Source organism: Urocitellus parryii, chromosome 1 (genome assembly GCF_045843805.1).
Source record: "Urocitellus parryii isolate mUroPar1 chromosome 1, mUroPar1.hap1, whole genome shotgun sequence".
NCBI classification, from domain to species: domain Eukaryota; kingdom Metazoa; phylum Chordata; class Mammalia; order Rodentia; family Sciuridae; genus Urocitellus; species Urocitellus parryii.
Window position 1 is genome coordinate 166,491,384 of NC_135531.1, and position 70,776 is coordinate 166,562,159.

At 50.1% G+C, this 70,776-nt stretch overlaps 2 protein-coding genes and 1 pseudogene across 6 annotated transcripts; 2 read left to right on the forward strand and 1 right to left on the reverse strand.

Annotated features, from left to right (window-relative positions):
* Positions 1-2,614: 2,614 nt before the first annotated feature.
* LOC144257257 (olfactory receptor 2G3-like) lies at positions 2,615-3,566 on the forward strand (annotated as a pseudogene).
* A 7,552-nt stretch (positions 3,567-11,118) lies between these two features.
* On the forward strand, positions 11,119-12,075 carry Or2b11 (olfactory receptor family 2 subfamily B member 11). The gene has a single exon (XM_077803446.1). The coding sequence runs from the start codon at positions 11,119-11,121 to the stop codon at positions 12,073-12,075; it is 957 nt and encodes a 318-aa protein (XP_077659572.1).
* A 7,013-nt stretch (positions 12,076-19,088) lies between these two features.
* Positions 19,089-40,775, reverse strand: Nlrp3 (NLR family pyrin domain containing 3). 5 transcript variants are annotated; one of them, XM_026382128.1, is made up of 9 exons: positions 40,503-40,775; positions 37,078-37,201; positions 34,496-36,263; positions 31,989-32,159; positions 29,172-29,342; positions 27,968-28,138; positions 22,844-23,014; positions 22,227-22,397; positions 19,089-19,288 (listed from the first exon to the last, which is right to left on the reverse strand). In XM_026382128.1, exons 1-9 carry the CDS (start codon positions 40,773-40,775, stop codon positions 19,189-19,191), a joined length of 3,120 nt encoding a protein of 1,039 aa, XP_026237913.1. In that variant the 3' UTR covers positions 19,089-19,188. The 5 variants fall into 5 exon arrangements, with proteins under 5 accessions (XP_026237913.1, XP_026237912.1, XP_026237916.1 ...); XM_026382127.1 differs by having other exon boundaries at positions 37,078-37,191; positions 40,499-40,775; XM_026382131.1 differs by lacking the exon at positions 31,989-32,159.
* Between the last annotated feature and the right edge of the window lie 30,001 nt (positions 40,776-70,776).

Sequence of the window (70,776 nt, forward strand, 5' to 3'; positions counted from 1 at the left end):
CCCAAGATTCTGTTTCCTCTTCTTCTAACACCACATGTGACCTTGGCCCTTCGACCTGGTGATGCACTTCCTAACTTTCTTGATGCACAGTGCCCACTCCTAGCGGCTGCACCTTGGTGAGGACATGCTGATCTAGAATCTGCACTTCTGAGCAGAGGGCAGAGGACTAGGATCAGGGCACAAGTGCAAAATGGTACAGAGGTGTGTGAGCAGATCCACAGCCAGTTCTGAGAGGGAAAGGACAGTCCCGAGGGAAGAGCTCACCAGAGGGACTGGGGGCAGCTCTGAGCACATGCCGGGCAGTGTCCCCCTGGGGAGAGAAGACAGAGGAACGTCTGGAGAGAAGACAGGAGCACGAGGTCTCGCCCCCACCCCGAGAGAGTCCCCGAGCCAGGCAGGAGGAGGGCATGGAGAAAACCTGAGAAGGAGAGGACCCCAGGCCCTACACAGAGGGCAGTGCCAAGCAGCCCCAGGAGGTGACAGCCCCCAGAGGATGAGCACAGGATGTCACCAGAGGCACATGGGTCATACACGGAGATCCAAGCCAAGGCAGGAAATGAGAGCAGACAGAGGGAAGTGACTGGTCCATGCAGGGGACCCTGGAAGCCTCTCCTCATGAGTGCAGCAGAGCAGTTGGAGGAGCAGGAGGCTCAGAGTGCAGAGAGAAGGAAGGGACATCAAGGACACTGGTCCTGCAGGGGCAGGAGGCTCAGAGTGCAGAGAGAAGGAAGGGACATCAAGGACACTGGTCCTGCAGGGGCAGGAGGCTCAGAGTGCAGAGAGAAGGAAGAGGCGTCAAGGACGCTGGACCTACAAGGGCCCCCAGGTCACAAGGCCCCCAGGAACAGACAACAGCGAAGTAGAAAGTGAGCTCGCTGTAACTAGGGATTCCCCACACACCACCAGCCACACCTCCGGGCACAGTAACACCTGGATGTGGAGGCTTACTTCTGACCATTGCCCAGCTGCCACTGAGGAAAGGACACAGTCTTCTCAGAGGCTCTGAAGAGATGACATTCTTCTCCTCCCACAACATAGCTGTACCTAGACATGAATACCAGGCGAAGACAGCACAGACACCAAATCAGGCCCTGCAGCACCACTGACACAGCACCTCAGCCACTGCTAGAAGCCAAGCGCAACAGGCCCACAGCCTGGACACCGAGGTCAGGCAGGCAGGCCACCAGGACACAGCGTGCTCCAGTGCACGAAGGCCAGCCAAGTTGGTATTTGAAGAGAAGAGGAAGCAGAAAAAATTATGTGAGGTTTTCTAATTTGATGCATTTGACAAAATTCAACTTTCTTTTAATGAAAAAAATCAAAAAGTAGGAATAGAAACTATGTCAACTTAATAAAACACACACATAAAACCCACGGTAAACCTGAAATGATAGAATAAACAGTGCCCTGAAACTTAATGACCAGCCAGCTGGGCAGAAACTTGTCTCAAAACCCAGCAAAGGCGTCAAATACGCATTCTCCAAAGAAGAGGTGCAATGGCCAAACTGTGAGGGAGCAGACGCACACGTCACCACCAGGAAAGGACAGGGGACGCAGGTAAGGTTCAGCTCCACACCTATCAGGCAGCCAATCCATCCTGGGTCCAGCTTGTGGAGGATGTGCAGATCCAGTACCCGAGTCCACTGCAGTGGAAAGGCAGGGACATGGGAGCTTGCCAGACAGCCTCTTCCCCAGATTCCTCAGATCCCCTGACTCCCAGTTCAACATTGTCCTTGTTGACTGCACCCCAAAGGCTGAAGCAGGTCAGAGAGCACCCCACACCACACATTGAGCGGCTCTGTTCACAGCAGCAAAATCTGCCGGCGACCTCTGGGTTAGCAGCAGGTAACACACCAGCAAGTTTGTACATGTACTACGTGGCCTGAAGAGGTAGGACCTCGAAACCTGCACTGCAGTGTGCACTTCAGGGCATTGTGTAAGGAAAATGAGCTAATCGTGAAACTAAAAATATGGCATGATCATGTTAGCTGACGCAGTCAGAGCAGTCAGAATCACATGCAAGCAATGAAGCTGGGGGTTGCCGTGGGAGGCAAGAGGGTTGCACCACACAATGTGTATGCCTGAAACCACAGGACACACAGTAGGAACAGGTAAGGTGGAAAAATCTTATCTGTATTTACCATAATGAAACAGTGGGGCAAAAAGGAAAGGGAGAGAGGCTTGCTGTCAATGAGCTGCAGCTGTCTCCTCCCAGTGAAGGACACAGCACCAGGCAGCTGCAGGGTAGCTGGTCATCAGCCCTCCTCCTGAGCCAGGGCCCTCCCTGACTGCTAGGGAAGGATACAGCAGGCACTGTCCCCTGAGAGCCTTTCCTGGAAGAGATGTGCATGCCAAGTGCTGAATCCCCTTCCCCTCTGGACAGCAGCAAGGCTTTGGAATAGATTGAGAGACAAACTTAGTCATAGAGAAAAGAGTAGGAATAAAAAGAATAAGTGCACAGGTGAGGCCACGGGCTCAGCATGGACCTCCACATGAAGTCTGCCTTAGATGCAGCAGGTCTCCCTCCTGCAGTGTCACCAGCAAAGGCAGAGATTGACAGAGCAGACCCACACAGGGAGGGCTTCTCCAAAAACTAACGGTACCACCCACCACCATGGTGAAGGCCTCAGAGTGTTGCCATGGAGACACTGAAATGAAAACTCCCTGCTCATCTCACCTCTCTTGTCTGCAGCCAGTGGAGAGCCAGAGCCATGGGAGGAGAAAGCGTGAGCTCCCCAAAAGTATCATCCTGCTGGGCTTCTCAGGTACCAAGCTGGAGCGCCCCCTCTGCACAGAGATGCTGGTCTCCCGCATCCTCAAGCTCACAGGCAACAGCTCCACCATCTCTCTCTCCCTTCTGGAGCCCAGACTCCAGATGCCCACGTACCTCCTTCTGGGCAAGCTCTCTGTGCTGGACCTCTGTGTCACCTGCACCATCGTCCCACAAATGCTGGCCAACCTCTGGAGGACAAGAAGACGATTACCTCCGAGAGCTGCATCACGCAGTCCTACCTCTTCCACTGGACAAGCTGCAAGAAAGTGCCCTGCTGACGGTGATGGACTTTGACCTCTACATGGCAATCTGCCAGCCCCTCCAGTACCCACTCATCATGTGCCCGTGGGTGTGTGGGCAACTGGCTGCCGCAGTCTGGTCCAGCGGCCTGGCCAACTCTATGCTCCAAGCCACACTCAGCCTCCAGCTTCCCTTCTGTGGGCACCACAACCTGGACCACTTCTCCTGCGAGGTGCCGGCCCTGATCAAGCTAGCCTGTGTGACACCAGGGCAAACGACCTGGTCCTGACCTTGGGAGCCGTCCCTTTTGGCATAATGGCTCCATTGCTTGTGCTCATCTCCTGCACCTGCATTGCTAGGGCCCAGGGCAGCACAAGGCACTGGGCACCTACAGCGCCCACCTGCTGGTTGTCCTCATGCACTTTGGGCCAGGCATCCTCATATACCTCCAGCCCCCCACCAACAGCACCCAGGCCAAGTTCATGTCCCTCTTCTACTGTGTGGTCCCCCACTGCCCAACCCCCTGCTCTACACCCTGAGAACAAGGATGTGAAGGCAGTCTGGAGGGGGTTGCATCCCAGGGCTGGCTCAGGTCCTAAGGAGCGGTGGTCTCTGCCTGTCTCCTGGAACATTGGCTCCCACACACCATGGCACTGCCCAGGTGAGTCTCTGTGAACACAGAAGAAGGGCTCCCTTCCCCCTCGTCAACCACCCAGTGACGGGAAGACTCTTTAGACTCAAAAATCTCTAAGCACCATTGCGCCCACCTTGGCGCGGCCCAGCGCAGCTGTCCAGAGCCAGAAGGACCAGCATTGTCCCCACCCCCATGGAGTGGAAAGTACCACCTTGGAACCCTTTCCCACAATCATTCCCCTTGCCCAGGTGCCTTCCAACAAAGTTTGCTGACACCTCAAACATGAACCATTTATGGTGAAAACTTTCAAAGTCCTTTCTTTGAAATATACATCCCACATCATCATAACACACAATGCTAGCCTCCACAGTCGCCAACTGTATCACAGCACCGCAGAGCTGCCCGCTGCTGCCTACCTGTGATGACCCACCTTTCCCTATCCGTCCCCCCTTCCCTCCCACTCTGCTCATCCTGTCATCACAAACCACATTCCACTCCTGTAAGTTTAACCTGTTCAGATTCCACACAAGTGAGATCTGTGGTACTTGTCTTTCTGTTCCTGGCTTAATTTACTTATTAAAGATGCATGGCTTTCAAAAATCCACATATTATTCAGTATTCATGACACATTTTTTAAAAATGAGCAGTAGACATGATTCACTGCTATAGTGTTGATGTGAGGTATCCCTCCAAAAGCTCAAATATGAAAAAATGCAAGAATATTCAGAGGTGAAATGATTATCTTATAGGAGGTGTAACCTCACTAGTAGGTTGATCTACTTGAATGGATTAACTGGTGGTACCTGTAGGCAGGTTACCTCTCCTGTCTCTCAGCATCTCATGAGCTTCCTTTCCTAACAGACTTCTTCATCCCACACTTTATCAAACCTTTGCTTCATTAATGCCCTCACCATCCATCTTTGGTCATTTAGGGTGACCTCACCATGACAAAAGTCACTTTGTGTTCCTCAGTGAATGTGTGAGGAATATCCAGCACCTCTTTATAATTCTTGCCTGTGTAGGATCATCACGTGCCTCTGCCTACTTTGTCTGTTTTACTGGCAATTTTAAAGATCAGAGCCAGCCAGCCCCTTGCACGTGGATTAATATGAATCCTGCATTCCCATAACCCCTGTGGCACAGAGCCCTGGTGGGGCACAGATCTGACTGAAAGGCCGGTGCTCATGGTGCCCTGCAGGTGTGCTGCACACACGGCCTGTGCAGGGGGGCGGTGGGGACGCCAATTTTGGAAGACACCCACTCTTTGATCCTTCCTAACAACCTCGAAACAAGGAGTTTCCTTCTGCCTCTTTAGTCTCCACCATAATGTACTTTGAGAGTAGATCTTGTCCCCCACTAGATACAGCCTCTGCTTCTGGCAGCACCCTCCTCTTGCCACAGGCCTAAGCAGGAGGGTGTCTTTGTGCACAATTGGTTTAGTATTAGGAACAGAAAATTCTAGAGCAAGGCTTCCAACAGTCCTCTGTGAAATGCTGGATTTCAGGGGTGGGTTGGGGGCTGCAAGGTGAGGTGGGAGATACAGAAGTGCAGCAGCTCAGCACTGACCCGGAGGATTGTGTGCAGCGATGGTGCACTAGAGACCAAGGGTGTGGACTGCAAGGCTGCACTTTCCCGTGTCACGGGCAGGTATCTGTGTAGATGACCTGATCTCTGATAGACACATGGCACATACACATGTCAAACTGAGGGTGACTGCAGGCCCACTTGGCATCAGATGGTTTCTGGAGGACATCTCGCAGCAGCCCCATCCTCATACTTACTTCCCAGTGCTTCCCCAGATGCTCAAGGAGCTCTCCCTTCACCATATTTAGGCCACACTTCATGCACCTTCACCCCTAGTGGGGACTGCTCTGCTGCTGTCCCAGTGCAGGTTCCTGGCCTCCCAGGGAGGCATGTCTCAGCACAGCAGCAGGTGGAGACTGAGACCCACCTTCCACAGCAAGTGAGTGAGGCCCTGCAGTCTCCACAGAAACTCCTCTCGCAGCCTTCGGGCATCTCAGAATGAGTAGGACAGGACTGAAGCTGTCCGGCCTTGACCCTGAATGCTGGGAAAATGTCATCTGGAAGAAAAAGGGACATGGGCACAACTCCTGGCCATTGTGCCCCGAGTGTCTGGAATGTCCCCCAAAGCCAGATGGAAAGAGCAGGAGGCTGAAGAGGTGAGCAGTCATCCCTACAGTGCACACAGACATAAACCTCCAAGGATACCCTCTGCCTCACTCCCCGAGACCCTCCACACAGCCAGCCAGGGAAGAGCCCAGGCGTCCTCCACGGGTGAGCAAATGTGGACCTGGCGGTAAGGCCAACACAAGGACACACAGGGGACCCTCGGCCCTCAAGAGGGACACCATTCTGTTGTTCGAACACCCTGGGTGGCTTGTAGGGCCTGTGCTGAGCAATCAGCCAGACAGGAAGAAAAGCCCTGAGTGATCTCACTCTTGGGACCTGAAGAAAAGGAGAGCCAGGCACCAGCCACCAGGCCAGGCCCTGAGGAAGTGAGGAGGGACAGGGGAAAGGGCACGGGTGCAGGTGCCCAGGAGGAGCCACACCAGGGCCAGGGCTCTCCACGGGGCTATGCACAGGGCAGCCGGCAGTGACTGCAGTGCTCTTACCACGGGACAGTGGGTGGCTGAGACAATGGACATGCAGCTTGTTCTGCAGTGCAAACCATTGTATCACATACAAAAAATACAGCATCGCGTTATGACTCAAATACACATAATAAAATTTATCCTAAAATGGAATAAGCCTTCCTAAAGCCCTTCCCTTCACTGAGTTGAGCTAGAATGTTTTAATTTCATGCCCTATTGAACTTGAACCTTTTCTCCCCTTGTAACCAATGAAACAGGTAGCTGGGACTGTGTACAGTGATCAGAAGAGAAATCTCCACATGTACCTGTGGCAGTCACTGTTCTAAGAGCTTGGCCAACACCCTTGCGTCTCACCCTTGTAACAGATTCTGGAAGGCGGTCCTAGTACTTCTCATATCTGCAGATGACACAGTGAGACACAGAGAAAGGAGGTAATCTACCCAAAGACACACAGACAAAGAGTGGTCAACTCTGATTTGGCCACTGGGGTCTCAGGCTCCACAGGGCCAACACTGCTGGCTGCAGGCTGAATTTGCAGTCTCCCTCAAAATCCTGAAGAGTCAAATCCCACTGCTCACCACCAGCTTCTCTTCCAAGGCCCCAGCCCAACACAGGGCCTTGACTGGCAGCCAGCCCTTGACACCAATCAACAGACCTCAGGGACAGCCTCCTGCCAGGGAAGAACAGGCAACACTGGCTGTCTGGGGACAAGGAGCCCAGCCTCCCTCAGGAGTGGAGATAGCAAACCTGACTGAGGCATGCTCATGCAGCAGGGACCGGCACTTTGCCCCTGGATGCCACATCCTCAGGATTAACCTAGGAGCAAGGCTGGGCCACCTCGAGCCCACACCCACCTGCTGCCTCAGAGATTGCAGGAGGCCCAGCACCTCCAGAAAGCCTGCTGACAGGGAGCAGGTGCTGCTGAGGCTGAATCCCCTCTCCACTTGGACCGAGGGCCAGGTCAGTGAGAGCAAAGTCCAGGGCCTCCTCAGGGCATGGGCTGGATTGTCCTGAATGTGCAGGGCATTTCCAGTGATAGTCGCCTTGTGGGCCCCCAGACTGAGACCCCTTGGGCTGCAACAGAGCCTGCATCTTTGACCTCGTCCTCTAAAAATGCCAGGGAACCACGGGGTGCATGGCTGACCTTCAGCTCCAGACACACTTCCCTGCACAATGCACTAGAGGCTGGCAGGGTAACAGCATGGACACTCATATCCTGTCTCTGCTGGATGCCACCAGGGCCCGGGCCAGAGGGCAGGAAGACAGTGAAGTATGGTCATGTACCAGGCAGCTGATTCAACTCTGTGGACACCACCTGGATGGGGGGAGGCCACACGCAGCACATAGGGACCTGAGCCCTCCCCACAGCTTCATCCTGCTCCACCAGTGCCCTCACAAGGAAGGGGGACAGAGCAAGGAAGCGAGGGTATCCCCAGAAAAGCAGCTACAGGCTGGATCTCACGGCAAACCCAAGCAGCCCAGGGGCACAGTGAGGGAGCTGGGCTGGTCCCTGACTCAGGGAGGGCAGCAGGAACCTCCTGTGATGTCCCCGTCCCGCAGGACCAGGGCTCACCACAGCAGTGCTGACAGGTCTGCACAGAGCACTGCACAACAGCGGTAGGAACTGGCACACCACTGCAAGCCACCCGACACCTCTGGGGGAGGGCAACAGGAGCCACAAACTAACAGGGAACTGGCTGGGGCTGGGAGCCAGGTTGGAAGTGGGTTGACCCAGTCTACGGTGTCAGGAAGGCATGTGTAGGACACGGAAATGAGAGCTGGAGACACAGGTCCAGGAGGACTTGCCTGAGCAGGATTGAGTCAGGCTGGGAGACAGCTGTTCATCCAGCAAGAGAGGCTGTGCCTCGGCGGGATCTGTGGTCAGAGAGAAGGCAGAGAAGGCCAATGGGGTCAGAGGCTCCTCCTGCAGAGCTCCAAGTCAAAAGAGATGGACAGCCAGGCATCCCATGCAGGACACACAGGGCCAGGACTGACCAGTGTCCATCTGTGAGATCAAGAAACTGTGGGGGTGGTGTGAATGTTTGCCCAAATAGGGAACACGTGAGTGCAGGCACCCAGGTGCTGTGTCTGTGCACCCATGTGTGGTGTGTATGCATGTGACCATCCTGATTGTGTCTCTGTGTGGGCACCCAGGAGAGGTGTGAGTGTGTATGTGTGTGTGTGTGTGTGTGTGTGTGTGTGTGTGTGTGTATGCACACATGCCCAGGTAGGATATGCATGTGTCTGTGAGCTCAAATAAGGTATTGTGTGTGTGTGCGCCCAGGTAGGGGTGTGTCTGTGTGTGTATGCACACACGTTCCCAGGTCAGGTGTGTGAATGTTTGCGTGCCCCCCAGGAAGGGGTGGGGGGGCCAACTGAACCTCCTTTGTTAGAGTCATGCCAACCAAAACCACAAAGCACATCATCTCAGCCACTTAGAATGGCTATGATCAAAAAGGTAAGAAGTTCCTGCTGGGGAGGAATTGGATAAGGACCACCTCCCACCCTGCTGGTGGGGCATAAGTTCGTGAGGCCATGGTGGGGAAAAGCCCGGTCACTCAAAGAACTGAAAGAGATCTACCTTGGTCCAGCATGGCCCTGGGTGTGTGCCCAAAGGCAAGGAATCTTATGCAGGAGGCATCCCCATGTCCATCCAGTTCACTGTGCACAACTCCCAACAGCCAGGAGCCCAGGTGCCCATCGGCAAGGAATGAAGGAAACGCAAGAGGGTGTCCTTCAGCCACAAAGAATGAAATCCTGTTCAACTATGTACAGCCAGAGCAGTGAGAAGTTGTGCTCCATTTGTGTACAATGTGTCAAATGCATGCAACTGTCAGGAATAACTAATTAGAACAAATTTTAAAGTTTTAAAAAGAAGAAAAAAAACATCAAATTCCTGTTCATAGCAAAATGGGTGGAACTGGAGGGTGCTGTTAGGTGAAACCAGTCAGGCACAGAAGACTGACAATGTCCTCTCCCTGAGGCTGAAGAGTGGGCCTGAACAGAACACCCATTAGGAGGGGTGGGGAAGGAAGTGGGGAGTGTGGGAAAAGGGCGCTGGATGTCACCCGTGCGCCTCTGCAAGCATGGTACCCTCATCAGTGCTAATAAACACATGAAAATCCCCTCCTGGTTTGGGTGGCCCCCAACAGATACTGAGAGAGGGGCTGCCCCTGGCCAGAGCTGCCCAACCAGGGAGGACCCAGCAGGCCCATGCCCCACCCAGGGGAACACAGAGGCCCATTTGAGGCTCGGCTTCTCTCTCTGAGCTAGAAATTGCAGCACTGGAGCAGGCTGAGGAGGAAATGTGGAGTGCAGGGGAAGCCATTCTGATTCGCTCCAGCACAGCTTCCAAGGATGGAAGGAAAGAGGCACCTTGGAGCTCCAAGTGAGAAACAGAGAACAAGGCCTCTTGGAAGGAGATCAGTCCTGGGGAAGCACCTGCCCTGGACTGGCCAGGCACTGGCCCTGCAGTGGCCTGGTGCACAGACACAGCAGGCAGCAAACACAGCAGCCACAGCAGGAGGCCAGACCCTGGAGGGCAAAGCAGGGACTGGGCAAGGAGGGCAACACTGAGAAGGGGAAGCTCTACCTGTGGACAGAAGACCAGGGGAAAGGCAGAAATGCAGCCAGTCGAGACTTCTCAGATTTTCTTTATTGTACCGTTTTGACAAGAGACTTTACATAGAGAACTGAACCCAACACAGAGGTCGTTTTCTTCCCCAGTGTCTTGATTTCTCCTGTGAGCATGCTGGGGATAGAACTGGGGGCTCACAGAGACTAAGCCCTTGTGCTAACCGTGAGCTGTACCCCTTTACTCCCCCAAGTTTTTACCCTGTTCATGGTGACTTCAGAAAAGCCACTCTCCCGTCATAGAAATGTCATACGCTAGCTTTCTTTTCCATAACTGAAAATTAATCCTCCCTAAATTACCTACATAGAGGGTTTGACTTCTTTCCACTCTCAGCATGGAGCAATAGCAAGCCCATCATGAACTTGAAGGCACAGTGCTTGGGAGAGGATAGGAGTTGGGGACCAAAGGCCCTGAGTGGGAAAGCCCATGCATAGCACAGGGCAGCCCAGGTACCCCCAAACAGCAAGGTCCCCCAGAAGCCTCACTGCTTCCTTCCTGAGAGAGGACAGTAGACTGGCAAAGAAGTCACACGTAGAGTGCGAGCTCGGAGGCAGGCTGATCTTCCACTGAACACCTCCAGAGTTGGTCTTCACAGGTTCCTGTGCTCAACACTCTGTGCTTGGGGGCCTCTCATGGGTCATGACAAACCTAGAGCTGAAGTGACAGGTCTTGGCTGCTCCACTCCAGGTACCCATGCAGTCTGGCACTGCCAAAGCCAGTGATCTGTGGGAGGGGAGAGTGCTGTGCCCCAGAGAGGCATGGGCACCTCTTGCAGCCAGAGTTGAGCCCCCAGAGACCCTAGCTTCTTATGAAGCCCGTCTTGCTTTATCATCTTCCTCCTCTATCCCACCACCACCTCCAAAGACAAAGTGATAAAGCCTGAGAGTGGACAATTCCCCTGAGTGTGTTTGCAAAGAACTGAAGCAGTCCAACTCAAATAAACCTGTCATGTGTGCGTCCACTCACCCCAGTCCCTTGGCCACCTGAGGCTCTACTCCCCATCTCAGCAGATGCAGACAATGACGTTGGAAACACGTGGGGGCGTGGGTAAGGTCACAGAGAAGGAGGGGAAGTGAAGACACAGGTGCAGTTGTCTGACTCCCCCAGTCCCAGTGTCTGCAGAGGTCAGAAAGGTCAGACAGGTGTAAAATGATGATTACCTTCTGACAGGACTCATTCATTCCCATTCTCTTGAGTCATCACAGGTGCCACAAGATGCCTCACCATGAGAAGTGAAAACCAGAGCTTCCTGTGGGATCCTCCAAAGGACTTCATCCTTCTGGGCATCTCTGACAGACCATGGCTAGAACTTCCTCTCTTCGTGGTCCTCCTGGTATCCTACATTCTGGCCATGCTGGGAAACATTTCCATCATCCTGGTGTCTCGGCTGGATGCCCAGCTGCAGAGCCCCATGTACATCTTCCTCAGCCACCTGTCCTTCCTGGACCTGTGCTACACGACCACCACAGTCCCCCAGATGCTGGCCAATATGGGCAGCTCCAGGAAGACCATCAGCTACGGTGGCTGCACCGTGCAGTATGCCATTTTCCACTGGCTGGGTTGCACCGAGTGCATTGTCCTGGCTGCCATGGCCCTGGACCGTTACGTGGCCATCTGTGAGCCCCTGCGGTATGCCATTATCATGCACCGCCCTCTCTGCCAGCAGCTTGTGGCTGTGGCCTGGCTCAGTGGCTTTGGCAACTCCCTCGTTCAAGTGGTCCTGACAGTTCAGCTGCCCTTCTGCGGGCAGCAGGTGCTGAACAACTTCTTCTGCGAGGTGCCAGCTATGATCAAGCTGTCGTGTGCGGATACCGCAGTGAATGACACCACGCTGGCCGTTCTGGTGGCCTTCTTTGTGCTGGTCCCCCTGGCTGTCATTCTCCTCTCCTATGGCTTCATTGCCCGGGCTGTGCTCAGGATCCAGTCCTCCAAGGGAAGGCACAAGGCCTTTGGGACCTGTTCCTCCCACCTGGTGGTGGTCTCCCTCTTCTACCTGCCTGCCATCTACATGTATCTACAGCCCCCCTCCAGCTACTCCCAAGAGCAGGGCAAGTTCATCTCCCTCTTCTACTCCATAATCACACCCACCCTCAATCCCTTCATCTACACCCTGAGGAATAAGGACGTGAAGGGAGCTCTCAGGAGACTCCTGGCCAGGGCCTGGAAGCCCTGCAGAAGATGAAGATCCATGTCATGGCCATGTCCATCGCCTGGATAGCAGGAGGCAGTAGTCATGTGCAGAGTGCCTTCCCGCAAGGGACTGAAAATGCACAGTGGGTAGGTACTGTGAGATCCACAGCCTCAACATCCCCACCGCAAGACGACACACCTCCCTGTGGTCACAGTGCCTAAAATCCCAAGTCTACTGATGAAATCACTCACAAGTGTGTAATTCCAAGAAACCAGGTGTTTTGGAGAAAGGTTTCAGTAAGCTGGTGTGAAACAAATATTTGTCAGATGAATTAATTTCGAATTTCCCAATTCTTGCCCCTTTTCCTCTTTCTGCATTTCTATTTCTCTTCTGTTTGTCCCCTCTTAAGCTCCCTTCCTTTCCCATTACTCCTAAGCATACATAATACAGTGTGAAACTATCTTATTTGCTTATAATAAATGCAGGGTCTTCATAGATTTGAAGATGAATTCCACATAGATTTTTCAAAATCTTACAAGAATGAAGAAGAGTGCTTTCTTCCTGTGAACACAGTTAATTTTTTTTCCATAGCTCAAATTTCCTTCTTTGCAAAGTTTTCCCACCATTGACTGGAAACTAGTGACACCAAACCCACTCTGGATATGTAAGACTCCACATCAGGTTCCAAGGACAGGGAAAGTACGCCATAATCTCTTACCTTACAAAAGGATTTTTCCAGTTGAGAATGCAAGCTATACATACTAATGACGGTTAGAACAATAAAACTTTTAAAGTTTTTCAAGATAAGCTACCCAAATTGAACCAAGAGGACTTAGAAAACCTAAACAGACCAACAGCAATGAGATTCAGTCAGTAAATAAAAAGCCTTGCAACAAAGAGAAGCGCAGGATTCCCAGTTGAATTCTATGATATAAAGAGAGGGTGTTATGGTTAGGATGTATTGTGTCTCCCAAAAGCTCCTCCCTTGGGGCAAGAAGGTTTCAAGGTGCAATGACCTAACCAGTGGGTAACACCATTGAAAGGGCTGAGGCTTTGGAAGGATGGGGGGAGCGGGGAAGGGGAACGGGGGGGGGGGGGCGTGGACGGGGGGCGTGGATGGGGGCGTGGTCATGGGGTGGTGCGCCATGCCATGACAGAGGGTCTCCCTGGCCCTCCCTCTCTCTGCTTGAAGGTCGCCCTGGCTGGGCAACTTCCCTGCGCCACACTCTTCCCCCATGATGCTCCCTCACCTCAGAGCAAGGAGCCGCGGAACTTGACTGACCCTCTGAGACCCTGAGCCCACACAAGCTCCTCTGCCTCCAGGCTGGTCTTGTGGAGTGTTTGGGTCACAACAGGGAGGAGGAGGTGACTGGTACCGGGGACACACCCATGCTGAGCCTAACCAAAACCTGAAGAGGACATGTCAAGGTGAGAAGGCCACAAATTAATGACCTTGATCAACGCAGATGAAAAACTCCTGAACGAAATGTAGTATTTTCCTGAAACGTGACCTGAGGAAGCGAAGGATCACGCCACTGGAACCCACTGTAGCCAAGGAAGTTCCGCTCCCCGCCGCCCCCCCGCTCCCCCCCCCCTCCCTCTGTGCATGCATGCACACCCAGGGCCCTGCAGTGTAGTGCTCTGGGCGCTCTGCACACTTTCAGAGCTGCCTTTTCTGGAGCCCTCTGCTGGGTGCTCCCCTGGATGCTGGAATCTGTGTGGGGTGTTTAATACCCTGACCTAAGGGACAGCCTGTGCCTAGTAGAGGACAGTAGGCAGAGAAACAAGCAGTCGCCAGCTTCAGTGATGGGAGGCCAGAGCGCTTTCTCTACGTGAGCAATGTGCAACCGAAATTTAAAGTTAAAAACCACCATTTACACAGGCTCAAAAATTTAAGTTTTAAGTGTGGTAAAATGTCTGCAAAAGTATATCCCGAAAGCTTGTGAAACTATGTGGAAGTAAAAACGAAATCTTAACTAAACGGAGGGCTATTCTTTTAAAAATAAATAAATAAATAATAAGTTCAAGGTAGAAGTATAGCTAGCTTTCATAGAAGGCCTGGGGTCCAGGCGAGCAGCCCAGTGCACCTATGCTCACCACCTGGCTGGGCCCTCCTAACCCCGCAGGAGGGCTGCCCTGTCAAGATGTGCCAGCAGCTAGCAAGAGCAGGCAGAAACTGGATGTCTGCCTGATCCCTCCTGCAGAGAAGGGAGGCTCCAGGACAGAATTCCAAGTTGGCAGTTTCTTTCTTCATGTTATAGATTCATTTACACTTAATTTGGTTTTTTTTTTCCTCCTGTCTTGCATTTGTCAAACTTTAATTTAGCCAAACCTAGAAAATAACAATGAATGTCTAAAACTTAAGATGGAAAAATTGTGATGAGCTTTCTGACACTAAAGGCAAAAATAAAATATAAGTCCACAAGGCTGTAGGATTTGATGTTAAAATACAAGGAAAAGATGAATAACTATTGCAGGTATCAGGACCACAAAGAATTTTTTCCAATGGACTGCCACAGAGTCACTGGATAATAAATACCTCAGAGCCCCTTATAATTACCTTTTGGAGCATCCAGACTGGCATAGAGGAGCATTTTAGTAAATGCATGGGTGCAAGTCACAATTCCACAGGAGGCAGCCGTAATGCAGCACTCTGAGGAGGTGATCTTGTTCTGGGAAACATCTGAGAGTGCTAAGAACTGCACTTCTCAAAACAGATGTGCTAGTTCAAAAAGTGCTCTAAGCCTGGCACAGTGGCTCATGCCTATAATACCAGCAGCTGGAGAGGCTGAAGCAGGAAGATCGTGAGTTCAAAATCACCCTCAGCTACTTAGTGAGGTCCTGAGACACTTAGTGAAGTCTGTGTCAAAATAAAACATAGAGGGTTGCTGGGGGTGTTGCTTAGTGGTTAAGCACCTCTGGGTTCAATCAACTTAGCAAGGCCCTCAGAAACTCAATGAGAACCTGTCTCTAATAAAATACAAAAAAAAAAAAAAGAAAGAAAAGGAAAAAAAAGAAAGAAACAAAAAGGGAATGGGGATATGGCTCAATGTTTAAGCACCCCTGGGTTGAATACCTGGTAACAAAATAATAAAAAAATTTTTAAAAAAAAAACTTGTCTCAAACTCTAGAAGGTAGAGACTAATTTTCCACCTGATGAACCAGCACTGGTCTTCATAACATGCTGGACAGAATGCAGTGGAAGACAATCTCCACCTTCCAGACCAGGTTGTAGAAAGCTGGTAGTTTCCAGGTAGTTACTCTGTCTTTAGGGCCTCAGACATGAGGAAACTCAGTAGTTCTAAGGCTGCCAGATAGGGAGGCACCCAGGGTGAACCTGTGGGGTCACCATAAATGTCCTCGGACACTTGAAGAATTGAGAAGTGTGCATCCAGGAGAATACTATCCAGACTTTGGAAGGGAGTCCATGCTGCCATCGTCGAGGATGAATCCCCAGCAGGTGAAGTGAGTGGAACAGACAGGTGATGTCGCCTGCAGAACCTACAGCAGCCCGGCCCTGGCTCACCCCTTCCTCATTCTACCACAGGAGGAAACAGCAAAGAGCAGGCCACACCGATGGCGGGCAGCCTGCTGGCCCCGTATCATGGGCCTCCTGGAGTCCAGAGCCATGGGAAATAAACTTCTGATCTTTACTACATAAGTAAATAACTGGAAATCAAACTTACACAAGCAGAAAATAGAGACTGTGGGCCTGGAGAGATGTTGGTCAGAGGCTACACGGCTTCAGATAGGCTCTCAAGAGCCCCGTGGTCCTGGTAGCGACTCCAGAAAACAATACTGTGTTGTTACCCAGGGGCTCTGATGCCAAACCCCACCAAGTATGTCAGGTGAGCTTGATTTAGCCATTCCACCATGTATACATATTTTAAAAACTCACCATGTGTGCCATAGATATGTTCAATTTTTATTTGACAACTTTAGCTTAATTTGAAATTTTAAAATGTGGTAGTCGTCGGGAAAGCCCACTTCACTTAAGGTAACCAAAGACGGCTTCTCAGATGGGGGTCATTGGCATGAATTGAAAAGATGAGGAAGGTCCAGGCTTGTGAGGAAGAGGGAGGAGAACTTGACGATTGTGAAGAACAAGGTCCAAAGCCAAAGAAAGGCCTTGTGTCCACAGCAGCCAGAGATAGAGGAAGCCACAACCACAGGCCACAGGTCAGAGCAAGCCAGGACTCAGAGGTGGCAGCCATCCTGGAAGAGCTCCCAGGGGCAGTGCTGAGGTCCTGCTGCTCCCTGAGGAGGCCCTGCCATAGGTCTGGCTGTGGGAGACCCACGCTGTGGGACGCTGAGTTCAGCACCTCTGAACACCCCAGAAGGGGACAGCTGCACTGTGGTGATTCTGTTCAATGGCGACTTCTCTTTTTTTGTGTGTCCTATTTCATGAGTTGTACTTTCCTGAGGGAAGTCCATGCTGAGTCACTTAGTGGCCCTAGGACCTCCCATCCCACCTGCTCCCTCCCTCCTCTGGATCCGCCCTCCCTGCTCTACCCTCTCTGCCTGGTGTCTAAGATCCCTACCTTCTCTGGTGACCACCATCCCTCCTCCTCCTCCCTCCTGCTCTGGTGACCCATCCCTCCTCCTCTTCCCTTCCTCCTCTGGTGACCACCCATCCCTCCTCCTCTTCCCTTCCTCCTGGTGTCCACCATCCCTCTTCCACCCTTCCTCCAGGGGTGCCACCATGCCTCTGGTATCCACAGTCTTTGTACTATTGATGTCTGACCAGCCACTTCACTGGCAGTGCAGTTCTAATAATGCAGAACACTTCCTGGATGACCACCATCTCTCCTCCTCCCTCCTGCTCTGGTGACCACCATCCCTTCTCCCTCTCTCCCTCCCTCCTCTGGTGTCCCGCCATGGTCTCTGTGTCCAGGGATTCCTCTCAGCCACTGAGGGACAAACTCTTACACTCATAAAGCAGGTCTTAGTTCCTCGTACTCCAAGTTCCCATGGGCTGTGTGCGTTTAGTTTGTATAAGGGGCTGCTCCTAGCAAGGCTCTGTCACTGACAGGTACTGTGTGTGCACTCACGCATGCCCCAGGGATGTACCATGGTGACGCTCCCATCAGATCACTCACATTTCCTTTCCCCAAGTGCTCACTGCTTCTCTGTGCTGGGAATCTGCAGCCTCTCCTCTTCTGGCTGGTCATAAACAGTGTAAATGGCTGTGCACCAAGTCTCCCTCCTGGGCTGGGACCTCAGAGCTCGTTCCAACCTGCCTCTGTTGCCCGACTTCCTGGCCCTTCCAACCTTTAGTGTCCATGATTCAACCCTCAACTTGCATGTGATCAACTCTCAGCGTCCACGTGTGACAGAGCAGCAGCCCTTGTCTCTGCACCACCTCTTCTGCTCTGCGGTGTTCTCCATCTCCATGCGTGTATTTTAGTCACACTTTTTATTCAGCATTTCTAAGGGTCTGTGGCAAGGAGGCAATCTGCAGCATTTAACCAAGATGCAGAAAGCAAATATGCAGATAAGAGCTACTTGAAAGTCCTAGACCAGAGAAAGTCTGCACTGGCATGTCAGCCGCACAGCCGCCTTCACTATTTATGAAGTGCTAGGGATGGACCCCAGTGCCTCACCTGTGCTAAGCAAGCGTTCTACCACTGAGCCACTCCAGCCCTTTTTATTTTTCACTTTGAGACAGAGTCTCAGTTGCCCAGGCCAGCCTTGAACATATGATCCTCTGCCTTAGTATCCCAAATAGCTAGGTGTATGGTTTAGATATGAGATGTCCCCCCAAAATCTCCTTAACACAGGAATGTTCAGAGGTGAGATGGTTGACTAGATTATGAGATCTGTGACCTAATCAGTGCATTGAACTGTTTTCTGGATTAATAATGAAAGGACCACTGTACGGGGTGGTCCCTGAACGCAGGTGGGGTGTGACTGAAGGAGCAGGCTCACTGGAGGAGTGCACTTAGGGATTAGGTATTGTCCCCATGGCTCCTTCCCAGCTCCTCTACCATGCCATTCTGCCTCCCCTAGGCCCAGAGCTATGGAGTCAGCTGACCATAGACTGAACTTCTGAAACCATGAGCCAAATGAACTTTTCCTCCTCTAGGTTATTCTTGTTGGGTATTTCGGTCACAGCAATGAAAAGCTGACTAACACATTGGCACACAGTTTCCTCTAGAGGGTCTTGCAATTTAAAAAAAAAAAAAACAGCTTATCTGAAAAGTGTGTGTGCAATCATGAGATTGATTTACATTCTTGCACAACCTCTGTTCATCAACACGCCGCTTTGAGTAGCCAAGGCCTGGGTGGCTCATTGAATGAGGAAGCGGGATTTCCATTTCTAGCAACATGTGTGCTCCAACACCGCCCAGGCTCACAGAAGCACTCGCTCCACCCTACACCCTATGCTGTGTGAGCACACCAGAGGGACTGCTCTTCTGTCAGGACAAATCCAAGACAGCCCAGGTGAGAGACATGCCCTGTGTTCACTTCTGTGCCCTGTGCCATTCCACCCTGCCACACAGAGCTGACATTCCACCCGCAGAGCTAGAGTAAGATGACTCGGTTTCCACCAACCACAGTTGAGTCACTTTGCAAAGAGATATTTAAATGCACACAGCAATCAATCTTTAGTAGTTTAGATGAATAATTCAAAAGATTTCTGGGTACTTTTTGGAATTAAGCAATCAATTTAATAACCAGAAGTTTTTATATATTTCTCAATTTTCAACTAGCTAAAATAAACATGAATTACTTTTGTTAGAAAACTGTTACAAAATTAAAAATAAATAAGTAGCTGCCACAAAATTCCACATAGCACATAGGTAGTTCTGTGTAACAGACACTTAGTAGGGGGATGGAGACTTTGGCAAAAGTAAACAGAATGAGAAGGGAAGATGGGGAGGGGACACTTGGGGGCAGGAAGAGGAAAAGGAAGAGAACGTGTTTACTGAATGAGGTGACTCTGTGAGTCCATCAGGAACATCTGCAACTGTGGTGGTGCTGAGAACCGCACTGTCCAGGAGAATGAATGGCCTCGGTTCCCTCCATGAGGGCGCTTTTGGTCACCCTGACTGTGACACTGATCATGTGGAGGTGACTCTGGGCGCAGGAGGGCTCACCTCACCTGTGACAGCTGGGTGGTGGAACCAAAGAATCCAGTGTCTGGCAGGCCTGTGTCCACCCCTACCATGAAGGCTCAAAGATGATGGTCAACTCTGGCCTTTCTTCCTGGAGCATTTCTAATGCACATTTTGTCTCATAATTGAAATACATCTCACACAACCTGTAAAGGCAAACAGAAACTATTAGGTTGTACTCAGAACACTCAGTTTTTAGCCTTAAGATTCTCATCTCCCAGCCAGTCATACACCTGTGATCTCAGCAACTCAGGAGGCCGAGCCAGGAGGATACCAAGTTCTGGGACAGACTGGGTCACTTGGGAAGACCCTGTCTCAGAATAAAAAAATAAAAAGGACTAGGGGTGCAGCTCAGGGGTAGAGCACCTTGGGGTCCACCCCCAGTGCTGGAGAAAAACTCATCTCCTCAAACCTTGAACCCTACATGCCTCTATGCTATGAGTGCAGAGCTGGCTTCTGAAGTGTTTGTTTCTGAGAAGTGTCTCCCTGTGTTGCTCAGGCTGGCCTCAAACTCCTGGACTCGAGGATCCTGCGGCCTCAGCCTCCTGAGTAGCTGGAGTAACCAGTACAGACTGCTCTATTCTGAACCTTCATGTTTGGCCTCTTCAAACACAGGTGAAGGTGAAGAAGACTGCATGATGACCATGTGTCCACTGCCAGGTCTAGCAGGTCACCTCTCGGCTGCCCACTCCTATGTCAACAGGTTGTGTTAGACACTGCGTTTCATGTGTCTGTAGGCACTTCACTGTGGCCTGAAGGAAGAAGGCCTTAATAAACACAACCACACAGAAACCCTTGCAGCCAGTTTGGGCTTACACCTGTCCCTCTGCATCACCAGCATCCTGTCTGGGCTCAGATCTTCTCAGTGGTCTTGTGTTTTCCACAGCACTCACTTAATCGGGATCCCTACATCTGCCCTGCAGTTCAAGGACACCACAGAGGTGTCTCTGATGTGAGCACCTCCCAGTATTTCATAGCTTCTCTTGGAACCATCTGTCCCCACCTCATTCCAGCAGGCTCTGGTTGGTGGTGTCACACACTAAGCATCTGCCTTCAAACCCGTGAAGCCCTAACCCCCCAAGGCAAGTTGGGGTTTTGGGAGGTGGTTAGAGACAGATGAAGTCACAAATGGGGCCCTCACAATGGTCGATGGCCTTGCAGGACAGACTCCAGGGCATCTATCCCAACTCCTCTCTCCCGCTCACCACCCGCCAACCGCCGTAAGCACATCATAAAAAGGAAGCTATCTGCAAATAAGGGAAAAGCCCCACCAGCTTCGGAACTAGCCAGACCTTGATCTGGGACTTTCCAGCTTCCAGACTGTGAGAAACAAGCTCCCGCTGTTATGCCACCCGCCTGGTTTTGTTATGGAGGCTGGGGCTGAGGGAGACAGGCTCCTAGCATCTGTGAATTCCCCAGGCTGTTCTGAGCCTGTCCCCAGGCCAGGTCATGAATGTCCTTCAGGGCTACATCAGTGACACACAAATAACAATGTCCCCAGCTTCATCCTGAGCAGTTCTGCCCTCCGTCCCTACACCTGTATTTCCTGGGAACGTGGAGAAGTGTCCCACTGCATCCCCACGAGGGTGCAGCGCTGATCAGCCATTGTTGATTCCAACCTGCACCCTGGCGGGCTCAGCCTGGGAACAAGCAGTGGACAGGAGTCCCTGGACTCGGAATATGTGTTGTGGGGAAAAGACATAGAGAATGAACCAGCAAGAAAATGACACAGCACGGAAGGGGTGCGCCACTGTGGAGGAGAATGGGCAGCTGGCTGCTTTCAGTACAAAGCCTCGTGTAGATCAGGTAGGGGTGTGTGGGAGCAAGCAAGTGGGAACTGGAAGAGACAGAACTCCAGGCACAGGGACAGCACCAGCAAAGGTCCAGAGATGGCTGTGCTCTGGCAAACCCGAAAGGAGACCACCGCAATGGAAGCAGTATGAGCATCAGAGGCAGCTGCCGCTGGCAGAAGGGGCTCAGAGCCACCAAGAGTTTGCAGTCCACCTCCCCACTGTGAATGTGACAGGAAGTCACTAGAGCACCTGGCAAGAGTGAGAAGAACTGTCTCACATCCAGCAGCTCACTGTGTGTGCTACCCAAGGAGCAGTGCAGACATGGCATTTCAGAATGCATCCTACAACCTAGACCAGAGGTGACAGTGACCAGACAGTGACATGAAACCACCAAGAGGAGGCCAGGGAGTGGATATCCCATGGAAGCAGATCTCACAGGACAAGCTGATTGGATAGATGCAGGTTTAAGAAAGAAGAGCTGTTAAGGTCAGCACCAGACTACTCTGGACTGAGCTGTTAGGAGTAAGTTCGGTCTTGACTGCAACTGGGACGGAGCTGGTCAAAGACAGAGAGGAGGAGCAGGAGTTTGGATTTGGATGGGGGAGTTGAGGAGCACATTAAACCTCCAAGAGGAGGGATCAGAGAAGCATTCAGACATGGAATTCACAGAGGTAGCCTGAGGGCACAGCACATCCTTGGTGAAGCCAGAGACTGGACATTCAAATCAGGGAGAAAGTGTGAGCAACAAAAGTTAGCCCCGGGATCAAGACTTGACAATCCAACACGTACCAGACAGGAGGGTGAGGGGAGCCAGGAGAGCAGAGAGAGACCCAAGGACAGAATGCGGACCCCCAACGGCTGTGGCTCTAAGAATCTGGGAGACGCTCTACAACCTCCGGCCACAGAGCTGATGCCCACCACTGAGGCACAGCGGAAGTCCGCGGGTCGAGGTCCCTCCTGCTGAGTGTCGTGGAATTTCTCCCCTTTTTCATTTAGAAATCCTCAGAGCCAGGACAGCAGCCCACTATGCTAGGACACTTGCCATCAGAGACCCTCCTGGTTCTGCAGAGCACCGTCGGCCACTGTCACCAGACTGGCTTCCCCCAGGACGCTGGGTGGAAAGCCTTCTCGCACCGACTGTACCTGGGTGCTCTGAATCTCTGGATGCTGTTGACTTGGCAGCCCAATTCCTGTGTACCCCAGTAAAGGCATGGGGCCAGGCCCAACCTAACCCTGAGAGCCAGTGCCTCTGGAGAGTGGGGTTTGGGTGGTTCCTCTGCAGAGCACTTACTGTAGGCTCCGGAGGAAACAGCCCTGCTGCTTCAGGACCTCACAGAGCATCATGACCCCCAGGTCGCCAAGGTCATTGTTACCCAGGCTCAGCTTCTGCAGGCTTCGGTTGGAGGTCAGGATCCTGGAAAGATGCCAGCAGCAGTGTGAGGTGAGGCTGCAGTTGTCCAGTCTGCAAGAAGGAGTGATTCAAGGACACGCCCAGGTCATCCCCCCAGGGACCCAAGGTCGGAGCCTGCCCCGTTAGAGACCCAGAAAACTCCCAGGGCTAACTAGTGTGGTGCAGCCATATGTGCCAAAGGTCATCTTCCTGTCTTCTTTAAAGGGGAGGTCAGTGCCCACCAATTAGTAAGGGAAGTTTCTTAAGCTGTCATGCCCAGAGGCTGTGTCTGCCCCAGATTTCCATAAACTGCAAGCACCACTGTGTCCCTGCCTGCCAGCTGCACAGAAGACTGTGGTGCAAGGAGCTTGACTTGGCTTTACACCATCTTGAAAACACCTGCTGTCCTGAGACTCTGTCATAGCCACATCTGTGACTCCTGGCCTCTCAGATTCAATGCCTCAGGCCCTTCCCACCAGGGACCACCCCCACACCACCTGAGGGAGCAGAGGACTCACTCCAACAACTGCAGCCTGCAGCTGGGAAGCAGGAGCCCCTCACAGAGGACCTTGACGCCAGCGTCCCCAAGAGCATTGCCACGCAGGTACAGGTGTGTGAGGCTCCGGTTTGTTCTGAGCACGGAGGACAGAGCTGAGCAGCAAGAGGATGTGAGGCCAGAGTTCACCAACCTGCAGAAAGAGCAGAGTGAGCCCTCAGCGGGTGCCGATCCCAGATATCCCAGCAGCCGTCTGAGCAGCTGTGCCCTTCACCTTGAGGGTAGTCTGAGGGGCATCCCACAGGCAGGCAGCTCTCCACAGATGCTCTGCAGGGAGGGAGAGGAAAAGTGAAGGATCCCAGATCCCCCCACACTGCACTTCCTTGCAGATTCCTCCTGCCTCAGGCGCCCAGCAGCACTCCAACCAGGAAAACACTCCAGCAGCTCCTGATGACAGCCCCAACACCGCGAGGCCTGCCTGAGTGACTCTGGTGCAGCCATAACGGCTCCACACCTTTTGCAGATAGAAAGCCGAGTCTCAGGGAATCGTGTGCCTCTCTCCAAGGGCAGACGCTGGTCTCTCACCTAGTAATTCAACATGACCAACATGGCAAGGTGGTAGAGACAGGGCGAGGTCCCTGACAGCCCTCGGTGCCAAGCTCAGGTTAAGGACTTCCCAGTCCTCTTGGACATCCCTATCTGTCACCCCTGCTGTCCATTCCCTCTTCCTCCTGCCCAGGAAAGGGATTCTCAGAGCGTAAATCTTGGTTTGCATTAGAAGGGGTGAGGAGTTTAATGTTCTCCCTTTTGGGTCAAGTTGAGCTGTCACCCAACAAGACGGTGAGGGCTCTGAGACAGACAGCTGTGTCCTTCCTGCTCAGGAGCTCATGAAGGCACACGGGCAGCACACAAAGACCACTCCGTCTGCAGTGAATGGCCATGAACAAGAACGTCTCATGCGGTAATAGTGCCCCTGACCAGAGCTCTCAGCAAGGGCACATTTTAAGCCCTTTGGTCTCTAAAATCATGCACAACAGAAACAGAAGGAGTCGTTCCAATAGTGTGCGTGAACACATGACCAGGAAGACAAGAAGTCCTGTCACCATCTCATCTCTGTTTCACTAGTCAAGGGAGAACTGGAGTGAGAAAAACAAGGACATGGGATGGAGGGGAAGTGATGCCCAGACCAGCAGACTGACAGGCGCTGAGTGGCCTACTCCCTCCTCCAGGAAGGACCCCCATCAGGTCCTCGATGACCTCACACAGAAGGGACACGAGGCTCACTAGCAGAGATGGGCAGTGCCAGAGGAGGGGAAGGGGCCCTACCCAGGAAGGGCAGCAGTGAGCAAGCAGCAGGAAGTCTGTGGAGACACTGGCATTCAGGGCTGGGCGTGGCCAGGGATCCAGTACTGCAGCTGGAAGGACACCGGAAGCTGGCAGGTAGGTGTGCACGGCGACAGGTTTGCACAGTCAAACAACAAATCCCCTGACTAGAGGGCACAGCAACGGGGCGTCTCGGTCTCCCCACATCCAGCTCACCCTGTGTCCACTGAGCACAGAATCCTTGCCAGGCACTGCAGGGGGGTTAGTCTGTTGGGCCTCAACTCACAAGAGCATCTCACAACGAAGACTGAAGAGCTAACACTGGTGGAGTATTTGTTAGGTACCTCACTGTGGGGTGATGACGCTGAATGGAATTATCCTATTGAATTATTAAAACTCAACATGATGTTTCTCTTATCCCTACACTTACCATGGGGGAAAAAAATGAGGATCAGAGTAATTGCTTAAGAATAAGTGGGGGACTTGGGTTGTGGCCCAGTGGTAGAGCACTTGCCTAGCATGTCTGAGTCCCTGGGTTGGATCCTCAGCACCACATAAAAACAAATAAGTAAAATAAAGGCATTGTGCCCATTTACAACTAAATTTTTTTTTCAAATAAAGTATAAGTGGGGCCTTCACAGCTGAGAATAAAGAGGAGAAGGGACAACCATGTCACCTAAGAAGAGACCAGAGGAGCAGGAGAGTGAGCCCAGGCCAGCTCCAGCACTAACACCAGCTCAGTGTCGCCGGGAGGGGACAGAAATGGGGCTGGGGCTGGTCCAGAGGCTCATGTTTAGTGACCAAGCATGCAACCTCATCCTACTTTCACAAAACCTTTTTGAGGATTCTGAGGAAGGGCTCCATACTGTCATTTTTGCAGGCTATCAAGTTTCCTTGGTGTGACGTTAAGGAAACCAAAAATAAGAAGAAGAAATAAAAGGACGGAACTGAAAGTAAAGGCAGCTTAGAGCTTCCCGGTGTTCACTGGCTGGCAGGTCCCAGAAGAGTCCCCATCCAGTGGGAGCAGTTCAAAGAGGGAGAGGTCCATTTTGATGATTAATCACGTTGGCAAATACTCTCTGCGTTATGCTTATGTGACACTGGGGAGGTGAGGGACAGGGGACACAACATGTAAGCTACAGATTAAGGCCTGAAGTTCAAGAGGAGAAAATCTGGCTATACCTAATAAAACACAGGTGTCTGGAAGTCCCAACTCCCTGAGTCCACCTAAGGAATCCACCTCTAGAGACTTACATGTGTATGACCCGGGTGTGGAGGCACACACCTGCGATCCCAGCATCAGGGGAGGCTGAGGCAGGAGGACAGCAACTTTGAGGCCAGCCTCAGTAATTTAGCAAGGCCCTGAGCAACTTAGTCAGCTGGGTACAGAGGTCAGGGTCGTGGGGGCCTCTCCTCTGTAGGCCTTGCCCAGAGTGCTAGTCCCTGTTCTTCTCACAGCTCATGCCACACCTGATCCAGCACCTGCTCTGATGTGGCTTGTGCAGGAAGTCTTCACAGAAGGTGGGCAGAGAAGCACCCCCATGAGGCCACTTTTGTTTGCCTCTTATCTGTATCTGTCATCCTCTCCCTTTGAGGATGTTTTCGAAGACAGACATTATTTACTTGTAAAATAAAGGGGCCAAATCACACCTTGAACAACCAAGAGCAGCAGAGCACAGTGCTGAAGCTCTGCGTGCAGCTGTCCTCCAGAAAGGAGAGCTCTGGGGTGGGCAGGCAAGGGAGGGCCAGGCCTCCTGATGCAGACTGTGGTTGACTGCACTGACGGAGTGCTCCTCAAAAACCCTTCTTACTATATGTTGCCCTGAATGCTGATCTGGCCAACTTTATGTCAGTAAAATGTGAACAAAGATGCCTACTGTTTGCTTGTCTTTACACAACATACCAACAGAATCAAGGTTCAGCTGGGTGCAGTGGCACATGCCTGTAATCCCAGAAGCTCAGGAGGTTGAGGCAGGAGGATCGCAAGTCCAAAGCCAGCCTCAGCAACAAACAGTGAGGCACTAAGCAGCTCATTGAGACCCAGTCTCTAAATAAAATACAAAATAGGGCTGGGATGTGGATCAGTGGTCCAGGGCCCCTGAGTCAATCCCCAGTTCCCGCCGCCAAAAAAAAAATGATTCAAACAGGCCTAGATGATGGGTCAAAAGAAAGGTCCATGTGAGCCCACTGCAGGTTGAGAGCTGGATGCAGAGGCCCCCGTAGAGCCCCACAGCAACACTCCACCAGGCAGCAAGGGCACAGGAAATGATGCCAGTGTGTGTGTGTGCGGGGAGCTTCACCACCTCTCCCCAGCATCCTCAGGCACAGGCTGTGCCCAGAGCCTCACTGCCTCCTCTACCTGGCCTTGGTGGTGCACACACCTGTAGCCCCAGAGACCAAGGAGGTTGAGGCAGGAGGATTGCGAGTTCAAGGACAGCCTCAGCAATTTAGAAAGGCCCCAAGCAACTCAATGAGACCCTGTTTCAAGAAATTTTTAAAATATTTAATCAAAATTAATTTTTAAAAAATTTAAAATAATTTAAAAATTAATTGTAGCTCCATGGTAAAGCATCCCTGGTGTCAATCTCCAATGGCCCAAAGAAAAGAAAATGTTGGTGACTCCTATAACTACTTTGTGTCATTTTTATGAGCCCAACTGAGAAAACCATGCAGGGATGCATGATCGGTATTCTGTATTCTTATTTACTGCAGAAATCCAGTCTCGAAAGCCTGACATGGCTGCCAAAAACCCAAGGCAAGCAGGGAGTCGGCCAGCAAAAGCATAGCTCATGGAAGGAAGGAGGCCCCCAACTTCCTGTCTGAGGTGCCTTTCTAAGGACCCTCAGCAGGGCTGGGGATGTGGCTCAAGCGGTAGTGCCCTCGCCTGGCATGCGTGCGGCCCGGGTTCGATCCTCAGCACCACATACAAACAACGATGTTGTGTCCGCCGATAACTAAAAAATAAATATTAAAAAAAAAAAAATTCTCTCCCTCTAAGGACCCTCAGCAAGCCAGCCCCCCTGGGAGAGCGACTGGGTGGGTAAAGATGCTGAGCTGTGTCCCAGGTGGGGATTTAGCAATGTCGTGCAAGATAAGACGAGGGTGACAGCCACCCAGGGGCAGGACTACAGTTGCTTCTCAGAGCCCTGGGAAGGAGGACAGGAACCAGAACAGGGAACCAGAGGAAGTGCTGCATGGGGAGACACGCTTTGTGCTGAGGCCACACTGCTGCGATCACTTGCATGCCTACAGGTGTCCACACCTAGAACAAGTGAACTCGGGCCAACTCTAGAGCTTCCTCATTCAGTGGGAATTGGGCTGCACCTTCTCTAAAGTCTCTTCTAACTTTATGAATGCCAATAACCACAAATTAGCAAATACTGGCCTCATTAGCAGCAACCCGGCTAACCCTCGGTATCCTCTGGGGGGCTGGCTCCGCCCCGCCCCGTGGCATCGGAGTCAGTAGGTGCTCACGTGCCCGCAGAGTAGTGCAGAATGTGCTTATAGCCAGCACACCCTCTTGGACTCCCCTCGAAGTTACTTACCATCCCTGATGGAATGCACACGATGCAGCTGTGACACTGCACTGTTTAGGGGACGATGACAAGGGAAACCTGTGTTTATGTTCAGTACAGACCTATTTTTTCAGATAGGTTTGGTCTGCGGCTGGTTAAGTCCATGATTGGTGGACTGTGGAGTGGACAGGAAGGGCGACCCCTGCCGGAACACTCTGCCACGGCTGCTTGGTTCTCTTCCCTAAGCCCAGCGGCCTCCCTCTCTGGGGTCACCACCACGTTCTGCATGGGGCTGGAGGCAGCCTTACCCCAGCTTCTGCAGGCTGCACTGTGGATGTCCGACGGCCTCACAGAGAGTCCCGACTCCTGAGTCGCCCAGGGCGTTCTCTCCAATGTAGAGTCTAGTCAAGGAGCGACTGGCGCTCAGCGCGGCCGCGAGGTCCTGGCAGCATGCTGAGGTGAGGCAGCAACTGACCAACCTTTCACGGAGAGGAGAAAGTCTGTGGCTCTCCAGCTGGCCCCTCCAGGGGGAGCACCTGACCGCCCGCGTGCCCCACCCTCCGAGGGAGCCTGACCTCCCCCTGTGGTAAAAAGCAAGCCCTTCCAAGCCCATCCAGCACTGGCCCCTGGGCTGATGCCAAGGTGGCAAAGTAAGATAAAGCCGACCACTTTGCCATTCTAGCTGCACGAGTCAATGGCATACGCCCGTGCACAGTCTCCTGCAGCCACGGCCACCCATGCCTGGAGCTCTTTCCATAGACTGAACCGTAGCTGGGCACCTTCACATCCCTCTCCTGGCCTCCCCACCTTGTTAACTCTCCCAGGTTTCCTGTGGGGTGGTGCAGTGCGGCCCTGCGCCTGGCTTAGCTCAGCCTGCACATGGGCCCGAAGGCCGGTGGCCCCTTCCACCAGGGGACACCTGCGGTGGGTCACTCCCAGCTGCCTGCTGCGTTTCTTTGTGGGCCTGTGCCTGAGCCTCTGAGTAGAGCTGCTGGCTCAAGGGGTCATTCTGTTTGGGGAACTGCCACACAGCTTCCCAAGGGGGCTGTGCCACCTTGCCCCCCACCAGTGCCCCAGGCTCACTTCACCCCTCCACAACACTGGAGTGCTGGCTTGCTTTCCTTTGTCCCCACGTCTCCATCATGAACTGGCCCCACCCTCCCGAGTGCTCCCTTCTCCAGAATGCAAGTCTCCCTCCAGTGTCAGGAAGCGTCACACTTTGGCATGGGTTTTCTATCTATCTGAGAGCTCCCCATGAAGTCCCACACTCTTCCCGCACACCCACCGTGGCCTTAAGGGCCTTGGCTGGCCCCACCATTTCTTCATGCCCCACCAGGGCTTCCACCGGCTCGCCCAAGCCCCGACTGGGTGGTTGACAGCACCCACAGAAGACACCTGGGTCCTCCGAGCAGCCCGGCCGCTCTCACTGTGAAGCACCAGCTCCCGTGGCTCACTGCCCAGGAGCTGCCAGGCACCCCCACAGGCAGAGCTGCCCAGCACGCCCAGACCCACCAGAGTTTCTGCAGACAGCAGAGTATGTGCTTCAGGCCCACACACAGAAGCCGGATCCCAAAGTCTCCCAGGGCGTTGTCACTCAAGTCCAGCTCCACCAGCTTCTGATTGCTGCTCAGCACCAAGGAGATGTCGAAGCAGCACAGATGGGAAAGGCCACAGCGCCCCAGCCTACAGCAAGACGGAGGCAAGAGGTGTCATGATGTGGCTCCGGTCACGGTGGGCTCTGGGCTGTCCCCAAGGCCTGTGTGCAGTAGGCATGGCCATCTGCCCCCAGTGCGACCAAGAGGCGGTGGAGCCTTTGGGGTGGAGCCTGGGGAAGGAGAGAGGTCACTGGGGACAGGCCCTGGAAAGGGACACGGGGACCCTGGCCCCACTCCTGTATCTCCTCAGGTCCCAGCCACCGTGGTGAATGGACTCCACACATGCCCCACCTGAGTGGCTGTCCCACCCCAGGCCCAGAGCAGCAGCACCAGACCGAGAAACCTCTGGAAGTAGAGCCAAAACAAACCTCCTCCTCTGCTTCCCTCGGGCTCCTGTCACATGGTCAGAGGGCAGGCTAACGGTCCCTTCCTGGCTGTCCACCCAGTGTGCACTTGCTGTGTGCACCAGCAGGCCCTGGGTTCTCCAGTGCGAGGGGAATGTGCCAGGCCCTCGTGGGAATGCCATCCACCCAGAGCTCCTAAATCCAGCCCTGGCACCAGGAGGCCAACTCTACAGGGTGGGTGTTGGGCATCTGGCCATGGAGAGGCAGCACCGGGTCCAGCTCGGCACCACGTCCCCACAGCGGTGCCCCAGCAGTGGCCTCGCTGTCTTTGCCAGCTTTTCTCCCCTGTTCTCGTGACGATTTAATCACAGTGCTCCGTTTACCCGGAGGAGAGACACTAAAGCAGAAGGCCTGGTTCTCAATGGCCTCCAGGTGTTTGGAGGTGACCCATCCCCCACGGCTCACATGTCAGGGGCTTGGGCTTAGCATGGTGATATCAGGAGGTCGTGGGACCTTCAAGAGGTTGGGCCGAGTGCAGGTGATGAGGTCACCAGGGTGCTGGCCTCCAAAGAGACCAGCATCATCTTCCTGGTACCCCAGTTAGTCCTCACAAGAGGGTGTCGTAAATGAGTGAGCCCAACCCCTCCCGACTCTCCAGCTTCCAAACTCACCATGCTCTCTCCCTCTGGTACACACTCCCATCATGATGCCATCCACCAAGAGACCCTCCCCAAGACTGGCACCAGGCTGTTTGGGCTTTTAGTCTCCAAATCTGTGAGCCAAATAAGCTGCTTTTCTTTCTAAAATACCCAGCCTCAAGTATTTTGTTGCAGCAACAGAAAACTTTTACCACTGTACACACACATACACACTTCACCACTGCCATCTCCCCCAACAACAACAACAATTTGTCCCTGTGTGGGAGCAGGAACACCTGGGGCACCTTCCTTTCTGTCCCCATCTTTATATCAACTGCAAGCACACAGACAGCTGAGTCTCTCCTTATCCACAAGCATCTCCTTATCCCTGTCTGTGTCTCACCCCCTAGAATCATGTGGGGAACCCAGAGGAGAAGCAAGGAGAGGGCCTTGGGGCGAAGCTCAAGAACCAAGGGTGCATGGTCAACAACCAGAACCCTGGGGAAAGAGGAGGCTTCTAATTTATGAAAAGAGTTGCAAGAGATTCAGGCATGGGAAGACACAGCCAAGGTAGGACTTGTGAACAATCCCGTCTCCTGCATGCAGAACAGATGGGTGGGGGCATGAGCAGATGGAGAGACCAAACAGCCTACAGGCTCTCTGTAGATGTATGTCCAGGTGTTGCAAAGAGAGCAGCAAGACTGACCCAGAGGACCAAGAGACCACTGTAATAACCAGCAGGCATACAGGGTTGCTGGAGCAGGGCTGGTGAGAACCAGGAAAGGGGACAGTGGCTGTACAGTAGGTGAAATGGATGAGGCCAGGGTCGGGTGGGTGTGATGAGCATGAGAGGTGGCCGCAGGAGCTGGGCACAGTGGCCCAGACCTGCAGTCCCTGCCACACGGGAGGTTGAGGTGGGAAGGTCTCCAGGGGCTCAAGACCAGCCTGGGAAACACTTTTTACCCACCCCACCCCCCAAAAAAGAAGAAGCAGCAGGCCTCCCTGTGGACATGCAGCTTTTCATGTAGCGCAGGGGCACGTGCTGACCTGGAGCTGCAGAGGGCAGGGAACCCAGCTGCACTCAGACATGTGAATCTGACTCAGCTCTGGCGGACAGTGGGACTTCCTAGCAAAGCCACAGGAGAGTCCCCAGGACATTTCAGTCTATGCAGAACATCCTGGTGGTATAACTCAGCTAACCGTGACCATGCGTAATGAAACTCCGGCTCTCCTCCATGAACCTGGCCATGAGGACACGGGAGAGAGTAAAAGTCATGGCCTTTTTATTTGCCACCAAGAACTCACTTTCTTCTCAGTTCCTCCCCAGTCCTCCCCCATCCAAAACTTCCCCAGCTGTCCTTCTGGCCACTTGCAATGGACAGGAGGACCACAGAATAGACGTGCATTTGGAAGGGGGTCTTCCAACCAGTGGTAAGTGGAAGGAGGTCATTGGTATGGACCTCTAACTGGTGTCCTGTCAGGGAGAGGCCACAGACCCAACAGAGAGAGTGTGAAGACAAGGACAAAACAGCGACCTCCGCGCCCAGGCGAGAGGCCTCAGGAAAAGCCATCCTGCTGACCCTCGGCCTGGCTGGGAGATAAAGTCGGGGCTGTGGACTTTTCCAGGCAGCTGAGAACAGCCCCAGCGTCCCTGCAGGCCTGCCCCTCCCGCGAGGAGCAAGGGGCACTCACCACAGCCTCTGGATGTTGCAGCCCGGTTGCTGGAGAGCCTCGCAGAGCACCCTCGTGCCTGGGTCCCCCAGGGTGTTGTCACTGAGGTCCAGCTCAGTCAGGCACTGATTGCTGCTCAGCACTGAGAAGAGGCCCCGGCAAAAGCTGGACGTGAGAGAGCAGCTCACCAGCCTAGAAGTCAGAAGGGAGAGGGAGAGAAGGAAGACTGGTTTCTAAAGTCAGGAGCAGAACCAGAGATGCCTGGCTGGTTCATAGGAGGCCCCAGGGCTGGGAAGGCCCAGAAGGCTCAGGAGGAATGCAGAGGGCGGGACGCTGGGAAGACCTCTGCCACCGAGAATGGACCCCCGGCGCCCTCCAGCTGCCCACAGCCTGCCTGCCCTGGGCAAGTCTTCCACAGCAAGGGACAGCCTCGCTCGGGCATCTGCCCATCTGCATCCAATAGGAGACACTGGGCGGCTTGTCAACAACAGAAATGGGCTTGCTGCCGATGCTCTGGACGTCCAAGAGCAAGGGCGGCACGCTTGGTGCCGACGAGGGTCCGTTTCCTGGTCCATAGATGGTGCCTTCAGTCACACAGAAGGGACTTCAGAAGTGAAATGACCCAAGGACCTCCGGGTAGGACAGGGCGACTGGCTTCAGCTCCCTGGCCATCCCCCAAGGGGTGATTTGGGTGACATCCTAATGCCAAAGCACATGGGAGAATCTAAGAGTCAACGTCCCAGGAAGGGACAGCAGTGTTTGCTAGCAGGGATGGGGACAGGGGAAAGGGCTGGCCTGTGAAAGGAGGCGAAGCTTCAGCAAGTGGGGAAGGGATGAGCTTCGGTTGCCTGCGGCACGGCCTGAGGACCACAGTCGATAACAAATTTTTGTGTATGTTGAAATCAATAAAATGGACTTTAGCACTCTCACCACCAAATATGTGTGCACTGGTGAATTATGGGTATGCCAATCAACGCCGTCAAAACATCAGGGAGGGCCTGGGGCAGCTCAGTGTCCGAGCATATGCTTAGCGTGAGCAAGGACCTGGGTTTGATCCCCAGCACACCAAACAAGCCATCCGCCTGTCTGTGTGTCTGTCCCTATCAGTCACTTATCTATTTATCATCTATGTCTCTCCATTATTTGCCAGTTTAAAATAAATCTAAAGCCAAGGCAGAGCCTCAAAGGAGGCCCTGCCCTCCCTGCCCTGCCTCCATGACTCACCCTAGGGCTGTCCACGCAGGCATGCCACCCTGCTCGCTTTTGTTACTTCTCAAACCACTCCCTCTGGCATTTTGCCAGGCACCATCCAGACTTGTTTACGAACTCTAACATTCCCCTGGCAAAATACCAGGTGTTATTTTGACTTGTTTACAGACCTTAACACCACCCGGCGATCACCTGTGCTCTTTCTGCACATGGAGACTGTACTCTCTCAGTCCCTGCCAGTCCCTGCCCCCCCCCCCACCACACAGGATCAAGCCTCCAAGGCAGCCTGGCTTCCCTGCCTCCACTGACACTGACCTCCCTCCACCACTCTAGGTTCCCCTGTCCTCTGAGTTACTAGTTTGTTTTAGGGGGCTTGGTCTTGGAGATTGAACTCGGGTCACTTTGCCACTGAGCTACATTCCAGCCCTTTTCTTTTCTTTTTAGTGCTTGGGATGGAACCCAGGGCCTTGTGCATGTGAGGCAAGCGCTCTACCAACTGAGCTATGTCCCCAGCCCTTCATTTTTATTTGGAAACAGGGTCTTACTGAGTCACTGAGGCCCCAGGTCCCTGGGGCCACAGGTGTGCAGCACCTTGCCCTGCTCCTCTGTGTTCCTGGACTCCAACTCTCAGGGTTGTTCTGCCCCTCAGGCACTGACCACCTGCCATGAATGCTGTACTTTGGATGTGTGCCCAAAGCGTGTGCCGGACAGAGGAGCCTGGTAGGAATGCTCTGGTCACAGGGGCTCCATCCTCACATAGACTACCACCATTACAGAAGGAAGGGGGCTGAGGTCCCACTTCTTGCACCCTCATGTGCACACACCCTCTCTTGCTCTTCCACCTTCCCCCAAGGGATGATGTAGCACAAAAGTCCTCTCCAGGGGTAGGCCCATAGGTCTAGGACTTCCCAGTCTCCAGAACTGTAATTAATAAACCTTTGTTCTTTGCAAATGTCCCAGCCTCAGGCATTCTAATATAGCAGCACAAACATAGACGAAGACAATGCACCAAGTAGATTATCAGCAATTGAAGTTTATAAACACTTCCATGCAATTCTGTACCCACCCAATACTTCATGCTGAACTGGCATGTTCCCAAACACTTGTTTCTTGTTTTATGGGTTTTCTTTGTCATTGGTTTTATCCACCAACCAAAAGTCAATCTCTGATAACGAAGGGGTCTGACAGAAATGAGCATCGGTGACATCATTATATGGCACTTGCAGGATAGTTTAAAAGAGAGGAGAGGAAGAAGGACCATGAAAAGGAGCCAGAAAGCAGAGGCACATTCTGCCTCCTGTTGGAACCTGTCTCCTTACCTGTGAGAATAAGCAGCATGAGGATCCAGGAGAGCTCGCTGGCTGGTGGGGAGATGTCTGCTCTCCTCCTCCTCTTCCTCCTCCTCCTTGGGCAAGTTGTGCAGAAACCCCAGGGAGAGTTTCTCCACACAACGACAGTTCTTGATACAGAAGGAAGAAACCACATGGTCCATTCTGGTGGAGAGGTTGATCTCCATTTTGGGGAAATGGTCCAGGGCCCGCTGCACGAAGTCCTCCTCCTGCATCTCGTACAGGCAGTAGAATAGTTCCAGCTGGCTGGGCTGCACCTGCAGCTTCTTGGCCTTGGCTTTGGCTTCAATCCATTTCAGCAGCTCCACCCTGACTTGCTGAGAGATCTTGCAGCTCAGTTTTTTCTCCAAGTACGAGGCCCTCTCCTGGTTCACAAGGCCAAAGAGGAAGCGCACCACGAAGATCAGGTATCCCTTCTCAAACTTGCCGTAGTTCTCCAGCAGCACCCTGACATCTCGGTCTGGAAGCTCCAGACGCCGAGTGGGCACACCCCTCTCCCTGCCCGCCTCCTCCGCCTCCTCCTCCTCCTCCTCCAGCAGGTAGTACATGGCCGCAAAGAACTCCTGGAAGGTCATATGGATGAAGCTGTAGAGCTTCTCGCAGTCCACCTCCTTCTGGAACAGATTCATCCTCAGGAAGGCCGACACGTCCACCTCCTGCAGGCCGTGGTCCCTCAGGTCACACTCCTCAAAGAGGATCTTCTGGTTCCAGATTCCGTCCGCAGCCAGAGAGCAGAGGCTCCGCAGGTGGGGGGAGAGGTGCTGCTCCTGGCCGCCCCCGCGGGAGTGCAGCAGGCTGGAGAGGAAGAAGACATACACGGCTGTCGTGGTCTTGGACGTCTGAGCCAGGCCCTTCCCACTCTCCATCTGCTGCTTCAGCCCTGTGCACACGATCCAGCAGACCAGCGGGATGAAGCACATGGTGAACAGGATCTCATTCTCCTGGATCAGCCTGAAGGCCTCACTGGCTTGCGCCTCGGTGGAAAAGTACTTGAAGAAATACTCCTTCCTCCTGGTCTCGGAGAAACCCAGGATCTCCACATGCCGAGGGTGGTCCAGCAGGTGCTGCAGTTTCTCCAGGGCCACGGGCCTTGTTGTGATCAGCAGAGAGGCCTCAGGCAGCAGCTTCTTCCTGATGAGGCTGCTCAGGAGGACATCCCCTGGCTCGGCCTTCTGCCAGTCGGTGCAGACCACGCCTAAGTGCTCGTCAAAGGCTCCCTGCAGCTCGTCAAAGCCATCCATGAGGAAGAGAACCCTGGATGGCTTGCGCATGATCTTGTGCACAGGTGGGTTTGGGTCAGGGCAGCAGCTGACGATCAGGTCCCCCAGGCTCCTCGGGGTCACCAGGCTCACCTCGCGACAGTGAATGTAGAACAGATAGTCAAACTTGTCCTGGAAGAGCTTTCCGGATGCCCAGTCCAACATAATCTTTCTGGCCAGGATCGTTTTCCCGATGCCGGCAGCTCCCTGGAATACCACCGTGTGCACAGGCTCTGAATGCTGGTCGTTGGGCTCGAATAGCTGCTCCAGCCTGATAGGGCTCATGGGCCTGTCCCACGTCTTGGTCCCGCCGATGGCCAGCAGCTCCTGCTCCCGCTCCTGCTGGCTCGGGTACTCCTTGACCAGCCGCAGCCGCGTGTAGCGCCTGTTGAGGTCCACGCTCTCGCCCAGGCGCGCGTTCCTGTCCTCGATGCAGTGGAACCTGCTCCTCACATGTCTCCGGTACTCCTTGCAGTAATCTAGGCAGAGACAGAAAGTCATCAGGCCCTGGAGAGACAGAAAGTCAGGCCGCAGACAGAGCCGCGCGGCTGTGCGCCCTGCAGGGGGCGCTGAGGCTGCGGCAGGGGGGGGGGGGCAGGGAGCATGGGCCACTAGCAGGAGGCAGTGTGCCTCCCACGTGTGTGTGGAACCCAGGTAGGAGCACACGTGCTACTGTATTTCAGATGTGTCTAGATGCAAATCCACGTCTGCATTCCTTAAAACAACAAGAAAAAAATGGGCCTATGATCAAGAGGGAGTGGCAATGGGGACAGAGACAGAGGAGATTCATTTCTCCGGGGCCTGCTGGGAAGGGTCCCAGAAGCATTACACTCTCACAAGCGCAACTGAGCAGAGGTCCAAGCTGTGCGTGCAGCCACCAGACAGAAAGCACTTCCTTTTCTAATCTTACTCCCTCCCTACATCCTTAGACCTTGAACCCCTCAGCACCTCCCTGGGCTCTGGGACCATGAGGAGCCAGGCAAGCCCGGATCTGCTTCCTTGACTGATAGTGGATTTCCTAAGACAGGTCTTGCATCCCAAGGAGTAGAGGAGGAGTGCACTGGACACACCTGTAATCCCAGCTACTCCAGAGGCCGAGGCAGGAGGATCAGCTTCAGCAACTTGGAAAGAAAAGGACTGGGGATGTGGCTCAAGGGAGAGCACCTCTGGATTCAATCTCCAGAGCCAAAAAGCAGAACAAAACAAGGAGCAGGAGCAAACAGGACCGTGACTGGCCAGCTGTGCAGCCCCTGACCCAGGTCGGAAACCCAGTGGAAGGCCACCATGGCTTACCATGCTTCTTTTTACAAGCTGAGATTCTGGAAAGACAGGTCAGCAAACTCTTCCACTCCTCTTCGATGCTGTCTTCCTGGCACACCACAGTGGGACCGGAAACATGAGCATTATCTGAACACCAGAGGAAGAAACCATGAAGTGTCAAAAGCCAGGCTTCAGGAAGCAGCTGAGAGCAGCTCAACAGTGGCCAAGGTCAGGGTCGCCCCAGATGTCCCCCAGACTGAAGCCAGGCTTGGGGTTGCAGTCTCTGGGTGCTCAGCCACAAGTCGAGGTGGGAGCCTCCTGCACTCCTTTGAAATGGGACTGCACCCACCTGCCAGCCTGGGGCCCCACACTGCCTCCACCCTCAGAGTGTCCTCCTCAGAGCACCCTCCCAGGCCCAGGGATGCACCAGCCAAGGCACCAGCCAGGCCAGTCTCCACCTGTCCAACAGGGAGGCCAGCCCAGGGCCTCAAGATCTGCAGCAGGGACTAGCCTTCCCTGCCTGCCATGGCCTGTGCCCACCTCACCCACACCCTGTGCTCTCACATCTAGACTTCTGGGTCTTCCAGGACAAGAAGGACCCATTGGGTTCCGTTCTAATGTAGTCATTTAGAGCCTGGCTGACCTTAGATTCACCCAGGGAGCTTTATAATGCTGACTCCAGGGATCCCACAGCGATGGCTATCTGTGTGAGGTGAGGCCCAGCTGCCCTCCTATATTCAAAGCTCCAATATGCACCCACAGAGGTCTGAACAGTCACTGGTGACATCCCCAAGTAGCTACTCATGGAGAAATAGAGGCCTGGTAAGACAAAGGTCGGCCTAGGAGAACTACCTAGGACAGCAGCAGGTGGGCAGGACCTGAGAGGAAAATGGAAGACTCCAGAGCCTGTGTGCTCATTGAGAAAGCAAACGCTATTGGCAAGGTCACCAAAGCCACATTTAACTCATCCCAGGTCCACCCACCCTAATCTTACCCAAGTTTTGACCTGGCCCAAAGACTCCAAACTAGGATTCTAACTTTTCCACTCAGAATCCTGACGTGGAAGCCAGCGTGGCAGGGTAGCTAAGAACTAGACTTTGAGCCGGGTACAGTGGTGCACACCTGCAATCCCAACAGCTCAGGAAGCTGAGGCAAGAGGATCACAAGTTCAAAGCCAGCCTCAGCAACAGTGAGGCACTAAGCAGCTCAGTGAGACCCTGTCTCTAAATAAAATACAAAATAGGGCTGGGGATGTGGCTCAGTGGTCAAGTGCCTCTGGGTTCAATCCCTGGTACCCACCCCCTGCAAAAATAAATAAATAAACAAAACTAGACTTTGGTCAAACACCCCTGCCTTTCTACCTGGCTGCAGCTCTGGCCAGAAGGAGCCTGGGGCAAGCAGAAGGTTGGGGTTCAGCTCTCTCACTAGGAAGCAGGGAAACTCCACAAATCACCCCATCTGGAACCATCCACAGAGTCAACGGAGCTGCCTCCTGGGAACTCCAGAGCAGCTTCATCCTTCAGTGTGGCTCCAGGGGTGTGTCAGCATTATAAAGCTCCCTGGGTGACTCTTAGGTCAGAACTGTGTGGTCATGGATCTGTCTGCAGGGTCACCCTGTGCACCTCCTCCCTACCTCCCTTCTCTCCCCACTCTGCCCCTGCGGTGGCCACTTGGCTGCGCAGCTCCTTATCTGCTGAGTGCCCCCCTCCCTCCTTTCACTGCCACAGCTTGAAGTCATCCTCTGACTTTCTAGGTCACTGGCCCTCCTGCCGCACACCAGGCTGGGAGGAAGCATCTCCCCCAGTGTGTACACAGGGGTTGAGGACGGTTCTGCCACTGCTTCCGTTCCCCAGGTAGCAGCCATAGGAAAGGCTTTCCCCACAAATGACATCATTCTGTGAGGACAGAGTTCCCCCTGGGCTGTCAGGTGGGCTTTGGCTTGTGGACCCTGTGAGTGACACTGAACCAAGCACACTCCTGCTGGACTTGAGGAGCAGGGTGCAGGCCCCGGGCCCAGCAGGCAGAGGCCAGGAGGTGGCCAGGGGAGCAGCTTCCTGGGCTGGGTAACTCTGCATTGGCTCTTTAAGGAGTCAGGAAAAGCAAACTGCTTCCTGATCTTCTCAGAGCTCTTCCAGGAGGGAAGAACGAGGGAAAAGCCAAAAAATTTCTTTAGAACACTAACTTCTGGGTATCGAAGGATGCCAACAGGAAAAGGCAAAACCCAAAGGGTGGGGAGAGGCACGGCAAGTCATTCATCTAACAGGGCAAAGTCAGCATGTGGAAAGCGCCCTTGTGAGTTAACAGGGAAACCCAGCAACAGAAAAGGACGTGAGTAGGACTTTCTCCAAAGAAGCAATGCACATGGTCAACTAGCCCCTAGGAAGGTGCTCAGCACCTGCACCCCAGGGAGGCACTGACAACTGCAGACAGGGTCGGGCACCGCTCAGTGGGCAGCCCATGTCCAGCACATGCAGATGCCCAGGGTTTGATCCCCAGCAGGCAGAAAAACAAAAAAAGAAAAAAACTGCAATGAGGTGCCAGCTCATGCTTCTTTGGCTGATTACTGCTTTGAAAATGGAAAATAATGGATATGGAGAAATCAGGACTCTCATGTCCCGTTGGTGGGAATATAAAATTGCATCTGGTATAAAGAGCTGTGCTGGGGCTCTCCAAAACAAGCACTGGATGACCACAGGGTCCCTAAGTCTGCTTCCAGGCATACGCCCAAAAGAGTTCCTACGGGGCTCTGGAAGAGGGCTTTGTGCACCAAAGTTCACATCACTGATGACAAGGAGGAAGTAGCACGAGTGTCCAGGGACAGCTGGGTGTGTGGGTGAGATGTGGTCTGTACAGGAGACTCGGACGCCCTTCAGTCTCTAAGGTGAAGGTGTGCCAGGCGCAGTGGTGCACACCTGTAACCCCAGAGGCATGGAAACTGAGGCAGGAGGATCGTGAGTTCAAAGGCAGGCTTAGCAACTTAGCAAGGCCCTAAGCAACTTAGCAAGACCCTGTCTCAAAATAAAACATTTTTTAAAGGGCTGGGGATGTAGCCCAATGGTTAAATGCCCTGGATTCAATTCCTGGAGATTATATATATATATGGAAAGGAGGAACCTACAGCATGGGTGAGCCTGGAGGGCAGGCTAAGTGAAATAAATCAGTCACAAAAAAGACACCGCCACCTGAGCCCACTGTAGAGGAACCCAGGCAGCAAAACTCTGGAGACAGAAGGCAGGGCGCTTCCAAATGCTGGATGGCATGAGGAGGGTCTGTTGTGCAAGTGAGCAGTTCTGAAGGTGAGTTGCTCAACAGCACAAGTGTCCTCACCACTGGACTTCAAGAGAGAAAGAGGCAGAGCTGGGCCGGGCATACTCCACCAGTACTGAAGAAGAGCGTTCCTCAGGTATAACTGATTAGGACTAATAAAGAAAGAAGAAGAGCCTCGCCCACTCACCCGCCTCTGGCTGCTCCCTCCTAGCTTTCTCATAAAGGTCTCTCCTATTGATGGCAGAGAAAATCCACACGGCCATGGCCCAGGCCTTCTCCTCCCCATTGAAGTCGATCATGAGTGTGGCCAGATCCAAGTGGTCAGCCCTCTCTGTGTGGCCCCGTGGGAGTGGGGTGCAGCCCTTCTGTGGAGGGTAATCCTCCAGGTGCATCTTGAACTTCTTCAGGTCTGAGTCCTCCAGGTCCTCCAGGTAGCGGGCCAGCCGGCAGCGCACACTTGCCATCTTGAGGAGCAGCCTGGAGCAGGGTCCAGGGGCTCAGGTCCTCCCTGGGGTGGCAGGAGCAGAACAGCAGTGGGTAAGAAGCCCGTGTAGGAACACTATCACCAAAGGCTCAGGGAACACTGTGAAGTAGAAAAGGCCCAGGGAACCCACAGGTATGCAGGACTCAGAGTACTCAGGGGAATAAAAGTATCACTGGACTCAGTGAAGCACCACCTCCCATCTTGAAAAGTGGGCCCCATGCTTACCAGAAAGCTCTCCTGCTGGCCTGAGCCATGGGAGGGAAGCCTCCTGTGGGGTAGAAACATGCATGCCCGTAAGCAGGAGCACACCACGGTGCCTGGCAGACTCGCACTGCCTGAGGCACCAGACAGAACAGAGAAAGAGCCCTGCCCTGGCTGTGGCCCTGGGCAGAATGGCCCTCTGCTTCTCGGCTTGAGATTCCGCCTTTAGGAACTGAGGATGAAGGCTGGGTTTCTCCCCTATCCTGACCTGAGGAAGATGCAGGCCAGGGCCCAGCAGCAGTCTAAGGTACACAGGAGGAGCTCAGGCAGCTCCAAAGGAGGGCAGGTCTCCAGCTGTCCTCTTCAGCCCGCTGGCGGACAGGAACAGAAATTCCAGGGGACCAGAGTATGTGTGGAAAGTGACAATGTGTCCCCTCCACGTCTCCTTCAAGTTCCCAGTATGATCGCTATCACCCATGTCGCCAGGCTCCCGTTGGCCAGCTGTGTGGCCCTAGAGTTTATTCCTTCTCTGATCTCCACGGAGCCCATGAGATGTGCACTTTCCCATGGCCGGCACATGGCTGCAGAGGCCTAGGCTCAGTGCCTGCCCAGCAGTTCACAGGCCGGAAGGAACAGAGCCAGGTTTAAATCAGAGGCACATGTGGGATCATGTCCCCCAGCAGGTATGAGGCAGAAAGCCAAGGCACTCAGAGACTCAGGGGAGAGCAGTGCCCTTTCCCTGGGTGGAGGGGAGAGCAGCACTCCTCCCTGGGTGGAAAGGAGAGCAGTGCCCCTTCCCTGGGTGGAGGGGAGACCAGCGCCCCTTCCCTGGATGGAGGGAAGAGCAGCACCCCTTCCTGGGTGGAGGGGAGAGCAGCGCACCTTGCCTGGGTGGAGGGGAGAGCAGCACCCCTCCCTGGGTGGAAGGGAGAGCAACGCCCCTCCCTGACAATGGTAGCTGTTTCCCTAACTGGATCTCAGGCTCCACCCAGGCGAGATCACCAGCTGCATCTGTAAGTGCACCTCATCTCCCAGTATGTGGACAGATGGACAGGCTGGCTTTGTTTGGAATGCTCTCACTTGAGTCCTCCGTCTTGCTATATTGGCAAGAGGACATCAGCTTCCAAGCCATGTGTAATGACCCAGACAGGCAGGGCTAGGAAAGGGACAGCAGCCTGGTGCTGGACACACAGGGGAGCCTCAGTCCCTGTTCTCCCTCCTCTTGCCTCCCAACTCCCCGCTTTTGGACCACCCAGAGTCCATCCTTCTGTGTCTTCTGAGTTCTCCAGCAGCTCCCAACTCTGTGGTCCTCCTCCTCAGGAGGTGTCCATCCTCTGTTCCCCTCAGCCCCAGGTCTTTACTTTGACTGTCCCCTGCTTTCCTGCAGGTTCACGTCCTCATGGGCATCCCACCCTTCAACTGCCCAGAGGGGATGCTGGCCACATCTGCCGGGTCACAGGGTAAGCTGAAGCTGCTCCCCTGCCCTCCCCCGCACACGTACACACATGCATTTGCACACACAATGAGTGAAAGCATGAAGGAACATTCCAGAGACACTGCTGAAGGGCAGACTTGGACGCTAGAAGAAGAAATCCTTAATCCACTAACCCAGGAAAACCCTGTCCCTACGCCCAGCCCACCCTTCCTCCCCTCGTCTTTCCAAGCACCCTGCTCCATGGACTCACCCAGACACAGCCTTGGAAACGAGTGGGGAGGAAATGAGATGAATTTATAGTGGTCATGGCCCAGCAGGGCAGGAAGGATGTGGTCTCAGCCTGGAGTGAAGAGCTTGCATCACGACAGAGGCAGGGACTGAGGGCTCCTTCAGTTTTCCACACTGAATCTGCAGCTCTTGGCCAGCCTGGGCTAGCAGCAAGGTGCACCCCTGTCCCCAGGCCCCTGGGGAAGCAGTGTGTCCTGGGGGCTACAGTAGCAGTTCCTCCCACCCTCAGCACCCTGCTCACAGGGAGGAGCGACCCCCAGGAAGCCAGAGCCGGTGAAGAGGGAGTCCAGGGTGGCCGCCTTCTAGCCCCCAGGCCTCTGTTCTGTCCCTGAAGGTGGAGGAGGACAGCAGGCCACTGCAGGTTCTATCTGATGTTATTTTTAAGACACAAATTCTACTCCCTGACTTTCCACTCACTGCTCAGCTAAACCAGAGAATATTTTTATTTATTTTTTAAAACTCTTTTAATATTTATTTTTTTTAGGTGTAGATGGACATAACACAATGCCTTTATTTTTATGCGGTGCTAAGAATCGAATCCGGGTCCCACCCATGCTAGGCGAGTGCTCTACCGCTGAGCCACAATCCCAGCCCAGAGAATATTTTTAAATATAATTTCCATATGCAATAAAAAGTTGTTGCAGCCACTCGGAAGGCCAAGGCAGGAGGATGGCAAGTTTGAAGCCAGCCTGGGTGACTTAGTGAGACCCTGTCTCAAAATTTTAAAAAGCGTGGGGGATGTAGCTCAGTGTTCAATCCTGATAAGGAATGGGGGATGAACTCAGACACCACTCCAGAGACGATGCAAAAATGGCCAGCAGGCCATGCAAAGTGCTCGAGGTGCACATCAACCTCAGTGAGCTGTCAGCCCAACCGGCTGGAATAGTAATCACTAAGAAGACACAGGAAAGGGTCAGGCTGAGTATTGAGGAAAGGGTCCCTGGCCCTCAGCTGGGGAGGATGTGCAGGGCTACATGGTAACCAATGTGGAGGCTCCCAGTTAGGTAAGAGCAGAAGCACCAAGGGCACAGAGTCCTGGGGACTCAGGGGATGAACCCCCTCACCAACATCTCACTGCCTGGAGGTCATGGCATTGCTCACAGGAGCCCAGGAGTGGAAACACCCAAGAGTCTGCAAATTGCCTGGTCGAAGGTGCTTGAGTCAGCAGCCCTCAGTGGGCATGGTGCTGTCCAGCTTCTGTGGCCACTGATGCAGGGGTCACCACCTCTGCTACCCATAGCATCCCATGTATTCCACTCCCCGCTTCTCATCAGCACTTGCTAGAATCACTTCTGTTTTATTATTTAAAGCCATTCTAATAGGGTTCCATGAAACTGAAAAATTTAATAAGAAATGTTTTGGAAAAAAAAAAACATGCAATGGGTGGATTGGTGCAGTTACTTAAAGGACTTAGTCACTCAGAGTAAAGGAAGTTCCCAAAAAGCAGATGCGCTGGCATTTCTCGCCACTGAACTCCCCACTAAGCCTGTCCTCTTCCCCTCTACCCTTACTCGGCCTTTCCCATGAAAGAGCCCCAGGAATGAAACAAGGGTACAAGGTGTGTGTTCAGATGTAGCTCCAGAATCCTGAGCAGATCCTGTGACCAAGAACACATCCCCATTGTTTTGTGTGCGATGATGCATTCCAAAAAAAAAAAAAAAAAATCAGTCCAAATGTGGAAATATCAAAACCAACAAAATTAAGTCAGCTCATAAAGCAGAACTTAGTGGTTCTCTGTGACTTGTCCATGAGAACAGTCACGGTGCACCCCTAAAGAAACACAACTTTGTCCCTGGAGCTCCCGAAGCTCCCTTCAGCAGAACACTTCGAGCTAGACGCAGGCAACGGCTCCAAACCTAACTGACAAGGAACTTTTCAAACTGATAAAGTGGAGAGGACCCAAGAAAATGTAGGTCCACGGTGAGAAGGCAATAACCCAGCAAGGTGCACAGAGCAGTCAGCCTAGGGTGAAGAGGCAGGGGAGCAGCCTTGCCCAGAGCCTGGGGAGAGCCCCCTCTATGGCACAAACAGGCAAGGAGCTGCCCAGTCCAAGCACAGGAGAAAAGGCACACAGAGAACAAAGGCCCCACATGGCAGAGGTCAGCTGCCCACCAACATCCAGGCCAGGTGACCACCCAAACCCTGTACCAACCTCCCAGTTGGATGGCCTGGGTCAGTGCTGGCCCTGCTCCAGGCCTGGGGTGCAGGCAGCTTCCCTCCCATGGGTGGGGAGAGCACAGGGCAGCCTGGTGGAGCGGTTCTCCCAGGCTGCAGAGAGGGCAACCATTTTCCTTTTGCCCAATACAGCACCTTCCAGTACAGTAGCCACTCCCCACAGGGGGCCACAAGAATCAAATCCAAGCCAATTAAAATCAGTAACTCCAGCTGTCTTCATAGCATTTAAGGGCTCAGCAGCCACGTGTGGGTGCAGTTTCCACAGTGGGCATAGGAAAGAGAATGGCCATCCATCCTTGCAGAGAACTCTGCTGGTCCATCATGCTCTGAAGGGCTTGAGATTGTTGTGATAGGAAAGAGGAAAGTTGTTGAAAGTGTGTGTACTATTATTCATTTTTAAAATACCTGCTTGTGGGCTGGGGATGTGGCTCAAGTGGTAGCACGCTCGCCTGGCATGCATGCGGCCCAGGTTCGATCCTCAGCACCATGTACAAACAAAGATGTTGTGTCCGCAGAAAACTAAAAAATAAATATTAAAATTCTCTCTCTCTCTTCGTCTCTCTCATTCTTTCTTAAAAAAAAAAAATTAAAATACCTGCTTGTGAAATAGTATTAGACTGAAAAAAGGAGATCTACCATCTATGACGATTTGAATGACCTTGGAAGCCATTATGTGCCACATTTTCAAGGTTGGTGTTCCCTCAAATTCATGTTGAAAACTAATCCCCATGGAGTAGTAGGAAAGCATGTGTCGGGTGGGAGGGGAGTGAGTTCTGAGGGGACTGATGCCCAACACAAGAACTTGAGAAGCTCCTTCCAGCTCTGCTCTCTGAGGCCACAGCAGCAAGCCACACCTGAGAAGGAGCAGGAAGCTTCACAGACACCCTCACCTGCTGGGCCTCCACCTGGGCCTCCAGCCTCCAGAACCAGAGAAATGCATGGACATGATCATGAACAACCAAGACAGGTTTCTGTCATTGACTAGTGTTCGCTTTGCTTTCTGTGGTGCTGGGAATGAAGCCAGGACCTAGTGCCTGCTGTACCTGAGTCACAGTCCAGCCTCCAGTCTGAGGTGCTTAATTAAAGCAGCACCAAAAGGTGAAGACGCCATGCTACATGAAGTGCGCCAGACACAGAAAGAGCAACTCCACATGCTCTTACTCACAGGTTGACTCTTGAAGCCAAGGACCAGAAGCCAGGTGCTCTGGCCAGGTCAGCAATCCCAGCTACTAAGATTGAGGCAGGAGGATCCTAAGTTCAAGGCCAGCCTGAGCACTTAGCCAGGCTGTCTCAAAATGAAAAATATAAGGAACTGGGAGTGTAGCTCAGTAGCACAGCAAGCCTGGCTCAATCCCCAGTACCACAAAAAGTGAGACACAGAGAAACAGAGTGGGGTGCTGCCTTCCAGGCTGGAGGGGGAGGAACACAGAGCCGTTGGCCACAGGGAAGTCACAGTTCTGTGGTGCACAAAGGCTGTCCTTGATGTGGCAGTATGATTAGGAGTGTGTAGGCTGGGGGACCCTGAGGCATGGCTCTGCTAGCTGGGCAAGGCCCTGGGTTCAACCCCCAGAGCTAGAAAAGCAATACACACAAACTAAAAGCAAATTGGCTGTGGTATCATTCACACAGCCTTCCCAAGCCTGTGCACACAGGAAAGGGCAGCGGTGGGTTGATGGATATGTGCATGTATTTCAATGCAGCCATCATTTTGTTACATATTCACATACAGATACATGTACATGGAAACATCATGCTGTTTACCCAAACCACATACAATAAAAGGGGAAGTCTCTCAATAAAATAAATAAAATAAAGCCCACACTAGCAGTTAGGAGCACATGCACAGAGAATTCTAATGGAGTTAGGCCTGAAGCTATACACAAGAAGGGAGAGGATACAGTTGCTTTTCACTTCTGCAGTACATAGTTCTACAACTGAATTCTGCTCCAACAAGCATAGATGACTTTGTATTTAAAAAAAGAGGAGGAACTGTTGCCAGGCATAGGTATCACACAGGTCTGTGCTAACCACTGGTCCTTCCTGCTTTGCCAGCCCCAGAGTGTGCCAGCCCTCGGGCAGTGCTCTGTTCTGCCCTCTTCTGCCCAAACACATGTGAACCCTTCCTCCACACCCAGCGACCCATGCTCGGGCAGAGATTGCAAAAGACTCAGGAAGTGGCACCAGCAAGTGGCAGGGTAGGAAGTCTCCCTCCACCCACAGGCTAGCAAACATCTGCCACCAACTTCCTGAGAGAGCCAGGAGCCCCTGTCCTCCACAAACTCAGGAAAGGAATCCCTCCACCTGCTTTTCCCTGACATGTGGTGACTGACTCTAGGCTCCCAGGGGTGGGGGGAGGGCAGTAACACCTGTGACTGAGGAGGAGGATGAAACTTCAAGGCCAGCCCAGGCCACTTAATGAGACCCTGCCCAAAACAAAATAAAAAGGGCTGGGGATGCAGCCCAGTGGAGGACTGCTCCTGGGTTCCTCTCCAGAGCCACAAAAAATTAAATTAAATTAAAATTTTAAAAAATAAAATGAGAAAGGTTCCCCTGGTTTGGCTCTTAATTGGCAGAGTTTTCCCTTTGACTCAGAGGCGCTCTCCTTGTGTGGCTTCCCAGCAAGCCAAACACAGATGAGACCAGAACCATGGTCTGGGGGAGCTGTGAGGGACCTGACTGCAGGACCCACCTGATGCTTTGAGTCCAGCCTGAGGTGAACCAGACCCCTGACTTGGATGCAGTCCCTTTGTCCTGGCCATTTACAAGCCCTTCTTCCCCATAAGCTCCTCCACCCAGTACCAGTGACCTACCTCGCCAGGACCACGACCACACCTCTGCTAGTGAGTGACACCCACAACAAGCCGCGTGTTGACCCCCCCCCCTCCTGTGCCTGCTTCCTCCTTGGGCCAAGCACCTCTGCTCACTGGGATCAGGACACTCCCTGGGAACAAACTGGAGGACACAGTGAGTTTCCACCCTCCGAAATTCTTGGAACCAGAAGCACTTCAACGGGGGACGTCTTCAGGTTTGGGCACTTCTGCCGATGTGCGCCTAGGCGGTTCAGGGGTGTCAACGACGCCCGCTGCCAAGTAGGGTGCGACCTGGCCCCTCACCGGCGCACTGAGCTGCGCAGGGCAGACCCGGAGCCGCGGGGTGGGGGCGCCGGGAGGCCGAGGTCCGGGCGGAGCAGATCTCGGACTAGGAGCATATGGACTGGGTGCTGGGTGAACTGTAGATGGGGGTCTGGGCTTCCTGGACAGACACCCCGAAAGTGGAAACGGGAGGAAGAGGAAAGACTAAGAGAGATCACTTTGTAGCCACCCTGGGGTCGCTGGTCGCGATGGCGCGGGCTTCGCCGCCCTCTGGTGGTGACAGCCAAGTATGGCTGATAGGAAAATACCCCTGCGCTAAATTCCGCGTCGCCAGTAGGTGGACTTCATTCCCTGGGAGGAAAATGCAGGGCCTTGCGATTAGTTGTTTTTGTTCTTGTTGTTGTTTGTTTGTTTGTTGTTTGTTTGTTTTTTAAAGCCTGCGCTTTCGGCTTTCACCTTTCGCCGCAGGTTGATGTTCCAGCTCGTCACCCTGATGGACGCATCTCCTAAACCCCGGCGCGGCTTGCTCGCCTCCGCAGCCCAGAGCGCCGCCTGCTCTTTCCGGGCTGCGCCCAGCCTTCCAGGACCTCCGCACGCGCAGCCCGGAGGCCTCCTGCTTCAGCCTGGGTTTCATGGTCAACCCTCAGCCTCGTCTGCAGAGAGGTGGGCTTTCCTTCCGCCCCAGGCGAGGGTTAGGATCGCCACACACAAGCTGAGGGACTTTCCTAGTCAACCTACTTTTCAGCATTTACTGCACCTAAGAAACTTTGCCTTTAGGCTCTTCTGATTCCTGATAAGGGCGCGCATGGGTGCAGGGGCCATAAGAAAATGCAAGTTGAGGATGCAGACAAGTAGGGGCTAGAGGTGGAGTCACATGGTTCCCTGCACCTGTGCCTCACCCTAAGAGGAGGCCAGGATTTAAACTTGGTCGTGGTAATGTAACGAATCTGGTTCTGATCAATACTCAATTTTTAGAAAAAAAAAAAATCTGGAAATGATTCTGTTTACCTTAGAGGCAACTGGGAGCATAAAGGCTTTGCAACCTCCTCTGAGTTGGTAACCTGTTTACCATCAGGCCTCTGCTTGTGCCTGCATCATTGCCCTGTACCTTCTGCCCCTCCAGGACGGTTCATCATTCTACTTCAGATTTGTTCTGTCTCACAACACCCTCCCCTTACAGACCCTTTACCCCTCTCCCTGGCTCACTGCTTCCCTGCTGCTTGATTATATTTTTATATCCACGCTAGGAATAATTCTGGTTGGTTATTCTCTTTTCCTCAACAACTCATATTTTCATGCTTTTAACAATAGTTTCATCACCAAACACAAGTCTTTATGGTACACTTTGTACAGAAAACTATATATATATACATACACACACACACACACACACACAATTAGAAAGCTCAGCACTCTATTTGTAGTGAAAATCAAGTTACCAAAATTTAAAGGGTGTACCTTTTAACAATAATTTAAAAATACATATTGCAGAAACTCTAGATCCACATGCTCCCGAATAACAATTTTTTAAATATTCCTTTTAATTGTAGATAGATGCAATACCTTTATTTATATGTGGTGCTGAGGATTGAACACAGTGCCTCACACACACGCTAGGGAAGTGCTCTACCACTGAGCCACAAACCCAGTCCCTCATGACAGTATTTAGTGTGGAAGAGGACACAGGTAACAATCCGTGTGTGTGTGTGTGTGTGTGTGTGTGTGTGTGTGTGTATGATTTTACAAAATTTAGAAAGATGAGGGGATAAATTTCAACTTCATGATAGTTAAAAGCTCAGCATTTTAACTCAGGAAAACTGCATGGTATTGTGAGTTTCTGTTATTTATTGCAACAACTTCAAGACTACAAACTACATAACTTATATGCATGAATCACATTTATATCCACCTAATTTCTTGTTAACCACTGTACTCAGATGGCATGAAGACAGCTTAGTTGTTGGCCCATCCCCTCCCTCTTTATCCTCCTTCTGGCTGCCATGACATGGGCAGCTCTGCTCTTCCTCCATGTTTTAAGTCATCTCAGACAGACCAGCGGGGCCACCCAATTGTGGACAGAACCTGTGATCCTGAGCCAAAGGAAATCTTAACTCCTGTTATCTGTATTTCTCGTGTGTTCTGACCCAGCAAAGGAGAGCTGAGTAACCTGTGAAGAGAACTGGAAGCCAGATGCCTTTATGAGATTTGTTACTGTTGGGAGTCCCCCTGCTCCAAAGACCAACTTCCCCATCCCCCAAGAAGAGCGGTCCAATGGTGAGCCCTGCTGGCTCACATGATCCTTACCCACCAATCAGAGCCCTGCTGGATCACATGATCCTTACCCACCAATCAGAGCCCTGCTGGCTCACCTGATCCTACCCACCAATCAGACTAGCCCTGCTGGCTCACCTGATCCTTACCCTCCAATCAAAAAGCACCCCATGCCAACTGTCAAACCACCCCTGGCTCTATAAATATGCAGAGCTGTTTCTCAATAAATGGGCATTTTCTCTGATGACAAGCCTTGTTCGTTCTTTCATTGGTGCCAAAACCCGGGAGGGGGAATGCCTCGCTGCTCGAGGGCCCCCTCTCTCAAGGCTTGCCATCCTGGTCCACTCTTTCGAGTGCTATTTACAACACCAGATCTTCAGTAGGTGAGTTCCCCTATCGGGTATCCAACTTCAGATGGGCTGCGCAGGGGATTTGACTGTGATCATCCAGCAAACCTCTGAAGCCCAATCTGGAGGAGAGAACTCACCCCACCACGACCTTCATGGTCACAGTGGACTCTCTGGAACCCGGTTCATGAGTGGGAGGTACTGAGGGGTGGAAGAACAGGCACTCCCTTCCCTCCTCTCTCTCTCTCAACCACCCTTGTCCCTCTCCTGATCTATGGGGGCCTCTTCTTCCCTCCCTGCAGACTCCCCCTTATTAAATTCTGCACACAAGATTGGCCTTACTATCAATTAGACAATCAAAGTCAATGGCCCCCAGGAGGATCCCAAGATCCCGAAATTCTTAGAGATCTGTTTACTCCTGCGAGCGCTCGGAAAAAGTGGAAGGAGTTCCCCTATGTTGAGGCTTTTTCTCTTCTTCATTCTCACCCCTACCTATCCGGCAGATGAACCCCCTCCCTACCGACCTCCCCCAACGGCTCCGTCCACCCCATCAGGTGCTCCCTCTGACTCGGCCAACACCTTTAGTTCCCCCCAAACTAGGTCCTGCCCCTAGTCCCACAAACCATGGCCCCTTTAAGAGAGGTTGTTGGACCTGAGGGCATTATCCAGGTACATGTCCCGTTCTCTATGAATGACCCCATGTAACTCGGGCAAAGGCTGGGCTCATTCACCACAAAAGAGAGTTTCAAAAGGGCCCTCCAGGCTTATAGCCTCACTTATAAGTTATTGGCTAATACTCTCCTGCTTGAGGAATGTACCAGAGTCTGGGAACTTGCCAGAGCCCATGCAGATGAAACTCACTGAGTTAATCCCAATCACCCTCTGGGGCCACATGCTGCCCCCAGATCAGACCCCCAAAACCCCAGATGGCCATCATGTCCTTATGACATATTTCCTCTGGCAGAACTACCCCAACAATGGGGCCAAACTAAAAAAAGCTCAAAAAAGGCCCTGCCACCCCCAAGACAGAAATTTCAGATGCTCGCCCAGGTCCTGCAGGGTGCTTCCTTGGGTCGCCGCCCATCACCGAAACGCCCCCTAGGCGCCTGCTTCAAGTGTGGCAAGGAGGGACATTGGGCCAGGGCATGTCCCGCACCACTCACTCCGCGTACCCCATGCCCTAAATGTCAACAACAAGGTCACTGGGGCTCTGACTGTCCTAGATCTCGTAAGAGGCCTATGGCCAGGGAACCCTCTGACCTTCTGGGCATGGCAATCAATTGACGGTGCCTTAGGTCCTTGTCCCTGGCCATAACAATCAATAGACAGAAACCCAGGGTGCGGATTCAGGTGGATAGGTGCAAGGTTAACTTTCTCCTTGACACCAGAGCTACCTTCTCAGTCCTGACAGAATTCTGGGGGCAAACAGTGCCATCCACCTCTCCTATTGTCAAGGTAGGAGGAAAGACCATCTATCCAAGAAAGACTCCCCTATTACTCTGTTCCATAGACAACTTCCTAACCTCTCAGACATTCCTATTATGCCCCAAATGTCAAGTTCCTTTGCTCAGCTGAGATATTCTCTCTAAATTCAATATAACAATCAACATATGGGCTCCTGGCATCAGTCAGGCCACAGAATCGGCCTGTTCATCTTTTCTGGCCCTTTTGGCAGAAAACTGGCCATTCTGCTCCACTTGTGAGGCTGACATGAAATACCATACTAACCTAGTTGACCCAATTGTATGGGATACCCACACCCCCTCCACCATTTCCTGATTATTCAGGACCTTCTTAGCAAGGGGTACCTCCGTCCTGCTCATTCCCCTTACTCCCAGACTAGCAGTAAAAAAGCCCAATGGGTCCTACCTATGACTCATCAACACTTCCGTTAGGCCCATAAAGTTCTTCTGGGCCTACAACATACATCCTTTGGTTCCCAACCCATTCACCCTGCTGTATCAGATCCCCCACACTGCCACCCACTTCTCAGTCATAGATTTAAAGGATATCTTTTTGCCTTTAACCTAGACTGTCCTTCCTCAGGTATTTTGAGATAGTCCACACTTCTTTGGACAAACCTTGGCCTCTGACCTCCAATCTTTTCACCCCCACTGCCCCAAATCCACCCTCTTGCAATATGTTGATTATCATCCAGCAAATCTCTTTGCCCACCTGCGGGGAGGAAAGCACCCCACCACAGCCTGTAAGGCTATGGTGGCCCTTAGGGACTCCTTCCTTGGGCAGATTCGAAAGTCCTAGTCCTCTCACCTTAAGACTCGGCCACTAGAGAGATACTTACCCTCCCTTTCCTCTCCCCTCTTTCTGGCCCTGGGAGTATACAGCCTCTCCAGGAGGGGTCCCGAAAAGCCTTGACCAAGGTGTCCCACTGCTCTGGCTCCGTCCAGGACGAGAGCTTCGACTGTCAGGATTCAGTGATGACCAATCTCTGCAGCTCGAACCTGCCACTTAGGCACTCCTGAATTTTTTGGCTCTAGCAGGGACGCACCTTTTGCCAATAAATCAGTTTCCTCCTTCTCTGCATCCTGTTCCCTCTTCCTTACATGGGTAATGTGTCCTCTCTGCCGGTCGACTCTCCCCTACAATGCCTCTTGGATCAGGCACCCAGGCCAGGCACCCAGGACTGGTCCACTTATCCCTTAGACAACCAAAGCAGATGGCTCCTTTTTTGGTCCCTGGATCCCTCTTCCAGGCTTTCTTCTTGCTCCGATCCAATCCTGCTCTCTGCACCTCTTGCAAACAAATTCTTCTAGCCATCCAAAGGGTGCTCAACAGATGACAGAGTTCTCCTACTTAATTTCTTGGCCTTAAAGGGATATCAGACCTCTCCACAAAAGGCCCAAATAGCATGTATCTAGGGTTCTCTATCTCTCAAGGAAAAAAGGCCATTATTGTGTCTATACCTACACCAAAGACCAAAGATGACTCTCCTTCTTGGGTTTGGCTTGGTACTTCAGGGCCTGGAATCTGGCCAAGGGCCCCCAAGATGAACCCCTACTCTCAGCGGTAGGGAAGCCCTTTAAAAGGCCCTCCTCTGGGCACCCACCCTGCATCTCTCTGACCTCTCCCGACCCTTCACTCTCTATATAAAAACAGGGACAAAGTCTGGCATTCAAGGTCAGGAATATGGCCCCACATTTGCACTAGTGGCCTACCTATCCAAACAGTTTGACCCCACCACCAGGGGCTGGCCCCCATACCTCAGAGCCCTAGCAGCGGCTCATGACCTCCAGAAAGAAGCACACAAGCTTACCTTTGGCTCCCTGATAACCATCTCCTCTCCTCACCATTAAAGGATTTTCTCACTTACAAGGGGGCTACAGTCACTTCCTCCTTCCAGGGTTCTATTCCTCCTTGTCTCTCCTTGAAAATCCCTCCATCTCTTTTCAGCCCTGCTCTCCATTAAACCCTGCCTCCTTCCTCCCATCTTCTCACTCACAAGATCCTGTCCACAAATGCCTGGAGGTATTAGAGACGATTTTACCCTGCCCTACCACCATTTCTGAGGGACCCCTGCCCTCTTCAGACCTCGTCTGGTTCTCAGATGGTAGCCCCTTTATATACAAAGGGGTTAAAGTAGCAGGGTATGCTGTCATTTCCCTCTCATCCATCATCCTATATAATATGTCTTCCATATCCTGATCTCCTACGCAGCCATTTGGAAAGAAAGGGGCTACTGACCACCAGAGGGATGGCAGTCATTAATTCCACACTTATTTCTGGCCTATTATGAGCCTCCAGGCTGCCTTCCTAACTGGGAATAATCCATTGCAAGGTCCACCAAACTGACTCCTCCCTTACTACTATGGGGAATTCCAAGGCCAATCAAGCGGCTCCATCAGCAGCCCTACAGAGCTTTACCTCCTCTCTGCTACTCTTCGTTACCCCCAGAGATCCGCCCAAAGATCCCCAACAACTCTTCCATTTTCTTCACTCTCTATTCCATTCTAGTCTACAGAGTCTTACTACTTTCCTTCACTCCTTTTTCACCCTTTCCCACGCAATAAGACCCTCCTACAACAGATCACATCCACTTGTCAGATCTGCCAGAGAACCAATACCAATACTCCATTAAAACCTAAACCTTTCCCTTCTCATCAGGCCCACAGTCATACCCCGGCTGCAGACTACTGGCATATTGATTTCACCAACATGCCCCAAGCACAAAACATAAAATATCTTCTTGTATTAGTAGATACTTTTTTGGGATGGGTTGAAGCCTTTCCCACTTCCAATAAATGGGCCTCTATGGTAGTTGATCTATTGCTTACTCACATAATCTCCCATTTTGGGATGCCCACTTCTATCCAATCAGATAATGGCCCAGAATTCACCTCGCAGATAACTCAGGGACTGGCTCACGCGCTATCATTCCCTTGGCATTTCCATTGCCCTTACCGCCCCCAGGCTATCGGAAAGGTTGAAAGGACTAATTGATCCCTTAAAGAAACCATCACCAAGCTCACCATTGAATTAAGCCTGGACTGTGTAAAGGTGCTCCCCTTGGCTTTATTGCGCATTAGGCCCCTGCCAAAAAAGCCTTCTAATCTCTCACCTTTCAAAGTCATGTATGGCCATCCCCTAGTTCCTCCCGGATTGCCTACAGAACCCCTACCCATCTCCGAAACCTATGTGCTGCCCCTCCTCTTCCATCTATGCTCTGAACTCTGGCGCTATCAAGCCTGGCTTCTTCCTGACCCCAGTCTCTCTCAAAACCCTACCTCCTTAACACCTGGTCAACTTTTTTACTATTGCCCACCGGGGGAAAAGCCCCCTCTAAAACCAAACTGGGAGGGTCCTGCTCAGGTGATTATGTGCACTCCCTTGGCAGCCAAACTCAGACTACCTAATAACCAACTTACCCCATGGATTCATATTTCTAGGCTTAAGCCTGGCACTCCTACACCTTCATCAGAAGAGCCAACGATCGTCACCTGTCATTAAGTACTCTTGTCAATGCTCCCCCTCATTTCTGGCCCCTCTTGGGTCCTCTCTTTGCCCTTTATTCAAGGCAATTGACCCTAAGGGCCCCCTTCAGTCAGATCCCCTTCTCTTCCTTACAGACCCCCTACTTGCTTGGATCTGGCAGGTAGTGGGACCATTGTGTGTTGTCCTTCTGACAAACCACTTAGGTGTCCAGAGCATGGTGACCCCTGAATAAGTGTGTTCATAAGAGAGTACTTTACCAGTTGCCTTCTGGGCCTAAGGAGAAACATGTGTGTTTTGTTTACCCTCCCAGTTTCATTGAGGTGTAACTGGTGTGCAGGACCCTACACATAGTTGGCGCATACAGTTTGGGCATGTGCACATGCTGGTGTTCCCATCACCACCCTCCAACAGCGTTCCCATGCCTGGGTTCCTGCTGAAGTTGTTTCTTCCTTTTGCTTATATCTACCCCTACCTGAGTTACCTTCAGTGAGTCCATGACTGTCCTGGGAGGCAACCTGAGCTCTCCTTGGGTGAGGCGTTGGGTGTGCTCTGGTCCAGCCCACCTGCTCTATCATCATTCTGTCATCCCCTGTCTGAAGTGCTCTCTAAATCCTTCCTTTCCTCAACTTCTCCATCCTGTGTGGAGGTTGCCCTGTTATGCTGATCCACATGCCCTGCTTCTGAAAAACCAAGGTGCTTCTTTGGGTCCTGCCTGTTTGCCAATAGAAGAGTGAGAAACTTTGGTGTCATGAGCTAGTTACAGGCTTTGATAGAGTTTCTGCTTTTCCTATGTGTATGTGTGTGCATGTCTGAGTTCAGTTTTAAGTTCCCAGGGGAAGAAGTCACCATCTTCTGATGGCAGCTGGAGTATACGTAAGTACCACTGAGACTCGCTGCTCAGACCAGTGGTTAGCTGGAGCACCTATGCCAAGTGTGATAGCATGCACTTAGTGTGTCCACCTTCAAGTTTACACAGGGCTCCAGAGGGCCTCCCAGTTTCATAAGAATTCCAAGTATCAGTATTTAAAGTTGAGGTGTTTCACATAAAACCTGGAGAGATCTGACTGCTTTCAAAGGGAAATATGGTAGCTGGTACACCCAGGTAGGAGAAAGTTTGAAGAGCAGCCTTAATAGAGAGGGGAGGGAGCTAGATTGAACTAGGAATGAAGACTGGAATTGAGGGTGTTAGGTGCAGGACAGGCTGGTCTGCAGGACCTGAAGGGCATGACAAACAAAGTTAGCTGGCCTCTTAAACCCTCTGTCTGGTTCTATGTCATCTGTTTGCTTCAAGCCCAAACACCCAAGCCCCGCTCAAGGCTGAACACTCAATCCCTCGCTCAGGGTTGAACACTTAACCCCCCTTGGGCCAACAGGGCAGCTTGCAGACCCAGAGACCCCATTAGATTTGGGCTATAAAAACTCCCTGTGCCTGTTCTTTCCCCCTATCATAAAGTTCATTCAGACTCAGGTGGGTAAAATTTCTAATCAAGCTTTTAACCAACATCTTCTCAGGAATTACCAACTCCTGGCTACTGATGATACCTCCAGTCGAGACCTATGCTGAATGGACTGACGTCATCATGGATCTGTGGTGGCAAGGAACCTTCATTGATACTGGTCTTCTCTGCCTTCCTGTGGGGGCTCCTTACTTCCCTCCTCTTTCTCCCACACTGCCCCATTTCAGCAGGAAGTAGCCAGAATAAGTCGATGCCCCATTCTAATTTAATAACAAAGTGGGGGGAATGTTGGGAGCCCCCCCCCCGGCTCCAAAGACTAACTTCCCCATCCCCCAAGAAGAGCCGTCCAATGGTGAGCCCTGCTGCTGGATCACATGATCCTTACCCACCAATCAGAGCCCTGCTGGCTCACCTTATCCTACTCACCAATCAGACTAGCCCTGCTGGCTCACCTGATCCTTATCATCCAATCAAAAAGCACCCCATGCCAACTGTCAAAACACCCCTGGCTCTATAAAAATGCAGAGCTATTCCTCAATAAATGGGCATTTGCTCTGACGACAAGCCTTGTTCGTTCTTTCAGTTACTTGCATAGGTTTTGACCTGTGTGAATTTTTTGTCTTTCAAAGGAACTGGGAAATTTGGAAGCTTTCCACACATTTCTCAAATTCATGGGCCTTTTCTATATTGTGAGTACTTTCATTATATACATATTCTCTCTCTCTCTCTCTCTCTCTCTCTCTCTCTCTCTCTCTCACTTTTCTATGAATACTTTCATGTTATTGAAGATGACTGAAAATATCAGATGATTTGTCATGTTTTTTGCATTCAATGGGCTTTTCTCCAATACAACTACTTTTAGGTTTAAAACAGAACACCCCAAATGGAAGTCATTTCCACATTTTTTTAGTAGAAATTTTTTTCCTGTATGAGTTGCTTGATGTTTAAAAATGTAACTGCAACAAGTAAAGGCTTTCCCACATTGTTTACATTCACAGAATATCTCTCCAGCATGAGTTCTCTCATGTGAATGAAAGTAACTGGATGTAGCCAAGGTTGTCACACACCATTACATCAATAACATCATTCACTCTGGTATGAGTCATTCAGTTATGAGAAAGGAAGTACAACTAGTGAAGGCTTTCCCACATTGTTTACATCTGTAAGGCCTCTCTCCATTATGAAATCATTCATGTCTGTAAAGGTAAAATGAACAATTGAAGGCTTTTCCACATTAATTACATTCATAGGGCCTCTCTCTAGTATGACTTTGTTTATGTCTTTGAAGGTAAGAGGACATGGTGAAGGGTTTCCCACATTGTTTGCATTCATAGGTTTTCATTCCAGTGTAATATGGTCCATGTATTTGAAGGTGAGAGGAAGTACTGAAGGCTTTCCCACTTGCTTACATTCAAAGGGCTTCTCTCCAGTATGAATTTGTTTATATAGCTGAAGGGAAGTATAATAAACAAAGGTTTTCCCACACTGTTTACATTCATAGGGCTTCTCTCCAGTAGGTTCATGTATGAATTTGAAAGTAAGGAAAATGAGTGAAGGTTTTCCCGCATTGTTTTTATCTGTAAGCCATCTCTCCAGTGTGAGATTGTCGATATTTTTAAAAACACATGGAACAACTCAACTCTTTTCCACATGTAGATATATTCATAAGGTTCATTTATGGTAAATCTTGTCTTTGAACACTTGTGCAAGAAATGAAAGATGTTCTGTTCAGTTTAAGTTTGTATAGCTTCCCTCCACTCTCTTCATTCTCATATGATTTTTTTGCAGAGTGAGATATAATGTACCTATTAAGGAAAAAGAGATACATTAACATTTATCCATACATACTCCTTTCACATGGACTTATTCTAATGGGAAAGTCCTAATGAAGACTAAGATTTGAAATCTCATTAAAGATTTTTCCATGCTAAGTACCTATTTACAATTTTCCAGAACCTACCATATGACTTCGGTAAAAAAAAAAAAAAATTACAAGGCAATTTATGGTTGACTCATTAATGCTTTTATGTAGATTTTTTGGTATTACACTTACACTATTACCAGTGTCAGGAAAAGTACTGGCTTTCAGTCATGTCCAAACTCTTTGAAAGTAAATTTAATGAAGACTTAGCAACATGGCTTCTCATAACTAGTACTAAAACAGTGATATCAAAAAAGCAGTTTGTGAACACTGACAAAAATCAATTATTTTTTTAAAACCACTAAACATGTATCTTAAAGTTTAAATATCTGGTTAAATAAGAATAACTATATTTCATAACATGCTTGTTTGATTGTTTGTAAATTTATAGGACATGTTACAATTTTCTTAAGACACTCTGTTTTCTCTGTTGAATACAAATTACCTTAGATCTCTCCCAGGATTTGTGTTTTAATCCTCCCATTTGTCTCCTAAAAAGTAGATACAGAGCAATCATTACAAATCATCATGATATCAGAATAAATTATGGGATTTACAATAGGGACAACTATAATGCCACAATAAAAAAGAAGAAAAAATGGAAAAAAAATATGGAATTTATGCTGCACAATGCAATGACATTAGGCCAAATTTATTCCCCCAAGTACTAGCTTTCCAAAATCCATGAGGAAAAAAAAATGCCATTTTCCAGGCCCAGTGTGCTGTATTCCCAGCAGCTTGGGAGACTAATGAAGGAGGATCTTGAGTTCAAAACTAGCCTCAGCAACTTATGGAGGCCTTGTCTCTAAATAAAGTATAAAAAGGGTTTCATATGTGGGTCAGTGGCTGAACACTCCAGGATTCAAACCTTAATATAAAAAATAAGTTTAAAAAAACCTCCCAAATCAATGAAATTGAAACAAAAGAAACAATTGAAAAAATTGACAAAATCAAAAGTTGGTTCTTTGAAAAAATAAATAAGATCAACAGATCCTTAGCCAGGCTAACAAAGAGAAGAAAAGAGAGAACTCAAATTACCAGCATACAGGATGAAAAAGGCAATATCACAACAGACACAACAGAAATACAGAAGATAATCAGAAATTATTTTGAAACCTTATATTATAATAAAATAGAGGATAGTGAAGACATCGATAAATTTCTTAAGTCATATGATATGCCCAGATTGAGTCAGGAGGCTATACACAACCTAAATGGACCAATATCAAAGGAGGAAATAGAAGAAGCCATCAAAAGACTACCAACCAAGAAAAGCCCAGGACCGGATGGGTATACAGCAGAGTTTTACAAAACCTTTAAAGAAGAACTAACACTAATAATTTCCAAGCTATTTCAGGAAATAGAAAAAGAGGGAGTTCTTCCAAATTCATTCTATGAAGCCAATATCACCCTGATTCAGAAACCAGACAAAGACACTTCAAAGAAAGAAAACTACAGATCAATATCTCTAATGAACATAGATGCAAAAATCCTCCATAAAATTCTGGCAAATCGGATACAAAAACATATCAAAAAGATTGTGCACCATGATCAAGTAGGATTCATCCCTGGGATGCAAGGCTGGTTCAATATACGGAAATCAATAAATGTTATTCACCACATCAATAGACTTAAAGATAAGAACCATATGATCATCTCCATAGATGCAGAGAAAGCATTCAACAAAGTACAGCATCCCTTTATGTTCAAAACACTAGAAAAATTAGGGATAACAGGAACTTATCTCAACATGGTAAAAGCTATCTATGCTAAGCCTCAGGCTAACATCATTCTAAATGGAGAAAAATTGAACGCATTCCCTCTAAAATCTGGAACAAGACAGGGATGCCCTCTCTCACCACTTCTATTCAACATAGTTCTCAAAACACTGGCTGGAGCAATTAGACAGACGAAAGAAATTAAAGGCATAAAGATAGGAAAAGAGGAACTTAAATTAGCACTGTTTGAAGATGACATGATCCTATACCTAGAAGACCCAAAAGGTTCTACTCAGAAACTTCTAGAGCTAGTAAATGAATTCAGCAAAGTGACAAGATATAAAATCAACACCCATAAATCAAAGGCATTTCTGTATATCAGTGACAAATCCACTGAAATGGAAATGAGGACAACCACCCCATTCACAATATCCTCAAAAAAAAATGAAATACATGGGAATCAACCTATACAATGAAAACTACATAACTCTAAAGAGAGAAATAAAAGAAGACTTTAGAAGATGGAAAGATATACCTTGTTCATGGATAGGCAGAACTAACATCATTAAAATGGCGATATTACCAAAAGTACTCTATAGGTTTAATGCAATGCCAATCAAAATCCCAACCGTATTTCTCACAGAAATAGAAAAAGCAATAATGAAATTCATCTGGAAGAATAGAAGACCCAGAATAGCAAAAGCAATCCTAAGCAGGAAGAATGAAACAGGCGGTATAGTGATACCAGATTTTAAACTATACTACAGAGCAATAGTAACAAAAACAGCATGGTACTGGTACCAAAACAGGCGGGTTGACCAATGGTACAGAATAGAAGACACAGAAACCAATCCACAAAATTACAACTACCTTATATTAGACAAAGTTGATAAAAGTATGCAATGGAGAAAGGATACCATCTTCAACAAATGGTGCTGGGAAAACTGGAAATCCACATGCAACAAAATGAAATTGAATCCCTGTCTCTCACCATGCACAAAAGTTAACTCAAAATGGATTAAGGAGCTAGGAATCAAACCAAAAACTCTGCGTCTAAGAGAAGAAAAAGTTGACTCTACTCTCCATCTCGTGGGGTCAGGCTCCAAATTCCTGTAGCTCAAGAGTTAAAATTAAGAATCAACAATTGGGACTTACTCAAACTAAAAAGTTTTTTCTCAGCAAGAGAAACAATAAGAGAGGTAAATAGGGAGCCTACATCCTGGGAACAAATTTTTACCCCTCACACTTCAAATAGAGCCCTAATCTCCAGAGTATACAAAGAACTCAAAAAATTAAACAATAAGAAAACAAATAACCCAATCAACAAATGGGCCAAGGATCTGAACAGACAGTTCTCAGAGAAAGATATACAATCAATCAACAAATACATGAAAAAATGCTCACCATCTCTAGCAATCAGAGAAATGCAAATTAAAACCACTTTAAGGCATCTCACCCCTGTAAGAAAGGCAGCCATTATGAAGTCAAACAACAAGTGCTGGTGAGGATGTGGGGAAAAGGGTACACTTGTACATTGTTGGTGGGACTGCAAATTGGTGCGGCCAATTTGGAAAGCAGTATGGAGATTCCTCAGAAAGCTGGGAATGGAACCACCATTTGACCCAGCCATTCCCCTTCTCGGACTATTCCCAAAAGTCATCAATGTTCATAGCAGCACAATTCACAATAGCTAGATTGTGGAACCAACCTAGATGCCCCTCAATAGATGAATGGATAAAAAAAATGTGGCATATATACACAATGGAATATTACTCAGCACTAAAAAATAACAAAATCATGGCATTTGCAGGCAAATGGATGGCATTAGAGCAGATTATGCTAAGTGAAGTCAGCCAATCCCTAAAAAACAAATGCCGAATGTCTTCTTTGATATAAGGGGGGCGACTCAAAACAGAGCAGGGAGGTATAGCATGAGAAGAAGATTACCATCAAACAGGGATGAGAGGTGGGAGGGAATGGGAGAGAGAAGGGGAATTGCACAGAAGAGGGAAGGAGACCTGCATTGTTATACAAAAATACATATAAGAGGATGTGAGGCGAAGAGAAAAGAGAGAGAGAGAGAGAGAGAGAGAGAGAGAGAGAGAGAGAGAGAAATGAGTTATGGTAGATGGGGTAGAGGGAGGGGAGGGGAGGGGAGGGGGGATAGAAAGGGGATAGGAAAGGCAGCAGAATACAACAGACACTAGTATGGCAGTATGCATAAACGTGGCTGTATAATCAATGTGATCCTGCAATCTGTACACGTGGGAATAATAAGAATTCATACCCCATTTGAAACAAATGTATGATATATGATATGTCAAGATCAATGTAATGTTTTGAGCAACTAATAAATTTCTGATGTTTAAAAACAACTCCCAATTACTCAGTGTTTGATTATGTAATAAAATATCATACTTACCTATAGAAGCCAGGTTTCTAAGGACTTCCTGCATCACATCTCTGTAGAGATTCTTCTGGGAAGAATTTAGCAATGCCCACTCCTCCTGGGTGAAGTTCACTGCCACATCCTGAAAGGCCACTGAATTAAGGAATTAATTCCTTCAGAGCCCTTCCTCCACCCTTACCAAGAACCTGCCCCTGCTCAAACCTGTTGCCCAGGTAACCTGCCCCAGGAATTGCCCCTCCCAACAGGGAGCTATAAGATTGTTAATGTGTCCTGGGCTACACCATCCTACCCTTTCCCAACAGCCCACCTGTGTCCCACCTTTGGGCCATCCCACAGAGCATTACTGGAAGAGAAAGATAAGAGGAAGAGGGCAGGAAGAGAAAGATAAGAGGAAGAGGGCAGGAGAACAGAGGAAGCCTAGGACATATAAAAAAGGGCAGAACACCTCACTTCTGGGGATACCAGGATACCAGCCATGGCCCTCTTCTCCCAAGAGGGAGAAGTCTATGTGACTGATAGACCCAACCTGATCTTTTATTAAAATTGGGAGCCATCTTGCCACAAAGCCATGAAAAGCTAATTTTGGCTTTACTATAAATTACTGCAAATTCTGAACCTGCTTGGAATGCCTGCCCTGCCTTGAACTCACCCATGCCTGGCCCTCCAACCAGATAGCAGCCCTCTCTGAAACTTTAGTGACACCTCATAAATATTGGCCTTCCCTGGCCAGACAATGACCCTCTCTGAGGCTCTAATGGTCCTCATAAATTCTGATGTTGGGGCCAGCAAAAAAAAAAAAGAATGTAAACTACCATTAGTGTGATGCTTATCAGAGTTCTGTTATCTGTAACCCCCCTTTTGTGTAACTTTCTGGGCTATAAAGCTGGGCTGTAGGAAAGGTGGGGCTGCTGTTTTGTTCCCGCCGTTTTGGGAGGGAAAGGCAGCCCAGCCGGTGGAAATAATAAGCTTGCTTTAATTTGATTTTAATTGGAGTCAGTGATCTTTTCTTGCATCCTGGTCTAACAGTGACCCCTTTTAAAATAAATCCTGCTTTATATGCTTGCCTCAGCGTGCTTCTCCAATGTTCAGATTTCAACATATGAGGGAGAAGAACTCATCACCAGTAACCGGCAGTATCAATAGTGCTGAGAGTATAGATAAACAGCATGGTTGTTACTGAACACATGCCTTCCTTCAGAAATCTGATTATTTTGTTCTATTCTTACCTTAGAACCTAAAGGACCACCCATCTGAAAACAAAACAAACAAGCAACAACCAAACAAAGTCCAACCCTCTGCTCCAGGAGATTGGAAGCTTTTCTGGTAGAAAAAAATTCAACTAGGTGATCACAATGTGTTCACTGGGGATTGAGAAAAATTAGAAGGCTGAAACTAGTTTACTCCGGACAAAATTTACCCAACCAACAAACAGGAACAATGACTGATAAACAGAAATTTTCCAATAGTTCTAATAATATCAAAGCAGAAAGGGGTAAGTGGAAAAATATGTGTGTCTTAGGAATAACTCAATGTCACCAAAGGTCACCTCTTCCAAATGGTAGTCTTGCAGAATTTTATAAATCTCCCAAATAGACTTTATAATGGTCAAGAAAGTAATTTGCTAAGCCTAATAATCATAAGAAATTTGTAACAATTGTTAACATTGTCTGAAATGCAGACTGCTGGCTTGTCTAATATACAGTCAGGTGGACACAACAAGGTTTTCTTCAAGGACATGTTGGTCACATAGGTGACACACATATGGGTGCCTATTTTATGAGATTCCTTGTGTGTGAGCAGTGGTGCTGGTATAATAAACCTAAAGCACTGTCAACTGCAGGATTTGGTAAAGCAACATGCTGGGGAGGTTTGTAGCCCAGGAACAAACACCGACACCACAGAGCCTAGGTGTGCAAGAGGCTGTGCCACCAGGATCATGTGAATAGGGAGTGATGTTGTGCAATCATGAGGTGGCCTAAAAATGCTCCTCCAGAATGTATCCCTGTATTTAAGTGACATATGACTGTACATCTGGGATTTTCCAAATATGATACTCCAAACAGCACAGAATTAGCAGACAGAGGAAGAAGGAACCAAGAGATAACAAAGTTTTCAGTGGGCTGCCTTTATGGGGAAAGCCAACTGATGACATAACAGGTATTCTAGAGGGGGAAAATCACAAGAACCATGAAACAGGGGCCAAGACAAACCTAACTGTAAAAATACATTTCAGCCCTACTTCACAAATACCATTCTAAGTTCTCACATCAGAGAAATCAAAATTCTTTCAGAAGTTTAGAGGAAATGGTTTGAGAGGAATAGAAAAACCATTTTTACCTAAGAAGAGTAAACAGTAGTGAAGAAGAATGAGAAAATCACACATGTTAAAATTAAGGGAATTACAAGAGGAAAAACAGTGCAGGAGAAACCTGCAGTACTACGACCTCAGAGAACCTGGCACAGAGTGGGGTGAATAAGTGCACAGGGAAATGGAGACAGCCAGGAGGGGGAAGAGCAGGTGAGAGCCACCAGTGGAGAAAGGGCCAGCTCTCAGGGAAGAGGAAAGCCCGGGAGGAGGCCAAGCAGGGGAAGCTTGACACCACCTGCAGGACAAGGGCCCTCAGACAGGGAGTGAGTGTTGAAACCATGATGCAAAGAAAAGACCACCGACTCCAATTTGAAACTAAATTAGAGCAAGCTCGTATTGTGTCCAGAGGAGAGCTGACCAGTGACTGCCTCACCCAAAAGCAGGGCCAGAGAACGTCCCTGGTCCAAGAGCAGGGAGGTTCCATAACACAGAGTTACAGAGGTGGTGTAAAACAGCTGGCAAGGTTCTGCAAGCATCATACAAGGGCAGATAGCAGGTTAATAATCTACACAGCTTAACGTCCCAAGGCAGGGAGTAAACTCAGATTCCAACGTCAGGATTAATGGGGAGAAGCTGAGATTTCAGGGAGGGTTTTTGTCAGTTCAGAGAGAGCCAGGCAGAGGTAAGTTCAAAGCATGAGCAGGAGTTCCAAGCAAGTTTAAAACATCAAAGTGGGGTCAGGCCAAATAGAAATGTTAGTATTTTACAGTAAAGCAGAAATAAACTTTTCATAATCTTCTGATGAGATGGCTCCCAATCTTAAACTGGAATTAGGCTGGGTTCATCATTTCCCTCCTTGTCTTGTGTGTCCCCTTCAAATCTTTGATAGGGAGCAGTTAGTATTGTCCATCATATAGGCTAATACTGTCGATGGTACATAATAGAATTGTGTTGTAGTCCAATAAACTGGAGCGTATAGTTAATGATGCATGGGACAATAACTAATAGGAGAAGAACACAAATTATGGAACCCAATAGAGAATTTAACCATGGAAACCAACTTCCCAAGCCTGACCAAAAGTTATCCATTTTAATTTTGTTAATCTCCTGTCTTATTTTTTCTCTCTGTTGTTGGATAACATTAGAATTATCTGTAAGATTAAAACAGCACATGCCTGGGAATTGTTGACGACCCAAATGGTGTTTTAGTAAAAGAAAATCAATAGTTGCTCTATTTTGTAATGTGGATGTTCCGAGTTCTTTCATCTCTTAATTTCTGCCCAGACCTGTTCAGTGAGGTTAGCTGTTTTGCTAAAACCTTAGGCTAATTTTGTGATTTCTCTCTGTGTTCCTACCATTAGACCTGGGATTGGCAAAAGAAAGGCTGCTGCAACTGCAACCTCTAGTAGGTCCAGGAGGATAAACTTGTCTTCGCAGTCAGAGGGCAGCCTTTGGGCAGTTCAGTGGGGAGATGCCAGAGATGACAGTAAAGGAAACATCCATCCAATAGAACAGATCCCAGAAAAATTTGCAGAAAAAGCCTGAAAAGTTGTTTTATTACAGAGAAAAACCCATCCGGTAGGCAGTCGTTTGCCACCACGTAGGAAATGTCAATGGAGCAATTTGGGGAGAATCAGGGAAGGTGCAATCTATGCATAAACAATGTTTTTGGATAACCAGTGAAGGTGGTAAAGCTGACTCTGCATGGTACACAGGCCAGTGACTTTAACATAGTCATTATGTTTTACAAATAGGCCCATAAGATTATTAGTTAACAATTGATGGATTGAGTTTCCTTCTCATATGCAGAAGGAGTATTTGTCCATAGTATTAACAGCCAATTTTAACCAAAAGTTCTGAGTGTTTATAGAATTTAGGGGGCCATGGAAACATTCACATTTAAAGTGGCTCTTGAATAGACAGTGTCTATCAGGGTCCCTTTTTTAGCTTAGTACAGGAATACTGTCCTGAATCTTGAGAGTGAGCTGAGTCTTTATAGATACCAAAATTTATATTATCCCCTCGAGATTGGTCTGTAAGATTTTTCCATGGTCCATTCTTGAATACCTGACTGAAAAATTCTCAGTTATGTTTATACCATTTGAATGGGCCAATTCCTGGATCTTGACATGAGTAGGTACAGTTTAGTATTAGTGGAGATCCAGTGATGGCAGGTCCTACTTGGGTGACAGATGGGGTGCAAGGTTTGTTGAGGCTAGCATAGCTAAAGCTTAAGGTTATATATATACTCCAACAGGTAAAAATTATTAGCATAGTGCTTATGGTAAAAAGAAAACAATAAAAAATTAGTAACAGGGGCTGGGGATGTGGCTCAAGTGGTAGCACATTCGCCTGGCATGCATGCAGCCCGGGTTCGATCCTCAACACCACATACAAAGATGTGTCCACAGAAAAACTAAAAAATAAATATTAAAAAAAATTCTCTCTCTCTCTCTCTCTCAAAAAAAATAGTAACAAAATATTAAACCTTAGAAATTTTATTTAATTAAATTTTTTTAGAGAGAGAGAATTTTTTAATATTTATTTTTAGTTTTCAGTGGACATGACATCTTTATTTTACCTCTATGTGGTGCTGAGGATCGAACCCAGCACCCTGTGCTTGCCAGGTGAGCGCACTACCGCTTGAGCCACATCCCCAGCCCAGAAATTTTAATTTTAAAGTGTCCATGCTCAGTCATTTTCTACCTCTGGCCACTGGATTCTCCTCCAGTGGCTTCTGCAGGTGCCTTCTTAAGCTGTGAGTGATAGATTCAGGCAGGAATACCAGCAACTTTGATAGCAGTAGGAGTTTGGAGAATCAAAATGGAAGGGCCCTTCCACCCAGATTTGAGGCAGTCAGTTTTGAAATGTTGTATCAGCACAACGTGACCAGGTTGGAATAAATGATCAGGCGGTCTATGTCCAACAGGCTGAGTGGACTGGACCTGAGGAAAGATCTTATCCATGATTAGTGTAACTCTTTGAGTGCCTCAGAGATTATAATGTCTCCCAACCGATCTTGGTGTACTCTAGGGACCATGGGAGGTGACCGTCCATAGATTATTTTTTTAATATTTATTTTTTAGTTGTAGTTGGACACAATACCTTTATTTTATTTACTTATTTTTATGTGGTGCTGAGGATTGAACCCAGGGCCTCACACATGCCAGGCGAGCGCTCTGCTGCTGAGCCACAGCCCCAGGCCCCATAGATTATTTTATAAGGGGTAAATATTTCCTGGGAAAGAGTGCAGTGGGCCCTCAACAGGGCAAAAGACAGGAGATCCATCCATTTGTCACCAGTCTCAAGGATTAACTTAGTCAGAGTCTCCTTCAGTGTTCTATTCAGACTTTCTACCTTTCCTGAGCTTTGAGGATGGCACATACAACATAATTTCCAGTTTGTATTAAGAGCCTGTGAAATCACTTGAGATATTTTGGCCATGAACCCTGGGCCACTGTCAGACCCCAAGGTTAGAGAAAGGCCAAATCTAAGAAAAATCTCAGTTATTAGTTTCTTAACTACTATTTGTGCTGTTTCCATTCAAGTTGGAAAGGCTTCTACCCAGCCTGAGAGAGTTTCAACAAAAACAAGCAAGCATTTATATAAATATAGTCCTGGTTTAATTTCAGTAAAGTCCAATTCCAGGTATAGTACCTTGACTTCTGTTTCCCTGTGGAAGTTGGTTCTTCTTACCATTTACCTGGACACAGGTAAATGTAATACATAAAACAATTTGAGATATCTTGGAGTATCCCTGGATGTCCTGGGAGCCAAACATGGGGTGAAATTAGTTCTGAAGTCTTCTTGGAGGACAAATGCATCACTTGATGAAAATCAGTTAACCATCTTTTCCCTAACAACTTTGGCATGCAATTTTTTCCATCTGAGAGGATCCATATGCCATGACAGTTTTGTTGAGCTCCTATAGAGGAGTATAAGTCCATCTCTTCTGGAGTGTCTGAAGGAATTTCCTTCTCAATTCTAACTAGGAGCTTTGGGTAATTTGAGAGTTTTAGAATAGTTTGATATCATGGCTCCCCAGGGGCTATTTCCCTGGCCGTTTGATCAGCCAAGGTGTTACCTTGGGTCTGAGGACTATTGTCTTTTCAGTGTCCAGGCCAGTGGATAGTAGCCAATTTGTCTGGCAACCAGATAGCCTCCAGTTATTGAAGGATTTCCTGTTTATTTTTGATAGTTTTACCATCTGAAGTTAAAAGTACCTTTTGTTTGTATATCTGTTCATGCACATGCACTGTAGCAAAGGTATAATGGCTCTCTGTGTAAATATTCACCTATTTTCCTTCTGAACATCTCAATGCCTGAGTCAGAGCAATGATTTCTGCTTTTTGAGCTGATGAGCCCCTAGACAAGTCTGTGCCTATATAATTTATTTTTGGCCCATAACTACAGCTGCTCTCACATACCTTATTCCATCCCAGACAAAACTGCCGCCATCAGTGTAAAGGTCTGCAATTCTGACAGTTAGAGGAATGTCAGTCAGATCTGGTTGAGTACCTTGGATGATGTTCAGCATCTCTGAGCAGTCATGGACTGGCTCTTCCAGGTTGTCATCAGGCATCGGGTTGCAGGATTGATTGCCATGGAGTTATCCAAGGTCAATCTGTCCTTGTCTAGGAGGAGAGCCTGATACTGGATGAGATGGGCATTTAACATCCAATGATCCCTCAGTAGGGCTTCTTCCACATGAGGGGTGGTCACAGAATTTGCCCCAATGTTTTTCTGCTTCCGTTACCAAGACTGCAATAGCAGCTATAGCCAGTAAACAAGGGGGCTATCCTGATACTACTGGATCCATCCTTTTTGAAAAGTAAGCAATTGGTATTTTTCCATGGCCCTAAATTTTGGGTAAGAACTCCCTTAGCAATGCCCTTTCTCTCATAATCATAAAGATGAAAGGGCTCAGAGACAACGGGGAAGGTTAAGGCAGGGGTCTGAACAAGATCCTCCTTTATATCTTAAAGACTAATTCATTCTCCTCAGTCCAATGTAAAAGTGAGTTGCTTCCCACAGTTGCAGTATATAAAGGCTTTGCAGTTTCAGTAAACCAGGTATCCAAAAGCAGCAGTATCCAGCTGCCCTTAGGAATTCCCTAACCTACTTTTCAATGGTTTGGGTTGGAATCTTTATTATGGTTTCTATGCGAGCTTGGGACAGTAGCCTTTCCCTTCCCTCAGTTCTTTTCCTAAATAAGTAACCTGAGAAGAACAGATTTGTGCCTTTTTCTTGGAGACTCAGTACACCCAGCAAACCCCGGGTGGCCCTAAATCAGTCCTCCTTGCCTTTTGCTGCTAAAGAGATCATCCACAAATAGGAGCAAGGTTATCTCGGGGTACCCACTATGGAAAAGGCTTAGGCCTTGGTGGAATGCTTCATCAAAGACGGTG

What these genes read in the sequence shown, in the direction of transcription:
- Or2b11 (XM_077803446.1), top strand. Translation starts at nt 11,119, where the DNA reads ATGAGAAGTGAAAACCAGAGCTTCCTGTGGGATCCTCCAAAGGACTTC.
- Nlrp3 (XM_026382128.1), bottom strand. Translation starts at nt 40,775, where the DNA reads ATGGCAAGTGTGCGCTGCCGGCTGGCCCGCTACCTGGAGGACCTGGAG. An exon ending in AGCTTGTAAAAAGAAGCATG is followed by an intron (nt 36,264 to 37,077) that starts GTAAGCCATGGT and finishes GTCTCTGCCTAG; the next exon opens with ATTACTGCAAGGAGTACCGG. An exon ending in TGCAACATCCAGAGGCTGTG is followed by an intron (nt 29,343 to 31,988) that starts GTGAGTGCCCCT and finishes GTCTTGCTGTAG; the next exon opens with GCTGGGGCGCTGTGGCCTTT.